General features: G+C 40.0%; 1 protein-coding gene and 2 long non-coding RNA genes across 5 annotated transcripts; 2 read left to right on the top strand and 1 right to left on the bottom strand.

Annotated features, from left to right (window-relative positions):
* The first annotated feature begins 15,839 nt into the window (after positions 1-15,839).
* Positions 15,840-17,266, top strand: LOC116443575. The gene is made up of 2 exons (XR_004239988.1): positions 15,840-15,928; positions 17,050-17,266. It is a non-coding gene; the product is annotated as an uncharacterized LOC116443575 (long non-coding RNA).
* A 22,582-nt stretch (positions 17,267-39,848) lies between these two features.
* AMIGO2 (adhesion molecule with Ig like domain 2) lies at positions 39,849-50,486 on the bottom strand. 3 transcript variants are annotated; one of them, XM_032107779.1, is made up of 4 exons: positions 50,063-50,486; positions 49,276-49,406; positions 46,846-46,964; positions 39,849-43,370 (listed from the first exon to the last, which is right to left on the bottom strand). In XM_032107779.1, the coding sequence occupies exon 4, from the start codon at positions 43,295-43,297 to the stop codon at positions 41,732-41,734; it is 1,566 nt and encodes a 521-aa protein (XP_031963670.1). In that variant the 5' UTR covers positions 43,298-43,370; positions 46,846-46,964; positions 49,276-49,406; positions 50,063-50,486; the 3' UTR covers positions 39,849-41,731. The 3 variants fall into 3 exon arrangements, with proteins under 3 accessions (XP_031963670.1, XP_031963669.1, XP_031963671.1); XM_032107778.1 differs by lacking the exon at positions 49,276-49,406; XM_032107780.1 differs by lacking the exons at positions 46,846-46,964; positions 49,276-49,406.
* A 1,113-nt stretch (positions 50,487-51,599) lies between these two features.
* Positions 51,600-58,060, top strand: LOC116443551. Its single transcript, XR_004239965.1, has 3 exons — positions 51,600-52,381; positions 56,156-56,245; positions 57,887-58,060. It is a non-coding gene; the product is annotated as an uncharacterized LOC116443551 (long non-coding RNA).
* The last annotated feature ends 14,029 nt before the right edge of the window (positions 58,061-72,089 follow it).

Here is a 72,089-nt window from a genome sequence, read left to right as displayed (position 1 = left end):
TTTGTGGAAGCAGTGCAGAATAAGGGAACAGTAAACCCAATCGCTTAATTAGACATGGAGGGAAAGAAAACAAGTATTTTCAGCGACTGAAGAAAACGTAACCACAAGGGAAACATAGCTTGTATACAGAGTTGTTAAGTGTTTGCATTGCCCCTAGCTTATTTTGGTGAAACTATTTGCATGCTGAGAACAACCACCTATTTAAGGAAGAGTGAGAAACAGATATTCCAGCAACAGAGATATCACTGTAGCAGTTGGGAAAGACAGGACAGATTCCTACTCCAGGACTGCATTAAGGAAGCTGGAAGGCCTTTGTCCCCTGTATTCCAAATTCACAATGTAAATCCAGTGTGAGCTGTGTTGTAAGTGTGCAAATAACTCCATGTTGCAAGTGATAGAGACCTGTTTCTCAAAGGATGTGACTGGGCTTCCCAATTCCTAAGTGCAGGTGTGCTTGCTGGGCTTACCTGGTAGCAGAGAGAGGGAGAATGGATGCAAGGACAAAGAATTGATGTAGATGTTCTCAGACTGGATGAGGAGAGGAGTCTGAGGCCTCCTGTGGAGCACATTGACATTCAGATTAGCTGCAGCTACTGCCTCCGTTCAGTGCAATGGACACATGAATCTGATGGCTGGGCTCTGAGGACCTGAGCTAAACAACAGCCTCTCAGCACTCTGCAGAAGGTATTTTGATGGTTTTGAGCAAGTCACTCAGTCTTTGTGCTTCAGATTCCCATCTCTTTATTTTAGAGAGATGATGTGAAGATACACACACACAGGTTCACCTTGCGCTTGTGTGAGGACCTCAGTCCCTGATGGGGTAGGGATCAAGAGTCCCTGTTAGAAGATCCCAGTGCAGCCATCTCCCCAAGAATTCCGGTCCTGATGCCAGCTCATGACACATCCTTTAGAGGAAGGAGCATGACACTCACTGGGCAATAAAGAAAAATCTTCCCATTAAGATAGATGTTCTATCCATACAAATTAGTGTTGCTTTATGTCCTAAGACATAAACCCTTCTGTTGCTTTATTAACAACTTTTCACACATATCTTCTCCACCAGAACTGTTAGCTAATCCTTTTCCCGCTACCCCACCCCAAATTTCTAAGACAACTATGGTTCTTTGACAAATTCCAGCCGAATGCTAGAATTTACAATGGACAAAGAGAAATTTGTTTATTTATTTATTTATTATTGTTTAGTGATAGAGTTCTTTTCCCAAGTCTTTATATTATGATTAAGAGCAAACAGGAAAGTTTGGTTCAATTTTTGTCTGACTCCTGCTTATTTTTAATGTTTCTGTTAAATTCTTTCTAAAGAAAGCTTTCACAGTTGCTATATATTACTCTCCTGCAGAGGTCTTTTTCATCTTTGATTCTTCTTAAATTCTTTTTCATGCTTCATGTGTAATCAGTAACTTCCTAAAGAGGTGAGGTTGACAAATGCTGGCCCAGTGTTGTAAATATGTTAGTCCAATGAACGAATAGTAGCACATAAATATATTTTAGAGTTATTTTCCATTACATTCCCTTAACATTCTTGTATTTTCATTGTGACTGGATTTTGGACTAAGGCTTACAGCAGAGCATTGCAGATGTGCTTAAGCTTGGAAACCACTAGAAAACCATGTCTGAGGAAGTTGTGTAGTGAGCTTAGCAGAATACAAATTATTTAACTTCTAGAAACAAAGGAATCTTTAGAAACACACAACCACTGACTAGTTACGCTCTTGCTGCCAAAGGCTATCACTAGATATTTTGGACAAGGATTCTTAAAGAAGAGAAAAGAAACAGAAAGTCAAAGGGAGCATTTGCATTTACTTCAATGGATTCTGAACCAGAAATTCAAATACAGACTGGATATTTAAAAAAAAATATATCAAATATCTCATAATAATTTCTCCGCCTTACTAGGTTTCCCTTGGCTTTTATTTAGCACTTGAATAGTTTTAGTTTTAAATGCCATGATCAGCTTTGAGAAGTGCAAAATAAAACTGTGGCATTTGTAGGTCTTCAATTAGAGTAATTACTGCACCATCTTTTTGTGAAACTAAGAAATTAGAGTCTTAGAAAAAATTATGTAATAATACAGAATAAGATCATAAGCAGGCGGAAGAACTTTACTTGTAGCATACTCTGGATGAAGTACTTGAAGCACTGTAACAGTTACAATACATTACCACACCTACTGAGCAGGCATTTGTGATTTAATGGGTGACTTCTAAAGAAAATGCCACAGTCAGGTCAATTAGTGCAACATTTTCTAACATCCCACTGATTCATTTCTTCACCTGTGAGCGTCAGAGAAATTGAAAATGTTGCACATTTAAATAGCTCTCTCCACTAATTTGATTCTTTTGGGCTCCTCATGGTACATTTTATTCCATTTTGGTCATTTAGAAACAATGTTCTACAAGAACATAAAGGAAAATGGATTCACAGATGAGATGTTATTTCAGTATGACAGCATGTGGGAGGAAAAGTGCATTCAGGTTGCAGACAAAATATAAGGTGCGTAAGGTTACATCTCCTGCTTTGTTCAGTTTTCCTCAGGAAAGGAGTGTGGAGAACAGCTGCCACTATTGGTGCTGAAGGCACCCGGGAAGTGCAGTCCTGAGATCTCCAGCCAGTATTTCAGGCATTTCCAGTGATCTGGCCACTACCCTTTTTTCCCCCATCATCTCTCCTTTGTGAAAGGAATCTGGGGCATTTGGAAAGTCCTTTCCTGACTGCCCGCTAGAGGTAGGCTGAGCTGGTTTAACTGTGATCTTAGGATCACAAATCCCACGAGAGATTTGGGGATTGCTCTCTGTAGCATATAATAGCATGGGCTTGTCTATATAGGAAATTATTCAGAAACAGATATTGAGGTGGTGCAAATTCGCACTCTGCATAAATCTGCTTTAACTTGCAAGTCTGCACAAGCCTTTATGCTTTATTATCTAAGTAAAGGCGATAATTGGTGTGAAATCAGCAAAGGAAAGACTCCCCAGCCAACAAGGCAAAAAGGAAACCAGGCTTTGAACAGGAGATACATTTAAAGAAACAGCTCCTTTTTCCCAGTGGGAGATCGGAGCTGCTGGTTCACACTCAAGGTGTGAGGACCAGCATGATGCCGTGCTCTGCACAGGTAACTGTTACCAGAGGCAGTACTGATGTCCTACTGCAGCACTGGCCTCCTCTTGATGACTTAGCACAATAAAACATTGTTCTCAGGCAGCTAGGCTGTGTCCAGGGATGAGGTACCTTTGCTTGACATGCTGTTGTGCTGTACATATGTACTGTCTGCTGTCACCCGCAGCTTGCTGCATCCTCTCTGCAGCACTGCCAAGTCATGAAACCAGGCTTCCATGAGAGAGGAGAGAGGGCATCAGCTTTGAATGGGGTCATGTCTACCAAATCTTGGGTCTCAAGTCTATAATGATTACTGACAGTCTGACCCTGGTCAGCTGAAGATGTTTAGTTCATAACTAACCCTCCCACTTTGCACTGACCACAGTAGGTCTTTTGGGGGGTCCTATCACACTTGCTGAAAGCGGTCCATGAACTAATCTGCAGCACAAACATGACCTTTCTTCTAGCCTATATGTGCTCTAAAATCTCTTCTGAAACTGGACAAAAATGTGGCATGAAATTTTCCTTGATTAAAAATAGACTTGCGAACATCTGCAGTAGATGTATATGAGTAAGACAGCAGCAGTAAATTGTTCTGCTGCCAATTGTGATTTTATTGTGAGTCCTCCCTAGAAGCTGCTTTTCTCTGGAGCTCTAAGGGAGAAATCTCCAACTTTACATAAAAATAGGTTTCTAGCTGGAGTCTAAAGAAAGTTTTATACATAAAATGCTATACAGGAGGTTGAAAACCAGAAATTAGACAAAAAGAAACCCATAATACCTTTACTACACTGTCAAGATTTTAATAAAAATCTTATGATTATACAGTGGAAGACATTTACCCCAAATTTCAAACATTCTCGGTTAGCAACACTGAAATTGCCTCTATGGTAACTATTTCAAGATCACTGAGTACCTTCAATTCTTCCTCCTACTGATTTAAAACAGCTTCAAGTGTTAAAAAAGATTTTAGAAATCTTTAGTCTGGCTTCCAAAACTTTTGCATGAAGAGTCAGCTGTCCAAATTTCATAGAATACAGGTTGTAAGGGGGCCTCAGGGATCATTTCATCCAACCTTTCTTGGCAAAAGCATGTTCTAGACATTCCTTAAGAGTCAAACACTGGGGAAACCAGCACATTCCTGGGGAAATTACCCCAATGACTGATTTGTCTCATTCTGAAGAATTTTTCTCTTGTGTCTAATCAAATCTTCTCAGCATGAACTTGTACCCATTATCCTTCATCTTTTCCATGTGACTCCTTGCAAAAAGGGAGTCTCCCTCTTCTTCATAGCCACTCATGTCTTGCAAAACATCACAGTACTTTTAAGAGAAAACACTCGAATGACCCCTTACTTTACTGCTGAATATGGTGTTGTGCTTCAAACGAAGCCCTTTTTGCAAAGCCTGAGACAGACTTCAGGTCATGTGACATTTGAGGGGACACAGTGCAGTCCTGCTGCAGCATCCCTCCAGGGCTTAGACAATGAAGAGTGCAGTTGCTCTGGTTGTAGAGCAGCTTTACAGCTTAATTCACATGCTGGGCCATCTTCATACCTGGCAGTAAGAGGTTCAGAGTGCACACTGACCTGTTTTCCAGGTTGCGGAATTATAGAATTAGATAGGACTAGAAAAGCTGTACTAGAAATGTATACCCTGCAAAAAGGTCACTGCACTTAGGCAGAATAAGATGAAAGCCAATTTCTTGTCCCACTCTTGTTGCACAAGCATTGAGGGGTCATAGAACTTATAGACTTGCCCTATCTGTGACAGACTGGGAGTGTTTCTCCTCTTGATGAGAGGAGTTCAGGATATCTTTTGAGACCACAATCAGCCTTTGGCTCTACAAGGTTGATGGCAAAGAGCAACACCCAGTTTAGTCCTACTTCACTGAAAAAAGTTGATGAAAAAGCAACGTAGAGACACAGCATAATGAAGAATTTTAATTCTACCTGAAGTGGTGGAGGAACTCAAATTACCGTTTGTATTTTGGTTTGAAAGTGGTAGGGCTGAGTTTTGGAAAGAGGTCATGCCTCTTCCCTAATGTCTCTCCAAAGCCACTAGAGGGCCCCAAAGTCCACCTTAACAAATTGTCTTTGGCATTTTTGAAAAGACCGCAGAGAGACGTGAACGTGTTTTCCAGAATTCTTGTGCTTTCTCATTTTGCTATTACCAGAGGAATCAATCACGAGAAAACAAGGGTTTGGGGAAGAAGATACCTTGAAGGGTAGCATCACCAGTGACTTCTATCCACTAAGGATTTGCATGGCTTTCTGGAGTTTGGTGGGAGTGGTATCTCCTCAGCAGCACCTGGATTCCACCTGTGTCTTTTCTATTTTATGAGACAGACTTATATGTAGTGGAGTCTCTGAGAGTGCACAGGGGGCTTTTGATTTTGTACCATCCCCTATGAAGATGTTTGCCATATGTTAAACCTCACCTTAAGCCTTACTTCCAAGCTTGTCTTGGTTGTGGAGGAGCGAAGCAGCTGGGTTATGCTTGCTGTTGAGTGTGAGTTATAAACAGGGTGAGTTCTTCAGCAAACAAGAAAATGCTCCTTTTGAACAATGTTTCTTTCTCCTTTTAGAGTTGAATGTGGAGGGCAGCAATGCTGTTCTGCTCTGCATTTGTGGATGTATCTGAGCAAAGAACTTCTGGGCTTTTAGTTATCCTGAGGAAGAACAATTCCCTGTGTTCTGTCTCGTTGCAGTCCAGAGTAACAACCAGATCTTTGGAGGTGTTCAGACACATGCAAAGTTTAAAAATAACTCCAGAAATTTTTCTTTTTGTTCCTTTTCCCATGTGCTTTTCCCATTCCCTTTAATTAAATTAGCCTGCCACCTCACATGCCATGGGCTTGATTTGAGACATTTAGATAAATACGGGTAAAATTACGTTAAATTTTTGGCAGCCCTCTCAGGACTGAAAGTGAAGCTGGATCATATGAGGAGACAATATGTCATTGGGACCAACCATTCACTTGCTTCTGTCCTAGGAGAGTTTGAAATGCTGGGCACTGAAATACAAAAATGTCATCATAAATTTTATGGCTTTTGCTGTAACACTTATGATTTGATTGATGATAGCTAGAGCAACTGACTCCACAATCCAGAGAGGACAAAATGGTTCCAATAACAAAATACTAGAATTGCCAGAAACCTTCCTAAAAGACTTTGCCTGTGAAATATAAGGAAGCATACTGCAATGTGGGCTGGCTCTATTGGCATTTGCTTTAAATGACATCCATCCTATCAGTGGCCCTTCCATCCCAGACTGAAGAGTAGCTGTTCAGAATTACCTCTGTTATCCAGTTAATACACTGTGCCTACACTGCCCTGTCTTTTCAAGGGCTGTCAATGGATACAATTTAGGCATAAACTATGTGTTTTCCTTTAGAGATAACTTTACCTTTCCAGAAATGAATTAGACATTTGCAGAAGAAGTAGCACTTGAGACAAATGTATGGCTGCTGGGCTAGTGAATTCCAGAAACATTTTTCACTAAATCTAAAGGTAGATGACTAAAATATATTATGCAGGTCATGTCTGAGAAGCATTCATCTATCTCCCTTAATCACAAAAGAAGTCTAGATGACTTCATGGGTTGTATATTATATATATCTACTTTTTGACAGGATGAATCCCACCTGTACTGTCAGTGTCATCATGCAAATCTTGTAATCATTTGTGCTAAATTACCAAGTGCAGTCTCTGTGCTGCATATGTGGCGCTTGGGGAGAGAAAATCATACCCTGCAGGCAGCTTTCAACACATACAGGGGCTTGAGAGACACTGCAGCTTCCAGGAATGATCAGGTAGAATTCAGTTATTCCAAACGAGGTAACTTTCCAAGCCTGGGACTCTGGAGATGCAGCTGCGGGATCTCTTTAGGCACTGTGTGAACAGGTGTAGCCAAGCTTCTGCTTGAGGAAAGTCTCACCAAAGGGCTTTGGCTCAAGGGTAACACACTTCTGTGCCCTGAGCACCTTCATGGGTTGCAGGCTGGGGCCTTTCTCAACCCCACCTGCCAGCAACCCCCTGGGAGTGAAGAGTGTGCTTTGCACAGCATCCTTGGGGCACAGCATGTGAGGAGGTGACATCCAATGGAAGGATGGAGAAAGAGGGCTCTGGTAAATCATTTAAAATATACCATCATTCTTCAGGGTGTAGATAAACCCAGTCTTTGCTTTCTTTTTTGGTCTCCTACTGCAGATGCTTCACTCGTGTTACGACCAAATGTTCTATTCTTAAAATAATAAAGCTTTCTATTAAGGAGTGGTTCGAATTATCAGTAATTAGAATTTTATTGTTTAGTTTATTTAAGAGGGAATAAATGGAATTATAAAATTCTTTATAATATTTCAATTCCTTTCATAAGCATATTCTGGGTCTTGAGGGATGTTCATAACAAACGTGTTAGTTCCAAGTACCTTTCTTCTTAAAACCCTTGTGTTTTGGGACACAGCCAGATAGGATGACAGAATATATATTATTTTTATAGCTTATATGTTGGTTTGACAGAATGAAGAATGTTTTTATCCTTGCGAGAAAATTAAACATTCCTGTCTAATTTAAAAAAGGGTTTGTCTGAAGGGCTTGCTGTAAGCCTTTATATGCTTTCAGGATCTTCTTCCTGTTCATTAGGAACTGTTCTGTATTCTTTTGCAATCAGCTCTCATCATTTATTGTGTCATTTCAATTGTAAGTGGTTTAAAAATGCCTAAAAAAGCCCTGTGGACAGATAGTGTGTTAATTAGATGGGGAAGAGGAAGGTGTTCTTGTAGTGAGGTATTATACACAGTGTAAAATATCTCTGGGCAAGATACTGCAGTTTAGTGGCTGGTTCTATGGTTCATTCAATATTGAATGAGGAGCAAGAATTCCTTTCAAGCAATGGTTGTCTGTTGAGTTGTTTTTGTTTTTAATAATGCTGCTGGGAAGTTTAGGAAAAAATAGGAAGTTAACTTAATTACAACAATAAAAAGAGAAGACTTGCATTCTCAGAAAAAAGAAATTTTTCTTAAATAGAAATTATCTCACCCTCCTTTGGGCTAATGAATAATAACATATTCTACTGACAAAAGGTGACTTTAGAAATATGAAGTCATCACAGTTAAATCTTGCTGACTGATCTCATGCAGTTAGCAGGACACTTGTGACAGCCTCATACAAATTACCCTCTCCTTGAATTTCAGATCCAATTTATGTTTCTTTTTATTATTTCTCTCATTGTCACTATCTCCACTCCAGGTGAGAAACACCTGGAGTACTGGGTCCAGTGCTGGGATCTCAAGTAAAAGAGAAACAGGGACATACAGGAACCAAGTTGAGCAAAGGAGCATGAAGGGATGGGTGCATCTGACATGGAAGTGTCCGAGACAGCTGAGATTGTTAAACCTAAAAGAAAGGTGTCTCCAGAGGGATCTCATCAATGTGTATAAATATCTGATGAACAAGAGAAAGGAAGAGGCATCCTGACTAATCTCAGAGGTTCTCAGTGAGAGGACCAGAGGCAGTGGGTACAAACTGAAATACAGGAGACTCCCTCAGAACACAGGAAAACAGCTTTCTACAGGGAGGGTGATTGAACTCTGGCACAGGTTGCCCAGAGAGGTTGGGAAGCGTTCATTCTTTATTAGCCTGGAGAAAGGAGGCTCAGGGGTGACCTTATCACTCTCTACAACTCCCTGAAATGAGGGTGTAGCCAGCTGGGTGTTGGCCTCTTCTCCCAGGTCTCCCAGATCTCAGAGGCCTCTTCCATCCTAATTGATTCCGTGATATTCCAAATCCATCTGAACATGATCCTGGACAGCCTTCTCAAGATGACCCTACCTGAGCAGGGGGGTTTCACTAGCCCATCTCAAGCCTCAGCTCTTCTGTGTTTCTGCCACAGTTTCTGCAGTTTGACAAGAGCCATGACAGGCTGTGGCTGAGCAGCCTCAGTGCTGCTTAGTTTATATGCCGGCTTGAGCTTCTGAAAAAGGCTTTATGTCAAATTACAGACTGAGAAAGAGATTTCTTCATTTCCACAGTGAAAGAAAGCCAAAGACCAGAATGGATAAAACGTACAACCAGACTGAAGACCTGTACATTAAAAGCCATAATGCCTAATCTAAATGAATTAATAGTAAAATAGGATCTTCAGAGGCTGTGCAGTCTGTCCCTTTGTCCCTAGGCGGAGTTAAATGTACCTAAATCATTACTGGCAACGTTTCCAGTCATTAGTGATCCTTACTATTAGAAAGGCCTCCTTGATATCTAAGCGAGAGTTCAGCAACTGTTGGCCCTAGTATCCCATTAATGTGTCTTTTTGCCACACTGATCATTGAGCAGAGTTTGCAAGACTGCTGCAATTCCCTCCTCAGCCTTTTCTTCTCCAGGCTGAACAAACCCTTCAATTCTGGCCACCTTTTCTCCCTAAAGACACGGGAAAAAGTCACGTGGGACTTTGAATCCAAAGAGTGGCGCATGCCTGCAGGTTATCTGCCTGGTCGAAGTGCTACCAAATGAATTACCCGGCACTCTCAGGCTGGCCCTTGAACACAGCCCTGATGTGGTGTGTGGCATGTACTGAAGAAAATGATTTTGTGAATGCACTCAGAGGCTTTTGGAACAATTTATCAAGACTAAAAGCAGTGTTTAGGTCAGTCCATATGTACCTAAATGAAACCAGTGTTCCCCACGAGCAGAGATGCACACAGGCTGTCTAATCCCTGGTGTCACTGGGCTTCCAGCCTTGTCAGGCAATGCCTGAGCTTTGGGACAGCAGGTTTACAACTGAGATTCTCTGACAACTTCCTGTGTGGAGGAGCTCATCTCCCTCCCTGGGAGCGCTGGGAGAGCTGCGTCCTGCTCCAGGCACTCAGCTGTGTTGCCAGAGCTCAGGAAAGCTCTTGTCCCTGGGGGCACCATCGGCACCTGCAGCATAGCTGAAATGCACTCACCCAGAGGATGCACTGAGGTTAACCAAGTTCACAGAGCACTGTAATGTCGCAAAGCCATGCCCTTCTCAGCCCTGATGGGAGCAGAGACTGCACTAGCAAGCACTTGAGGCATTTTCTTTGCTACCTCTGAGCACCAGGTAAACCTTTGATTCAACCACCACAATCTGCCTGAAGAAAGAAGTAAAGCAAATGGATAAATACTGGTTAAAACAGGAAAAAGAGTAGTGGAAAATTACTCCACATCATGCCCTCTCCTCCCAGCCTGGTCAGGCAGTAAAGACCTTGAAAGATGGATTTTACCCCTGTGTATGTTACAATACAAAGCTGAAGGAGTTATGGATGCACTAAATTCAACACAAGCAATTCAACTCTCCCCCAGGAACAGCACTATTTGCCCAGAGACAACTTAAAAAATAAGAAGAGATAAGCCTTATATGCTGAGTTAATGAAATCTGTATCTTCTATAAACATAATAGGGCTAGAAACAATAAACCAAGAAAACTGGTAAGAACTTGCAATCACAAAAAAAGTTGCCGCTATGGGGAATAACAAGGAACGAGAGTCTGCTCTTATAAAAGTCTCTGCAAAATGTTTTCTCACTCATTTCACTTTGAAAACACCTTGAGAAATAGTATAAGGTATATTCTGACATTAAAATTCTGTAAAATGAATAGAAATTCATAATACTTTCAGTGCCACCTAATCTGTATTTTTATTCAAGTGAACTCACAGAATAAAAACAGATAAAAGAGGAATCAGGCCCAAAGTACTGAAGTGCATAAAACAATTTAAATGCAAAGTGTAGCTATTAAAAGTAGAGTGTACATTTATATGTTCAGAAATGTACTGATGCTTTCAATCTCTCTCACATATTACTGAAGTATGAACTATATTACTCAAAATGTTGTAGTCTAATTCTTTTGTCAAACTCCATTGATTTTAATAAGATATCACTGTTGTAACAAGGTGCAGAATTAGAAATAAAAATGTTCTAATGCAAGCATTTGCTTTTACAGATCTGTTTCAGATGTCCTTGATTACGCTTTGCTGTGGTCTTTGAAATCACCTTCCAAGTCCATTCTGTGGAGACCACAGTGTTATTCCCAACCTCTTTGGGAGATGTTGTTTCTAGGAATTGACGAGGCCCCTAAGGCATTTTGCAAAGTTTGCATTTCTCATGATACCAAGCACATGGACTGCACCTGTGGCTGTTTGTGGCTATCACAACAGTACTAGCTTCTGGCAGGACTAAGTTTTAAGTAGAACTTCTTATTATCTGCTTTGACCCACTGTTATGAGCCCTGACAACAAAGGTGAAAGATCACCTATGAATGCAAAAGACAAATAGACTTGATAGCTCAAGAGAGTGAAAATTATGTGAGAAAGGTTAGGGGTTTGAGCTATTTTTAAGATGTATGGGTTTAAAGTTCTCTCTGGCAGAATGTCAATTGTAATACATTTATAACTTGAGAAAAAAAAGCATAATGTCATTTTTCAGCAGTTTGACAAATGAGACATTGGGGAAAAATGATTATCCTAGGACAGAAAAAGCCCAAGAAGCTTTTGTAACAGACCATGGACTTTTCAAACCATGATCACCTCACTTGCTGTAGCTGATTAAGCCGTATTTGGGACTATCATCAGCTTAATTTTGATTTCCTTTATCACTTTTTTACAAAGGCCAGAGCTGGGTGAAGGTTAGAAAACAGATTTAATTTTTTTTTTTTTGATAAATTTATTAAGCCCATGCTTTTTATTAGGAATCATATCCACTCTCTGTTTCCCTCAATAGCCAGAGGGTAAAAGAGATCAGCAATGAGTAGGTCTGAAAGAATACGGCTTTGTATGAACAAGAATATAGAAAAAGAATTATAGGGCATGTTTTGAGGGAAAAATGTAGAAAAATGGCTTGGGGAAAAAATGAAAGTAAAAAGATACTGAAATATTTTGTGAGCTTTTGTTATTTTGCATATTTGAAACAATAGTCAAAACCCTTTGTCACAATGGTTAATTTCAACATTTTTCAAAGTAAAATGCTTTACTTTCCAAACTGAAATTATTTGCTCTCCTTTGATTTCATAAAATCACTACTTTTTTTTTAAATGGACAGCACTGAAAGCACAGTGACTTACGATATTTCTGTAATTAAAAAAAAATCCTGCTCAGCTGCAAATAATTCTACTACTTGATTTTGCAATATTTTCAAAATGTTTCAGTTTTTAGTCTGGCCAGGAAATACTACATTTTGCAGTTGCTAGTGAGTCAAAAAAGTAAAATAGACTATTTTCTTAGTTGATCATATTAGGTGGTAACACTCCATATCATCACGAAGACCAAAAGATGCTACACTCAGACAAACAACTGAGAAGGGGAAAAGGCACAGAAAATTTAGTCACAAATTCCTGCTGGTATTCAAGTATTTGGTAGAAGGACAGTTGCACTGATTTTGAAGGTAATGTAATCAAAGATGAAGTAGTAATGATTCACTGATAGAGCTGTAGGATAAAAAGTCCTGTCTTCTTTGAGGAAAAAACAGAAGTGGTTTGCTAACTTTCCCCGATAAGATGGCTAAAAATTTTACCTTGAAGTTTTGGCTTAATTTGCTTCATTTGTTTTAGTAGTGGTAAAAAAGAAAATAAAAAAAGAAAATGCCCTGATATAAGGAAACAGCAGTGATAGAGGAAGGACAGAGTCAGCCATCTTTTCCAGCTTTTACAGGATTTGGGGTAGCACTGGGAGGGAAAACTGCACCCAAATTTTATGAACAAAATCAATTTAATGAAAAGTCTTCCTGAGAGATATGTATTTTTCCCAACACTTTTCTTCCATCTAGAGCATCATTCTGGTTTGGGGAATTAAACTTGTACCTTTTGATGCAGTGGGGGCTTGCAGGCATTCCTGCTCTTTGTTTGACTGGAGTAGAAACTCAACCAGCAGAGACCCTGCTTCAGTGGCATTGACTCTGCTCTGATGTTCTTCAAGTTGAGTCCTCAAAACAAGTGGTAGCTGCACAGCATAGTATGTAGGTTGGTCTGGGCATCTATATTACTGGAATAAATTTTAATGAAAAAGTGATGGTAAGAATGCTGTCCTTTGTGGCTTTGTGAGAAATAAGCAGTTCTTGGTAATTTTTTTTTTTACTTTTTACAATATGGATCTTGTCTATTTTTGTACACTTAATTATCTGCCTTGCATTCTCATTCCTTGTTTTATCATTAACTTTTTTGTCATTGACATATGATCATACCATTTGTCACAAATTTCTGCCATAATTTTTTTGTCATACATCCTCATCTTTTCCCACCCCTTTTCCATGGTGGACAGGGGCATGGAGCTAGAGGTGGGTTATGATGTTCACTGCCACAGCCTAAGGCTGATAGCATCCCCATGGGGGATGACACTGCGCAGATGTCAGACGGCCATGGTGCAAGGAAGATCTCTCCAAACCTCTTTCTGTTCTCATAAAAATATAAGTCAGTGAGTAATTAGGGTATTTTGATGGGACTTCCCCACCACAAAACTAGAGGGGGTGATGAAGAGGGAAATGAAGGAGCAATACACCTAGATCTTGTCATGCGCTTTTTCTTTCCTCAGTGCTGGAAGCTGGAGTTACAGGAAGAAAAGCTGCTCTAAGAGATTTTTGATCAATATCTAGAAATTTATTTGACAGATGCAATTAAAACCAAAAACGAAGGTAGTAGATTCTGAAAAGAGTAGGACTGATTTAGTTTAATGAAGATATTTGACAAAATTATATAACATGCGGTACAAAAATAGCACTTCTATTCATCTCCATAGTAGAAGAACAAGGCAACTTACTGTGAAATTGAAAAAAATCCATTTTGAAGCTGATAAAAGAAAATATGTAGTTACACAGCATGCTGTTAGCCTGGGACTCCTCACAATTTCTATCACAGGCAGCTTTTGCTTGTGGGAACGTTGAGATAGCTGATAGTAAAATGCTGAAATAAACTTGGCACTTAAATGTGCATAGGCACACGCATGAATATTAAATCATATATTCTTGTCTTTCATGACATCCTTATAACAGAGGTAAGTGGTTTTGTTCTAATTAAATATAAAATAAATCAATAAAAGATACTACTCTTCAATGGAACTAGTCTGTCTTTGTGTGAGATGCTTGCAAAAATAGTTATTTTTCCATTCTGCTCCAGTTTCAGGCCTCTTGCTTAAAATATATGTCCAAACAACATGACTCTAAAACTCGTCTTTGGTGTTTAAGATGACAATAGTTATCTCTTGCAATGACTCTACAACTCTACAATAAGATCTAACTATTATATTAAAAAACTTTTCTCTACTATTTCCTTTTCTGTGAAGGAGGCATATTATGTTATACTTTTATGTTTCTAGACATCTATATTTAATTTTTTACTTAAGTAAAAAGTATATTTTGTATGTAAAATAGACTTAAACAAAATTTTTAGAGTGGAGGAAACAGAAAGCGGTAAATCTGCAATTACCTTGACTTTCCTGTGGTTAAAGGAGTCTGTAAGAGAGTGGCGAATTCATAACATTGCTAATTTCCACCGATTTCTGTTTTACACTTGTGTCTCTCTGCCATTCCCTTTTTATCTGAAGTGTCTGAGCAAGACTCACTGGCAACCATCTGCCATGGATTTTATTTTCATTGCACTGCACTAATAGCAAAGTCGTTTATCTCTGAGTGCCTTACTCAATTAAAAAAAATTATCTAGCAGTGATTGCATATAGGGTGGCTCTCTCTGCTGCTGAGAAGAGTTCATAGAAAGAACATGGGTTTCTTTCCCTCCAGTGTAATGAAATTAAAATGCATGTCCAGCTGATTCATGTCCCATGTGTGGTAGCTGTGTGTTTGTTGGCTGAGTGTGGGCCATAAGGACAAATGACTCTTCTGTCACCAGCTGGCAGTGGGATGAAACTTAAATGAGAGCCACAGCTGAGGTCCACACCTGGTGCTCACCAACACTCCTGCACATGCTGCTGAAGATGCTGGGGCAGCAGCCTTGAGAGATTGCTGGGAGAGAAGGGCAAAAGATCACCTCCAGTTCATCTGTCTTCTGCTCAGCCTCTGGGTTTGGAGGATGCTGGAAATAATCCTCAGAGAATAAAAGAGTTTTCCTTCCAACCTCTCAAGCACCATGCTGTAGGGAATAAATCAACAGCTAATTTGAAAAATATTCTCATCGGCAAAATGCTAAATTTGTCTATTGTGCACTGTTACTTGCTGGCATTTAAACAAACTTGATACAAATGTGTTTCTCTGCCTCCTTGTTTTATTGGTGATGTTCTTTAATTATGCAGGTGGGTCTGATTTTTTGTCTATTTCTATAACTTCCTGTGATTCAGTGCGACCATTCCAGCTTATTTTATGTATACTATTATACAATATATACCTAGATAATTTATTTAATTCTGTCTACCTTAAAATGGAAATCAGTTCACAAGTATGCATAAAGAGCTTAATCTTCACAAAGGTGCACAGACAGTTAGCTCAGTAGAAAAGGGGACTGAGAGGCATTAAATAGACCAGAAGGCATCAGCAGCTTTCAAATGCATTTTGTCTTGCTAAGTATTTCCAGTAAAACAAACAAGAAAGAGTGCTCTCAGTAACAGAAGACCTTACTAGATGTTACCTTTTCCCACTCAGGACTTTTGACAGTCTCTCTCATCAGTTAAGAGCTGTGTCACTTTGTGATGCACATGCCTGACTTGCTCATTCCCACCAGCAGTGGAGTTTGCATGGGTGTTCCCTGCTCTGCTTCACTGAGCTTCAGCATTTCTAAAGGGTGCTTTGACTTGGACTGTCAGACCTCTCCTGCAGCAAAGAAACAGATTAAGATGCACTAATAAGAACCGAACTCTTTAAAAGGTAGGGAACTGAACTCTTAAAGGTATGGTATTTTCTTAACAGCAAAGTGAAATTTCCTGGAACCCACCAATTACAATACTATTTGGAGATTATTTAAAATTTATTTTGATTTTATCACTTTGTTATTTATAGCTTAATGTGCAATGCTACGGCTATTCTCCCATGTCTGAAAAAATATGATCAATGGCCGTCAATGAGTTGGGTCTCAATCCTGAAGTAGTTACATATGAGTTTATAATTTTTATTCTTAAACTCATGTTAGATTTTAAGGGGTTTAATCTGAGGCATGATTAACTGCAGAGCGTGAGGTAAAGTACAAAAAGTGTAAACACCCTATCTTTCCATATGTGTATGAGCATTTTTGTATTTCAGAGCCTTGGTGAACATAGGTAGTATACGCATTTTGAATAAAAAAATAAAAAAGGAAAAATACTTAAAACCAGAAAAGCATTAAGAAAGATAGTCTGGCTATGTCTGTAATGCACTTTTGTGGACCCAATGTGACCCAGATGTGCTCTCTGCCTCGTCTCTGCCTGTAGTGGCAGGGGACATCCCTCAGAGCACTGCCCCTAGCAGAGAGCCACTAGCAAAATGCTGACCCTTCATCCTACCCTCTCTGCACACAGGGAGGATGGGGAGAGGTTTGGCCAGACGGACTTAGTGTACATTTTCCAGAGGGAGAAGTGGTGTGGACCACCCTAAATATCATTGTTATTTGCATCTCTTGTGACCTTTCAGAGTAAGACCCACTGCACACATGGCTGACCTTTCCATGGTCCAGCTGCTGCAGAGTTTGCAAAGAACGTGTTTAACTTTGCTATTTGCAACAGGAATTGTATATTTATTGTGCGGGGTAAGGTCTTGCAGAAAGACCAGAGGACCTAATCACCCAATATCCTCTAGACCCAGGATAGTCTTAATCTGTTTTTACTACTATGTCCCTTCAAGTAATGCAATGATGATATTTTAAAAATGATTGCTTTCATGTCCAGTTTGAGCCAAGACAGGTGTAAAGTTGTCCTGGACAGAACTATGGAGGAATCAAAAATTCCTGTTAAATGTACTGTGTCCACAGGTCATCTATGTGTTTGCTTGACTTGCTGTTGATCTTCTCCCCTTAGTTGCCTGGAGTGAAGACTGGGGCTGGACTGGTTTGAGGTGCTCTTCATCCCTTTTATGTTGAAGGGTTAATACAAGATGGATCTAGCAGGGATCCTTGCTACCTGCATAGCTACAAATACTCTGTGTTCTATTCAGTGATGAAACTGGAAGCACTAGACAAGAGAAAACAAATCCTTGTAATAAAGGGACTCTGGAAATAAATATACTGTGAAAACATTTCTTACATAATTGTATTCTGAAGTCATGTGATTGGTGAGAGGAGCTGAATGAGGGAGAAGGGGAGTTTGGCTGATGGTGGTCACCTTTGGAATAATTTTTCTGAACAGGTGTTTACCCTATATTTTCACTTGGCCTTCCTGTGCAAAGTTGGTTAATGCACAATTTTGCTCTGTCTTAAAATCACATTGTTCTTTATTTCCATTGTTTCACTAAAGTGGCACAGCTCTGAAAGACCAAGTCTGATGTATGAATTAACCAAGCAACCCATGGCTTAAAATAAATAGTTTTAGAAGGAAATCAGGAAGAACTTACATTACATATGCTAATTATAATAGGTCACGGAATGTAAGACTAAAAGGCAATTTAGTACGGAATCTGTCTTGCCTAACTCTAGCTGTCAAAGCTAAATTAGGAACACACAGGGGAACTAGACTATCAAAGACAGTCATTTAGCGTCTTTCATATAAGGCGAGAGAAACAGACACCATCACAGAGCAAGCTTTTCAAAGATACTAAGATATGTATTTTAGATATATTTCACTGGTTATGGAAAATCTAGCTGATTAGCTTAGACTGCGTGATGAACATGTAAATTAGATGAGGCAAATCTTTGTCTTGGTACTGTAGCAAAGAAGATCATGAGATAAGGCAACAGCAAGTTATTAACAGCCATGGCTAACAGTAATGACATTCAAATAATTGAGATAACAATATTAAATAATGAAGAAATCACTCCTGAAGAATCACAGAAGTGTGTCATTAACTTACCTGCTTACAGTCTCCCACATTCACAAAGTCTATACTGTCCCTCTGCACAGAGATTGCCCTTCTTGTCTGGTCAATAGGATACAGGGACACTGGGTTGAGATGTGTGGAGATTAGGTTTTATAGACCTGTTTGTGGTGTCTAAATCAACAGAGTTGTAGCTGAAACACATTTAATGTGAAAGAAGCAATCAGCATCAATAAAAAGATATGAGCTTTCCTTTGGAACTGAGGAACAGTCATTTAGCGCTGACTGGAGGAAACATGAAAATGCTGTCGTAGAACCCAGGAAGTCATTCAAATATTTGCTGTTTTCCTGCTTTGTATTTCAGTTCTGAACTTAAGGTTGCTGCAAATGAGGCATGGTAGTCAAAACATATCACTGGCCATAACAGTAATTACTAGCTGCAGTGAAATTAGAAATGCTTGTTTAAAAACCTCTTCTCAACATTAACTCTAGTATTACATAGGCAAAATACTAATATTCTTGTTTCAGAATCTAATAGCTTGATTGAGTGAATATTTGTGATAGGAGTTATTTAAGAGCTACTAAAAAATGACACTTTGAAAATTCTGGTGTACCAGCAGGGTTGCCCAGCTCCTAGGAAACAACATCTCACTAGCACTAGTTCAGCAACAGGCTCTGTGCATCAAGAGGGAATGTTGCTGGTTACTTCTGCTTAGTGACTGGTCTTTCAGCTGAGAGCTGGAAAGAGAATTAATGAGCTCATGGTGTTCCTTGCTGTCTTTGTACCTGGACAAACAGGATGTGCTTAGAGTATGAGAAAGGTGGTAATTCAATTACTTTAGTTTACGGCATGGGAAGGCTGAAAATCTTTGCTTTGAGAATTGGGAGGCTATTTAAAGCTATTTAAATGCTGTGCAGCTGGAGTATTAAACAGATATTGAAGAGTATTGAGGGGAAAAGACAGAAATGGCAGGAAATTCTTGTGGTGTGATTGTAACTTGCCTGTGGGTAAGAGGTATCATTGAATTAGCTGTGAACCATATGAACTTGGCACCGCACTGTGAATTTTGGCCTCTATCAAATTGCAGTGAGCGCCTGTGCATTTGGTGGCTATATTTTCATGTTCCCTCTAATCAGTTCTTGTATGTCAGTCATTTTGTAATCCTGTTAAAGGCTAAGCTTGAAGTGCAAGCTGTATGCAAATCCTGTGACATCGCTGACTTTCTATCTGTGCTAGAAAAAAATGGCAAGTTCAACAAATGGGGTGACCCTGCCTACTGACAGCATTGCAGAGCCAGAAAACATTTCTGTAGGGACCATGAAAAGTGTGAGAAGCAGAAACAACTAGGAAAGAAAGTAACTGTATCCCCAGAATAAACACACAGTAGAAGTCAGAGTTTCCTCCAAATGTTAACCTGTGGCCATTCTAAAGTCCAGATTTGTGTCCATCCAGATGGCAACCCCAGCCACTGCTAAGAGAGTATCCTGGAGTGCATGAGAGGAACCTGCTGGGCAGCTCAGCATGCCATGGGCTGTTCTCCCACCTGCTCCTCTGCCAGTCTTTGAGGATTCTGGAGATGCACCTACTGTTCCGTCCAGAGCCATAGATGAGGAAAGAAGGGCTGACGACTTCCCTCCAACAACTAGGAGTGTTTCTCCCGAAATCAGAGGGATCTGTAGTATCTCAAAAAGGGAGGTGCACCGGCTTTCTTCAGTGGGATTTCTGGGCCTTCCATCCATTTGCTATAGTCCACTGAGAACGGTGGTCTTGAAGGTAATGTTGAACCCTGCAGCATTTCCCATATTTCTGCTGCTGAACACCCAGAAGTTGGGTTCTAGCCACTCTGTGTTTCTAAAAATGGATGCAGGCTGTCCTAGTTCCAGCCAAGGACAGGGTTAATTTTCCCAGTAGCTCTGGGAGGATAGTTTGGAGCCATGTGGGCATGGCAAATACATCCTGTCACCCCATACCATCTTACCTCATGTCTGGGGTGGGGGAAACGACTCACACTTCTGAGAGGAAGGGACACCATTTCCAGTCACTGGAAAATGTGGTGGATGTCGGGCCCTTCTACCATTGTTCATGGTCTCAGCTTGGTGAGCATTCTGCTTGTAAATTGCCCTCTCTTTGTACACTGCTGCTATTAGTATTGTTGCTGTTACTGTTCATTTTCTTATCTCATTGCTGTTTCCAGTAAATTGTTCTTAGCCCATAATCTCGGCCTTTTGTGTCTCCCACTGGAGGGGGAGGGAAGGAATCAATCGACATCTGATTTGGGAGAGTCTCCTCGTAGGGGGGCACTGAACTAGGGAGTGCTGTTCCTAAACAACAACACAGCCCAAGATCACCCCTGCAAGTGGATGGGACTTGTGACTACTCAGTGGCAGACTTCCAGTACCTGCTCACTTCATCCCTTGCCTATTCTAATTCCCTGACAAATTCAGTGCTGGTAGGGAGTGCATATATGACGAGTTACCCAAAGGCGAGCCAGAGGTATAGTACATGTCATAGTAATGTAGCCAATATCAATACTTTACAGTGCAGTGAGTCTTCTATTATTTGAAGCTAGGATAAAGAAGTCAAATTAAAATCAAGATTATTGGTCCACTAATCTGAAAATAATTTGCCTAATGTGTGAATTTCACTTAAAAACACGAAATTGTTTTCTGTTACTTTCCTTGAAAGAAAGTCATCATGAATTTTATAGTACTAGTTTAAAAGCAAGTTTCATATTACTCATGGATAAGACTTCTTGAGCCAATAACACTTTATTCCTCCTCATTTGATTCTGTTCTTCTGGAGAATTGTTTCAGATATACTTGGCTTTGAGATAACCCAAATGTGGGATTTTGTGCATCCAAGAAGTTTGTTCCCTTCTGGTCTCGCTCTTGATAGATTAATTCTTTTTCACACACACAAAATAATATAATGTTATTGTTGTAATTTAGAGAACAGTAAACCAGTTCCACGTGCATGTATTTCCCCAGACTCTCACAGCAACTGAAAGGAGGTGACATTTTTGTCAGCTGCCTGCTTTGTGCAAAAAGAACACAAAGAAAAGAAGCAGAAATGTCAAGTTTAGGTAAATGTGGAGACTTCACAGGTTATATAGTTTGGAATATTCTCTACCAAGAGAACTTTCCTTCAGTGGCTCAGAGATACCTAAGCTTTTCTGCAATTTAAAGACCTTGTATATTTTTGTAGTATGTTGTGGTTGATGAAGCCATATTTTGTGATGAACATCTGTGGTTTTTATTGTAAGCATTTCCCTCTAGCACTGTATGATTATGACTGACTGTACCCCCATAAGAGTTCACTGCGAAGTCTGATCCTGTGGAGAAGCCTCAAATCAGGGAGGAACATCTGTTGAGCAGGATTAAACCTTCTCTTCCACCTGTGAAGAGGCCACACAGCGTGCTTCAGCCACAATCGTGCACACAGAATAGAAGATGGGGCTGATGCTTCTATCACAGGTAATTTTGTGCCCCAGTGGCTTTGCACTGTCAGACAATTTTTCTGGGATAGGTTTCACAGGAGTCCATACCTGAGCTAGTCGTAGGGACGTGCTTCACAGTCAGCAGAACCACGAAGGGCATGTAACTCGTCTCGGACAAATGCTTCTGTTCACCAGCTATCACAGAAATCTAGATGACCAGTTCAGATGTAGACACCAGCTAATGACATGGGCTGGGGTTTTCTGCTGAATTTCACTGTAGGTATGCTTCTCTTCTTCTCTATTGCTCAGCTTCTGCATTTTGGAACCTGCAAGTGTCCCCATCAGGAAACAGGGCCAGCAGAGTCAATTTACATGGCCTTGTTGCTGCAAGTTGTTCCACAGAGCACAAGCATCCTATGGCCCCAAAAACATGGTGCCCTCAACTCGTGTGTTGATCTGCTCACAAATTTGTGATGCTTATCACTAATTTTCTCAAGGTACATTTAACCATGTTCTTCCCATATTTAGGGTTTCTTGTCTCAATGGTGAATAGATGTTATAATTTGTCACAGAAATTTTTGTGAAGGAGGATTTTTTTAAAGTTTATGTCCAGGCTCAGTACAGATGGAAGCGTATCTGATCTGCTTGTCTGGCTGATTTGCTGAAACATATTTCACCACTAATCTGGAAAAGGCAAGGCTTTTCTTTTGAAAAATTGGCATGCAGAGGCAAATCTGGTCCCAGCACTGCAGATGCATAAAGCACTTCAGCAGAGGGATAAATGTGGTTCTTCTGCACAGACTGTGCTGCCTCTCTCTGCAAAACACAATCGTTCTCTCAGAGGATCTCTGCAGGAAAGACAGAGTGGTGCTGATCCTGGGGGATAGTTTGCAGCTTTTCACTGTCACCTTTGCAACTGATCCAATGCATGAACTCAAAGCCTGCAAGAAGGAGAACTCTGAAACCACTTTTTGCATTTAATGAAGGGCAATTTGGAGACTTCAGAAAGAGTCATATTCTTATCAGTCAAGAGTCAGAAGAAACATCTGCTATCAGTGCCTTTCTTTTGTACAATATGGCGTTTTGAGGTTGTTTTGTGCCTCTAAAAATGTCTGTGAAATGTCTCCATTTACATGGAGAGTGGAGAGAGAAATTTTGTCTGCATGCATTAAGCTGAGATATAACCACGCAGTGGTATTTTAGATTCCCTCTAAACAAAGGGCTGAACAGTAGAGGACAAGGCCTAGGATAGGAAGAGCATTGTTTTCACATGTCCTTCTTTTAAAATTATTCAGGATAGTGGAACAAATACTTTTCTAATGCTGGGCTGGGAATAAATGACCATTATTTTGTCCTTATGCTATTATGACAGAGGCCTGATGATTCTTCAAATGAACTCTTGCAGCTGAGGATGCACTAATAAAAATGTCCTGATTATCCTGCTTTACTGGACTTTCTAGAGTAGAAAACTGGGAATAGCTTAGTTTTTTCTGTTTTCCATAAAAAAACCTGGAAATAAATTAATCTCGCTTAGAATGGGCATTGGAATCAAATCAATGAATAAAATATTGCTGTTCCCACATGGTCATGTAACTCAACATAATTGTATTTCAATAGTCAACACATAAATATAAGAGCATTGAAAGAAAATTATATGCATAAGGGAAATTGAGGGAATTCTGTTTTATGACAAGATCTGCATGAGTGAGAAGGAATATGTACAAACTATGACTGGATGTGACAGCATTGCCTATCACTTTGGTCAGAGTTTCATGAGCTGTCAGACCAGGAGAAACCATCCAGTATGAAAATCATCTCACTTAGATAGAAGTTCGATATCCCATATCAATGTGAATTGCCCAGCTCACACTTTAGAAACAGTGGAAGGAGACAGGTGTTGCTGGTAAACAATTTCTCTGCCCTGTTTTTAGGATTGAACACAGTACCCTCTGAAGGTGCTTATTTTTTTTAAGGAAAGCACCTCAGCCTGAGGTGCTGATTTGAGCTGTAAATGAATTACATTTAGATCCCTACCTCAGGGCAGTTGAATCTCATTACTAAACTAATGGGAGACTCATATGAAATTACATTTTTGAGCTAAAGCATTTTATGGAAAAAAACAACAAAACTTGTGTTTAAAATGAACAGTCATGAAGGATCTGCTGCATTTTCTAGTAAATCAATACAGCTGATATTTGTGTTTAGACTGTTTTTAAAGCCCTTTGCTTTATTTATAGCTTGAATTAGTCTATCTTCAACTTTTAGCTGATAGATCTCATTAAACCCTGGCCTGCTCCAGTAAGCTACTGCATAGCTTTGTTCCCATGCAGTGTATGTGGAGATTTATCTCTTTTTAATTCACTTGTCTCAGTATCAGGTGTCTAGTCTGAATAAATCATTTACTTTCCCCTCGTGGCCCATGGAGACAGATAATGATTTATCCAGGTTGTTTGGGACATTTGTTTTCTGCTGGAGGAAAAGCATCCTGGGGTGATGACACTTTCCTTCAGTTACACAAGAGGCCTGGAAGAGGTGACTTACACTAGGTGACACTAGATCAGCTAAGATCAGGTGGAATAAATTCTTCTCTGAGATGTGCTCATGACATTCCTAACCTTGGTTTCAACAAATTAAGCACACTAAGCTGCTGGGAACAGACTTTAAATACTTTCCTAAATGATTTTTCCCTTCCCTTCCCTCTCTTCTATAATCTGTTATTCTCAATTGAATTCTTCAGAGTTTCTCAACGCTCCTCTCAATGAGTGGACAGATGTGGATGAGTGACCAGAAAGTGGACACTCTTGGCTCAAAGGAACCTACTGTCCTGCTCCTACTTGGGTTTCCCATTTGAATTTGTAAGGATTATGACAGCACAGTGCTTTGGACAATGCCCAGTCACTCATGCCTCAGTATGATTGATTTTCTCCCATGAACCTCGAAACCTTTCTAAATAACCACATCCCAAAACATGGTTCTCCATCCTGTGCACATGGCTTACATTCTTTGAAAGGATATATGTTTTTAGGGGCTAAGATAAGCTGATTTATTTTTAAATTCCAGATCTCAAGACACATAAGGCAGACTCTAGAAGGGTTATACCTAATCTGTAAAATTTGACCTTAGCTGAAATTACAGTGATGTGGCTCAGAGGAGACAGTATTTTGTAAACCATATGTTCTCCACTCATGGAATCACAGTGTAGCCACAGAAATTAGTCATAAATTAACTGTTTGAGTACCTGACAATCTGTGATGTAGAGGAATCCTGCAGGAATTCTGCCTCATGCTCACACATCCCTCATACATGCAGTGGCAGGTCTTTGGAAGGAGACCTACATTTTCTGTGCACATAAATGTCAGTTTGGCTGGAATCTGTTCTCAGCTGAACCAGCCTGAAACTAAAGGAACATCACTGACTGTGCAGCTGTCACTCTAGGTTTACACACTTGTAACTCAGCCTGTTCTGAAATCTCAGTCAGTCTGTATCTTCATGGATTGAGTATATAACTTACTAAAAGTTTGTCTGCAAGAGAGAAAATAAGACAAAGGACACACAGAAAAATTTCTCCATTTCACAGATATCCTCAGAATCTTAGGAAAATGTGAGGTGCTTTTAAAGAAAGGATACAGAGACTAATTTGGTGTACTTTATCCCAGATTGTCATACTGAAGATGCATGGATAATATTGGGGAATGCCTATGTACAGACAGATGTAACCTTGTGGCTCTTCAACTCCAGGCCAGAAGTTACTTGCTCACTGCTGTTGCTTGTGCTCAAAACACCAGGTCTTGCTAGGTATTTTTATTTTCTGGAATGGAGTATAAAATTAGCCCATGGTGAGAGGAAAAGATTGGAATATTTTAACCCCATAAATTTTTAAGGAGGTCTCAAGTACTCCAATGTCACAGGTACAAGCATTCCCATGGAAATATATAGCCAACATCAGTCCTTAAAACTAAACTGGGTTATGCTTGAAGTATATAAATACTGTGGGCACCTGCTCCCATTTCTATTCCATACTATACAAGTGCTCCCAGAAATGTTTTCTCTTTATGTCCTGTTTTTATTTTATTTACTAAAGTCTTCTGATTATAATAAAGAAATATCTTAACATAATTCAACATGGTAATTAAAAGACTTGCTTTATACAAAATAATTGCCCTACATTTTTTCTTCTGGTTTATTTATTCACCTTCCCTCCACTTCTTCCCACACATGGGTCTTTTACTCAGCTTTTTTTCTCCCTGAGGAGTTAGAGATGAAATCATCATCATTAAACATTTAATTTTATTCCATATCCCTCACAGCTTCAGATTTACTCCTCTGAGAATGTGTTTTATTTTAGCTATAATGGTTTGATGGTGGTTACCAGAGGCTACCTTTAATAAAGGTGACTGAAGGATTTTCTAGAGAATAATTTTCTTTTGGAAATACGCCAAAGAACAGATCTTTACCAAGAATGTATCAAAAGCTGAATAAATTGCAACAGGAAAAAACTGCAACAATAAAACGGCCATGGTAGTACCAAAAATGTTTTATGCTGGCTACGCAGAAATACAGATTTTTGGTTTTATTTATTTTCATTTCAGTTTGCTGTATGCTTAAATGTAGCATGAAATACATATTTCCTTCTATGCAATGTTATATATTTTCAAATTATCACAGTAAAATGATCTTAAATCAAAATAGCTTATAACAACTGTATAAATTCTTGCACAATGCATCCAAACAACATGAGATTGGCTCCTTTTGGAGCTGGTGCAGCAAAACACCACCCAAGCTCCAGCATGCTTTCAGGCACCTCAACCAGCTTCCCTGGAGCTTCCTGTGCCATGGCGATGGCTTAGCTCACACCTGAGCAATGGCCTCTCTAATTACCTTTTTTGCTCTCATTCCTTTTCACATTTCTACCTCTTGCCCCCAGCCTTTCTCTTTCCCTTCTCCCAGCCCCTCCTCTGTGTCCACTTGATGGCTGGTGGGAGAGTGATGTGCCCCATCTCTTTCTGGGCACTCAAGAGCTGTGGGCTGCCCTGTTTCTTGCACAAGAACCCAGCATTCACATCCTTCCAGCTCACAGCAAAAGCTCTGACAGCCACTGAACAGAGCAGAGCATTGGGACTGCCTCTGAAATACATTTATTATTATATAAGGATTTGGGCTTGAGGAAATATAATGATAGCAGGTGGCTTTAATGAAAATTGTTTTGGCATGATATGGCTCAAAAGCCCTAGCTCTAGCCACCCTTTGCCCCTTAATATGCTAGTACACACACCAGGAAGATTAGAGTCAGTTAGCAAGGCTCAGACACAACTGACTTGGGGAGGAACAGCCAATCCACTTGAGACTCTTCAGACATGTAACTAATAACAAGTTGTCAGCTTACATTAATTTTTACACATCTTGGCTACATCAGAGATATACAGGCAAAATCTAGTGCTCAGAGGAATGACACGGAGTTGAGGACTCCACAGGGAACTTAATCAGTGCACACATATTGATCACAAGTAGTTTTTTCATTGTGATGAGATTTCTTTCCTTGTGTAACTCTTTCAGAATAATGTGTAGGAGAAAAGATAATCGAATGGAAATTGCATCTGGAAAATATGAGAGGCAGTTGGAATATTTTGTGAAATGCTGCTCAGTGAAGCAAAACATCTCTCACAGTACGAGTTCTCTGTCTGAAAGATGCATCCAATATGCATAAATGTAGGTGACTTTCAGCCTCAGGAACATGGGCTGTCATATAATCATAAAATCATTGAATGGCCTGAGTTAGAAGGGACCTTAAAGATCATCTAGTTCCAACCTCCCTACCACGGGCAGTAACACCTTTTACAAGACCAGGTAGTGCAGAGGCCCACCCAGCCTGGCCTTGAACACTTCCAGGGAGGGGGCATCCACAGCTTCTCTGGGCAACTTGTTCCAGTGTCTAGCTGCCCTCACAGTGAAGAATTTCTCCCTAATATCTAATCCAAATCTACTCTGAGTTTGAAGCCACTCCCCCTTGTCCTGTCACTCCATGCTCTTGGGAAAGGTCTCTCTCCATCCTTCTCACAGGCTCCCTCTGGGTACTGGAAGGTCACAATTAGGATTCCTTATGAAGGGCTGAGTCTGATCTCAGTTAAACCTGCTTGACCTGAAATGAATTGATTTGACTTTACTGATGCAAATGGGATCCACGACTGGCATCATGTTTAACCTGAGCAAACTGTTGCCCTTTTCTGCAATAGCATCATATTCTCAAAAGAAACTGCTGAACCTGATTATTAAAAAAAAAATTCTTTACAAAATGTACAGAAAATTGAAAGTTTATCTAGAGCCGAACCTCCCAGACATCCACCTGACACCAGGAAGCAGCTATTCCAGATCTCTGTTTCTACACCTGGGGTAAGAAGATATGCAGCAAGGGCCACACACAGAAAACACTGAGGCAGAGTCCCATTTTATCTGTGGAACATCAAGACATAGGTGAACTCAGTAACTTTGCTTGAAGACACACAGATAATCTCAAGATATAGGATACTCTCAGTATAAAGGCTCATTCCTTGCTTAAAATACAGTTAGTTCCAGTGTGAGTCAAAAGAGAAGCCTAGACCAAAGTACTGTCCACTTAGCTGGCACTATTTTGTGCTCTCCAGAGCTGACTTTATCATCTACAGTTCTCCCACACAGCTCCCTGCAAAGGTATCTGAGAGTCTCACAAGTGCCAAGTGTCCATAACCTAAAGGATGGGAAACATCCTGTTACATAAAAAGAAATTGTTCAGCTAAACACTGTTAAGACTTATCTATCTATTTTTATTCCATCAAGTACATGAAATAAATTATTTAGGAGCCCAGTCTCATGCTTCTGATGGCTGAATGTGTCCAGAATACTGAAGTTTAATAGGAAAAAAATAATGTGGGAAATCCAAAATTTCTCAGTCAGGTTTCATACTTGGGCTAAAAATTAAGGATATTACTAGTTGTGCAAAGTTCCATCTTGTTGTTGCTTTGCTGTTGGGATCTCAAGAGGTTACTGACTATATTAAAGGCCCTAGTTCTGCTCTCAATTTAGTTTATTAAAATTTTATTAATAGTTTATTCTGATGCTCTGATGCAACCATCTGAAAGAGCACAATCAAGCCTAAATCTGTGTGAGGCTAACATATACCTTGTATTAAGAGCTCCCACTTTAAAAAGAAATTTGCCAATTAGTTTTTAGTAAAATCTCATTTTTTTTAATAAAACAACAGTTTTTAAAGATGTGTTTAGTATCACAAGCTTGTTCAGACTCTAATTCTGGTTTTATTAATATATGATCAGCAAAATATACTTTCACTGGGTCTGAACACTTATATATTCCACTTATTAATGATATTTTAGTATCTTCCCTTTTTTCCTAAAGAAGCTGTATCATAAAAAAACCAGGCAGAAAATGTAGTAAGGAGATGCTGTAGTGGAGTGACTCTACCTTGCTCACTCAGTAGACTAATGTTTCCTTTTAGAGGATGTGCTACTGGAAATGCATGAGGATTGCCTACCATTTGGGGATGAAGTATTTTACTACCTGAAATATTGCATACCTGTAACACCATTAAATAATAAGACAGTCAAATGAGATGTGTAAGACACAGTGAAAGACGACATTGTCTTTCAAAACTTGTTACACTCTCACAAATTCAGGGGAGTGAGGAGGAGTAATTTAGTTCCATTTTGGGGCACTCTGCAGTGACAGGCCCACATTTGAAGAGGGGAAACAGACCTCTCTCATTTTCAGAAGTCCAACCCAGATTGTACAGTTTCCTCCTGCTGAGTCATAGTAAATCCTGGCAGCAATCCCACTGACCACATCTCTCTTTCATGCTGGACTGTTTACTGCAAAGCAAACTTTAGCCTACAAGCTCCCAGGAATGTATCTCTGTACTCCAAGGCCAAGTTAAACCTGCCTGCACTGGTAGAAACCGTGAAACAGAAAGACTCATCTTGAATGATCAGCATTTACAGCTAAGGCAATATTGTGGTTCAGTGACCTGGAAATATTTGAAAAGTGAGTCCAAATGACACTCTGGAGCTGCTTCAAAAGCAATAGCATGGCCCAGGATTTTCCCAACATGCTCATGCTTAGTGCGAGGCAATTTCAGGAAAAAATTACATTCAGTTCTGCAATGGAGTGACCACAGTTTGTCCCCCAACAAATTAATCAGTCATCCTGTTTATGACATTTATTTCAGAGGCACTATTGAGAAAGAGCAGATTTCAGAATACTATTTGTATAAACTTAAGGAGCAAAGTCAAGACAAACCTCTGGGGAAAATGAGTGCTTGTTTTCTGCTAAAGTTTCCCAAGGAAAATGAAGCACGCATGAACAATTTCAATTTCAGATCACTTTGGATGAAAGAGTTTGTATGTAATCCCAGAGAATCTTCAGTAACCTGCATTCAGAGCAGAAAACACATCATGCAAGTCATGGGGCAAAGGGGACCTAAACAAACACTGGTGATGTAACACTACAGGCCTGGAAAGGATCTTGCAGCTCTCCTAGTGCAATACCCTACACTGAAGACAGATCAAAGATGCCTATAACCTTCACAGAAGTTGTGTGCCTAACTTGTTTTTGAAAGTCCTCTAGCATAAGAAGGAAAGAAAAAGCTGCAATAGTGTTAGTCAATAGTCTCCCGAATTGTTTCACTGTCCTTGTGGCCAAAAGGCTGTCCTTATTATTCAGCCAAGGCCAGTTAACTTGTCAGCAGTGAACAGGGTCAATATGATTCGTTCTTGTCAAATCTGTCAGCTGTTTTTACCATTTTAATATGCTCCAGGCACTTATGAATTGATTACCTAACCACCTCTTCCAAAATAATTCCAGGAACTGCTGTTGCACTGCATAATCTATAATTCTCTGTTTGCAGTTGGTTTGGTTCTTTTTTAAACGTAGGTACTGAATTTGGTTGTCTTGCATGGGATCTGCCCATCTTTTGCGAGTTTTCAAAGATAACAGCACATTTCAGAGATTTTTTCGTATTTCTTTAAAGAAGTGAAGTTGAATGTCATCAGGACCTGATGGCTTCAATTACACTTAACTTATCCATACATTTTTTAACTTAATTTATCACTATTCTGGTCATGCTCCTATTTTCACATTTAATTTAATGTAGTTAAGTATCTGATCGGAAATTAATCTTTTTATGTGAAGACAGTGAACACTTCAGTACTCTGTGAATTGCCTGTTAGGTTATGAACCTTTACTTTGCCCTTCTTTTGCTTCTCTTACTTTACCTTGCATAATTTTGCTACCTTTATGTTCCAAAATAATGTTAACATCTTGCCCTCTGAACTTTCTCCATTCCTATTAAATGCGTATCTAATTATGTTCCTTATTTCTACTTTTTGTATGACTCCCTTTGATTTTAGGTTCTTAGGAAGGTCTTGATGCAATTGCAATGCACTTTCCTCCTAATATTTTAAGTTATCTCCTGTAAGTTTGTCACTGTACATTTGACGTAGCTCCTTCCACAATTCCTGATGTGCTTTATTTCGTAGATTAAGTATTTCAGAAACTCAAGTCACACTTCTTTTTACTGATCACTAGGCTTCTCTCATTGTGCTTTCTTCTAAAATTTAGCTCACTTCTAGCTTTAACAACCTCACTGAAGTGGTGATTGCTGGTTTGTGGGTGACTAAATTAGAGGGTTTTGTTACTGAGATTCTTAAATTGGAAACAATGATAGAACACTGAAGTGCCTTTATGCTTCAGCTGCAAAACTTAAAATTGCTCACAGACACAGTATATTTATATATATTGTTCATGTAAAAATTACTGACAGTCTCAGAGGATTTTTGAAACATTCAAGAAACCCTGCTTTGAATATCAAAAGTCAGTTTTAAATTCTGTCATAAATTGACGTGTCTTACGTTGTCATATCATACCTGGATATTATTCACCTTTGCAGGGACTCCTCAGGGGCAAAAGGCCTCCTTAGACCTCTTGACATGTGCACATCACAGCCTCATTGTGGTTATGAGTAATGCCCACGAGGCAGAGAGAGAAGGAAATAAAGGAAAAAGAGGTTGCATAGGGACAGTGTAGTTAAGTCTGGCTTAAACTCATGAATTTGTGTAGAAACTAAATAAAATCAAAATGTAAAGAAACCTCCAGAAAAACTTCCAGATGCTGCTATTATTCAAATAAGGGAGTACAGTTGACAGAAAGCAAAGCCTACACTCTAGTTGTGTCAGTGGATTAACGTCAGGAATATGCCAGTGCTACTCCATGGAGCAGTCAGTGATGACAACTTTTCTCAGCAATAAGAGGCTTCAACTCCATACAGCCAAAATCAGCATTTCTCTGGCAGCTGGAAAGGTCAGCTGGCATCCAATCTTCACTGATCAGTAAAGCTCCTTTCTGGCTACTACAGCACACAGCTCAACTTCAAGGACTGGCTTCGTATGTCAGTTTTTGGAGAGTCATTCAGTGTGAATATCACAGAAAAAGCACTTGTCACAACTAAGAGCATGGCCTTTTGAAACAATTCAGAGAGCTAGACCTAAATGGTCCATTATGGCAACATTCCTGCATGCTAATGTATACTCAAGGATATTAGTCTTCCATTTTCCTGTGTGGTCAGTGCAGAGAGAAAGGCTTTCTGAAGCTCTAAGCCTCCTTTTCTGGAGGAAAAGATCTCTCTTCAACCTAAGTAGATGGCAGCAGGCTACAGTATGGGAGTTCTTGTGTTAAAATGCAATAGTCATAGCAAGAATGTAATGATCTCCTTGAAAACACAGACACTGTACATTAATAAATACCCACCTGTGAACGTATTTGCTCCCTGAAGTGCAATGTATGCTTACTGCCCTTCACAGAAACATTCAAAAAGCATCCAAGGCATGGAAAGACCCCAACATACTATACTGTAAGGCTACTGTAATGCTTCCTGTCCCCAGAAATCAAAATGTTTTGCAGCTACTAATGAACTAAGCTCCACAAGATGCTCAGAGTCCGATTTTAAAGCAGATATTACCAAAAGACCATTAACACAGTATTCCACAGTGGTTATCAGTAATCATGAACAGTACCTTACAGCTTCCTAGACATACTTTAAGCTCCTTTTTTAAGGCCTATAAGCCTGGTCAAACTCCTCTCATATGCTCTGGGAAAGAGAAGCACTCCTTATCAGAAAGATAAGGCTAATCCTACTTTGCTCTATATGAGTGTATTGGAATACCTGAAATGTGGCATCTGTACATTCTGTTGACAGCATGCAGTTGGTCTAAAAGAGCTGTGTTTCTTCTGCCCTCCATGACAACACAGTTTCCCATACTGGCTGTTTAGGAAACCATATAGAGCAACTGTCATCTTTTATATTTAGTCTCCAGAGATACACATGCATTTTCCCCTCTTATTGTGTCAGTTCTTCTCCTCCCACTACAAGGGTGAAATATTAATTGGCAAAGCTGACAGCAGTACACATACCCTATTGCAAATACATCTCTAAAGAAGAAAATGTTACATTCTGTCTTTAGGGCACAATTAAGTTAGTTACTTCATTTTCTGCAGAGGAAAAATAAAAATCCTAAATGCTCCTACTTCAGTGACAACATTTCAGCATCTTACAAGTGATGGCTTGGAGACAGTAAGAGAATCTATTCAAAACCACAAAAATTTATAGAAATTTCCAGGTCACTAGTCCTCTGCCACTCTTAGAAATCAGTCCAGTTATCCACTGCCTCTTAGGGAAACCATGGATAAATATTAACATGGTCTAGCTACTGTGAGCAATGTGGCTTGAACTCATGATGTGGTGACAATTAAAGATAACCAGAAAGTACTTTTCTGTCCACGTGTAAGGTCTTATTTGTGGGATGAATGATCTGCACCTGCCTTATTAAGACAACAGTTCTCTATGCAGGAGAAAATTACTAAGACAGTATAAAATTTTAATATATTTTCAAAAGCCTGAGCCCCTAGAGAGGTTCAGGTACTGCTTTTGTTTTTCACTTTTGACTTCTGAACATTATTTTACCACCTTTAATTCAAAGGGTAGTATTCTTCTTCTGGCAAAATTTTCCCACTGCAATGTTTCTATCTTTAAAAAATTGCAGCCTGCGCTCTCCACAAAAGAAGCTCATTGCTTCTGGGCAATAAGAAAACAGCACTCCTCTGAGGCCTAGTCTTCACTCTGCTTTTGAACAGTTTTGATAAGAAAGAGGGGCCCTCTCACACACGTCATCACTGTGAGATGCACCCTGCATAATACAGCAGGTGACATAGCCACACAGATAATGAAAGCTAGTGTAGTCCTCAATTCCTTGTAGTAGATGAGCATAAATTTTACAAGTTATGCCTTACTGAGCAGAATCTGTAGCAGAGCTTCAGGAAATGTCTCCGTAACTCTTGACTTATTACCAGTGCCCATGGTATCTTGTATAGGCCTAACTGGATACTGTTGTATATACTGGATAGTGAGAGGTTTACTGATATTTTTGAAGAATATGAAAATGACATAATAATGACAGAACAGCTTTATAACATTTTTATGCATCATAATGATGAGAATTTTAAAACTTCCTTCTATCACTTTATTATGAAGCAATTATAAATCACCATGAATGTGCCAAGTACACAGCACACTGATTCTTCTGGCATGCTTTCCAACAATTCTCCCTGCTGAATATAAAAGGAACAGGGTCTGGCCGTGCTGGAGAGCTGGCCATGTGCATTCTTATCACTCCCAGGCACTTAGACGAGGTGACAGGCACATGACTGAGTTGGGAATTCATCACAACCAGTCCAGCAAACAGCAGTTTGGAACAGCAATTTTCCACACGGAGCACTAATGAGAATTAGTTTTCTTTAATATGAAATTTTAATGCCAAGAGTCACACTGCCAACCCTATAATAAAATTCTTAGTGAATAACTGATGAGAACGTATCTTCCACACTCTTAGAAGTGTTTTCCTTGCTACGTGAAGGGAAGAAGTGTGTTTCCACAACTGATATGAAGCAGGTGCTATTGAAAGCCCTCTGACTCCGCATTAGGTGTGAATTACTAGGCAGGACTGCTAAAAGACAAAACATTACAGCGTTAAAGGACAAAAATGACTGTTTTTAGTAAATGCAGTGTTTTCTGACATCCTACTGCATTTTTTTTAATCTGTAATGGGAAGGAAATTTTAGAAAAATTACATGCCACAAATGTAGTAACAATAATAACAGCATGTCTAAATATATTTTTAAAATGTGAAATGATATATAGGACAGCATACTCAACAAATTGGCTCATCTCTACAGAAAATATGGATCACAGAGACCATTCACCGCAACATGATCATTTTGTTATATGGGCTGATTATCCATGCTTGAAAATAAAAAGGGGAGGGGATACACATGCATTGAAAAAGAGTTGCATTATCATTTTATGGACAAAAAGGGAAGGAGAAGAGAGAAAACAAAATTCTTTCATCCCCAAATTACAAATCAGCTGATACAGTTGCAACAACAAATGTCATTCACTTGCATTCATGAACGCAGTTTAAAAAATCAGATTTGAAATTATTTCAGGCAATAGCTCAAATATATTAACTTTTGCTTAGCAGAACAAGGTCAGAGAAGCAAGTATACCCTCTGCTCTTTTGCAAAATACCTCCTTCAGCAGGATCCAGCCTTGACTTACATATCTGAGTGGTGAAAAGCTTTGTTTCCCTTCCACCAGTGTTTTTACAGGCAGTGGTGGACTGCCTGGAAAAAGGCTCAAGATTTTGTTTGTTCTAAATACTTGCGTAAAATAAATACATATAACAAATCTAGTGGCTCTCTGATTCTGGTGTCAGGTAAAAAGAGCAAAGAGGACAAAAGTCAGATGTTGCCTGGTCTGAGGCTCTATCTAGCGCTATAAACCCCTGCTCCAAAGGCAAAAGGCTAATTGAGCTGCTCCAGGCAACAGCAGTGCTTATCAGAGCTAATTTATTTTGTGGTCTATTATTGCCAACATCACCTCAGCTACCAGGGAAAGTGCTAGAAATCCTTTTGTTTCTGTGAAAGGACATCTTTCTTATGCAAAGGCAGCACTTGCTGAGGCTCTCACATATCAGAGCCTCCTGCCCCTCTCTAGAGGGTGTCTAAAATTTGTTTGGATTTGATGAGTATTTTGATTTTAGGACCATTAACTCTTGAGGAGAGAAATTGGCAGCGTAGCACATTATGCAGCTCTCAAACAAACATGTTCACTCCCCCTCAACTGCTCTTTCCCTCTCCTGATGTCCCTATCAGGAATATATGCTGCAGCAGCCTATTATGTTCCATGCATAGTTCAAAAGTGCAAATAAAAGCACTGAATTCAAAATGGGATCTGTGGTAAAGTCTAAATAGTGATTGCAACTGAGTTTGTTAAGCTAATCTCATTGAAGAAAACATCTTCCTGATTCTCTAGGAAAGGTCTGTATAATGAAGTTTGGCTCGAGCTTGCCTAGGAAATGCAGCTGACCCCTGGCTGCCATGAGAAATACTCATATAGACTGGACAGCCTCTCTATACACCAGAGTTACTTTACGCTAACGGAGTTGTTTCACATCACTGATGGTTTCTATATCAATTTAGTTAAGTTGATGCAAGATGTTGCAGGAATAGTCTTTCTCCTTTAAAAAAAACCTAAAATATGCCATTTTGAATTAATTCAAATGAGACAGAAAATATCAGTTAAATTAAAACAACCCATAGGTTTATGCCTGAATAATCTGTTTGATCAAAGAATACTTAAATCCACAACTAACTTTTCCTGACATCTCAGTGATGTTGAGCTGATTATATCATTCTTGACCCTCCCTGCCTTCCCTACTAAATGTAGACTTCATTAGGAGAACTAAATGAGAAAATATTATTCCAGTTAATTACGTTGTTCTGCAAAGGAAAGGAAAATAGATTCATACAAGGCAAAGAATCCACCTAATAAAATCAGAACCTAAACCAGTAATTCACAAGAAAAATACTTTCTCCATTGCATCTGTTCAGTTCTTTAATGTTAATATTAGAAATTTCTTTTAAGTAAGGAAGAGATGTATGGTCCTTTTTTCTATGATATGACCACTTCAGCAAATTTGGGATGCCCCTTGTTCAGAAACAACTATTAATAATACGCTTTGATTTCTGTATGGATCATTTTCATAGCTTTATTACTGTCAGAACTCTGTTAACATACAGAACCTACAAAATACCCATTAAATTTGTATTAGGTAATAAGTGCTTGGTGGGTTTTTTTTTATTTTTAACATGTACCCACTGAAGACAAGAGCTAAGATATTAGCCCTTTAAAATATCAAGTGAACTTTGGATCAAATTACTTCTTTCCTTATCCCCCTCAACCTCAAATTTCTCCTTTTATTCAAACCTGAGCCCCACTGGACAAATGGAAAAAGAGTATCAGAGGAAAAAAAGTCCTTAAATATGCATTCTCTTTCTCTATATGTTTAATGATTCAAGTACTATCTACCAGAAAGAGCAAAAACAAAGTAAAATCTAAATTGCTAAATCTGTAAATTGAATGTATATCCTGAGCTCCTACTTACCAATGTCAGCTCTCACTATTTAGAAGCCACTTGGAAGTAGTTAATTTATCAATTCAAGTAATCCCTTACAGCAGCTTTGCAGTACACCCAGAAATCGTCTTCAGGAAGCCAGTCCTTACACTGAAAACTACGAAGGAAGAAGCTGGAAAAGGTCCCTGCACCTGCCACGGCCAAATGGCAACGACTCAGCCTTGAAGATGAGAACAGAAGTGTGTGCTGGGTGGGATGGCCAGTGGCTGCAGTCCACGGGGAGTGTCATTGCTGCATTACTTTAGAGATGACCACAATATATGATGTGGCCCATAAAGGCTGGTTTATTTTCACCCAGTTCAGAGACACGAGGGGTGTGTAGGAATAAGCTTTAGACAACGTATAAAAGCACTCTGAACAGGGTGGATTTACTCTAGAGGGAAGAAATCATCTTGTGCAATCCGGAATTAAAGTTTTTGGTTTAATCACAATTTTTCCCTAGGGTTTTGGCTGTTCAGAAGAATGAGCTATATAATCTGTTAGTTCTTTGACACTGTCAAGAACTAGCAGTCATTAGAAATCTCATTTTTTCGAAGCAGTGATGCTAAGGAGATAGACACATTATTAACCTGGAGCACCACTTGCCTGGCAAGCAGAAGGTATACTACTGGGCTAAAAGCACATAGTATTGGCTGACAAAACCAACTGCAGGGTAAAGGCTGGTGTCAGGAAAGCACTTTGGTTCACCCTCAGCTTCCAGCATGGATGGCAGCTGCTCAGTGTGTTTGAGGGGTAGTCAGATACTGTACGTGTTCATTGTTAGTGAGGTGGTCTGAGTCAGACACTGAATCTTATCAAGGTCAGAAGAGATGACCAGCAAGCAGCTTTACCTGTCTCCTGCCACTACAGGTAGAGAACACAGGGACGATGTGGTTGTGCAGCTGCTGTTGTTGCACTCCGGACTGACCTGAGAGGTTTCATGCTGGCTTTACATGACTTGTTTCCAACACACTCCACAGAAGCTGATGTCTGCAGGCATGTGTGGTACTGGAACCAGACAAAGGCAAGGACACAATTTCCCAGAGCTGCCTGCAGATGCTACCCTTATTTTTGATCCATGAGACAGCTGGAACTAATGCAATAGGCCATTGAGTAGGAGAAAAGCTGCTTATCACCATTAAAGTGGTGGAGGATGTATATTCCAAGGAGCCCCCAAAAAAGACACAGTGGTAAACTAAACCTTAGAGCTCTGCCTATGACCTTGTGTGGCATGGTCTCAGGCACTGGAAAGAAGACAAGGGAGAGCAAAAGCACCTGGAGTTATCAGAGCATTGTGGGGAATATCTTACTCCAGGCATCTTGCAGAGGCAGTGAGTGACCCCACGCCCAGCCATAGACTTCCTGCCAGTAGCTTGGTACCTCTGCCTTACTGCAAACCCATTTTAAGATGTGTCTGGATTGGTGCCAGAGCATTCAGTGCCTCACAGAACTGTGCTCTCTCTGCATTAAAAATATCATTCACCTTTTTTGTAGTTGCTGGAAACATCACAGGGAGATCCAGGACACAGGCTAATGGGAAAGACATGGCTGTAGGACAGGCCTGTCAACAAAGCTTCTCTAGGAGAGTAGAGCACAGCGGAGCTGCAGGTGTGGCATCTGGGCAGCCCCTCCTGCCCATGTGACAACCAGCATGCTGCAAGGCCATGGAGCTGGAGGGCAGCACTGGCTCCCTGCTCACAGCCCTGGCAGGGCTCACATTGCAGTGGAAAGAAAGGAACTGATGAGCTGCATTGGCTTTCCACAGCCTTCCAAGATGAGAGAGGACTGGGGCTATGGATTATGGTGTTGGTGCTATATGATAAATATTCATTAATGATTAAAAATCTTCATTAAACTTGCACCTACTGAACTCATGAGGCTATGGTAACGTAAAGAAGCAGCAAAAAAGCCATCTCTTTTCAAAAGCTTTTTTCTTTTTTTTTACCACTTTGTTCATACTTGTGGTGTCAACTGTGAGCACTTTGAAGGAGTCAGTAAAATACACAGTTAATAGTCACAGTGAATATCTGCTGTTTAGATCAATGCTCAGCTTCTCTAGTCATCTGTCAGGATTACTCTGATCCCACAAATCCCCATGCTTTTGCTGCAGGGCAGCAGCCCTGTGGAGGAAAGGCTGAAGGATCTCTACCTTTTTTTTGTTTAGGACTACCATACAGATTTAACATGCTCAGTGAATTCGATACGTGATACTCCCACTGCCCTGTGCTGGAAACAGCAGTGGAGTGCACCTGCTCAGCTGTAGCTGCTAAGGAGAAGAGTGTCTGCCTCCCAGACATACTGACAACTGCCTGTTTTCTTTTTCTGTCCAATTTGGAACTGACCATCAGCGCTCTTGTGTAAACACTGAAATCTGGGTCAATCAAGCTCATGTACGACAACAGAGCATAACATCTGCCCAGAGCTGTAAGTGATCTGTACAACTGTCTGCGGAGTACTTGTCTCTCTGCTTCCCCCTCTGCCTCACCACCATTTCAGCCTTTTGGCCCTGGGTCACTGATCATCTCCTTGCACAACACAGAGGACATCTACCCACTCACCAACCATACATGTAAAATACTAGGAAATCAGGCAGCTTAGTTAAATCTTAAAAAAAAAAAAAATCCTTGAGAAGGAGACAATGTCAAACCTTTGCCACACTGACAGATGACCAGCCTGATTTTGGCAAAGACAATCACTGTTTCTCCATCATACTTTGTACATAAAAATATAGATTTTGGGTTATTGCATGCACGCAGATGAAAGAGGGAAAAGCTTTATGAAAGGAACCTAACCTGCTTGACAGCAGAAACTATTTTTAAATTTACACAGATAAATGTACAAATAAAAGACACAAACTTCCGGTCATCTTCCTCTCCTCAATATTTATTATCCTCTACCTAGAAAAATAATTTCCATTTTCTATTTCCCTGAATATATTAGTTAAAATCTCCAGCATTTTTATAATTCCACATACTTTGTGCACAATACAGAGACACTGTTTCCTGAGCTAATCTATTTGTCACATAGCTTGTCTTCAAACAATTAGCTACATCAGGATTTCTCTGTAGCAAATCAATTGCTGGTAGCTTTGGCTCAGCCAGATATAAGCTTTTGCATGTTGACATGCCTCTCAAAATAAATCACAAAAAATGGCAAGTGGCTGTTACAGTAAGCTTCTCGAAAATAAATTACAGTTGCCATACCATGTAGCCCTTTGAGTCTGATTTAGTTTATCCTTTACCCTTTCAGTATATTCCCCCAAAATAGAATGAGACAGACATGCTCCATTAACTTGTCTTTGGTAAGTTGTAATTACTTGGAAAATTCCTTTAAAGTTGCTGCTTGTTAATGTGAGGAAGATTGGAAAAGTCCAGCCCAGCCCAAAGGTAAGCAAGCCAAAAAAAAAAAAAAAAAAAAAGCAACTAAAACGCAGATATAACAGAAAAAGAAAAGGCTAATAGACCAGAAAAAGAAAAAGCTAATAGGCCAGTATGCTCATTACAATAACATGCTTCCTGCAACTTACATTGCATGACCAGTCCAGGGCAGTTTTACCAGACTCATAAACTTTGACTGTGACACATGCAAGAAAGAAAGCAGTACATACAAGACAAGGGCCAGGTCTAGGTAAAATCAGTGTTTTCTGAATTTACAGTGTATAAAGTCTTTTATATTTTCATGAGTTTGTCCAAATACTGCATTTCCCCTTTTAAGCAAAAACTTCAGGAAGCAAATTTAATAAGGCTGCAGAAACCATGTGCCACTGAAGTAATGAATTAAAATATTTCCCTGACTTCACAATCATCTTTGAAGAGAAGCCACTCACCCCTAAGATGAAGCAGGAGCCCTGGTGACGGTGGCAGATTTTTTTGCCACATGTGATGCCAAGCATACAGTGAGCAGTGGAGGTTAAGACAGCTGGTTATAATCAATCGGGTTATCACAGCTTAATTAGTGACTGCTAATTGTGTAAGTCCTCATGCCTGACAACTACCATTTCTTGACTAAGGCAACTGCAAAGGTAGCATGTTTACTTTTACCTGTTTTCATCACATGAAATATTTATAAACAAATACAAGCATGTTTTGCAAGTAATCTCATTACTAAGTTTTGAGTAAAATGATTACAAGGCCCTTCATTTAATATTTTCAAGAAATTATTTGCAAATATATTATTGGCTGAAGGCCACAAACGTTTACCCAGTGCTACTAGGGTAAATTTGGTGGCAAATTTAATCCTTTTGTGCCAGGCGTTCCAAGAAAAATCATGACTTTTTTCCCCTAGTGATTATATGTAAAGATTTTATGAGCCTGTGAAAGGAATTGCAGAAAGTCTGGACATTTTTCTCCTTAGCCATGAGAGTTTGCTTCTGCGCACACTTCAGAAGAGCTGAGTTATCAGCATGACTTGGTGTTGCATAGGGGTCAGCCTCTGCCTCTGCAGTCAGCTATATGCACTGAAAGTGTCTCTAAACATGCATGAGAAATTGCTGTGTATGGACCAGAGAGTAAAACTAAGGCTAAGCTTGCATTAAAAACATTCAAAATAATGACAAGCTCTTTGCTTTTCCCAAATGAGATATCACTGTTGCAAGGCCTGCACAGAGAGAAGACGCAGTTCAAGGACTGACAAAACATACCTTTTTTAAAACATTTTATCTCTTTTTATTTGTTTGTCCTGATGGTTGCTACAGGCAAAGGAGGTATTCAGAAATGGAACTGCACGATACAAACACAGGCAGCAAACTACGCTGGCGGCATGAAAGGTGTATCTGAGAACACAGAGTTGACAGAGTCAGAGTCGGATTTTGTTCGAGTAGTTTTTAAGATACTCTCTGTAATGACACTGTCATTAGGAAACAGTTTTACTTTCCCATTCTGACTCTGTTTTGGTTCGTGCACGGGTTCCAGGAAAACCACCCGTTTACCAGTGCTAGCCTTCTTCTCGTCGGCTGGCAGCTCTTGCGGCAGTGCAGAATTCAGTATGGATGAGTGGGCACTGCTTTGGTTCAGCTTCCTCTTCTTCTTTTTCGCCTTACATTGACATGGACAGGGGGTCAGATAGAGATACAGCAGTACTAAAATAATACTGGCCACACAGGCAGCAAGGGTGGTAAAAGCTGTATTAAATGCTTCATGAGCGTGGGACCTGTTCACTGTGAAATTGCTGACATTTATTCTGACTTCTATGGTTTCATTTAATAGTCTTTTCTTATTTATCGCAATGCAGGAATACAGGCCTGAGTTCTCTAGCTGGGCTTCTGTTATCTCCAGGCTGCCATTAGGAAACACTTTGAAGTTATCCGTCTCCCTGTCTGGCTCCAGCAATGTATTGTCTGGACTAACCCACACAAACTGTGTGCCCGTATCACTGATTCTGCTGTCACAGTGTACAATCAGCCTGTCTCCAACCTGGGCATCATGAATAAACCCAAAGGCTTGGAAAGAGCTGTTGACAGTACTTTCAGAGCAATTCATAACATTGTCGTGCAGTAAAGGCAGTTTATTTTGACCTCTTGGGTCTGACTGCAACAAGCAGCTGTACTCATTTTTGAAGTCCACCACAGAGCTGAAGTGCCTTTGATACCAGAAGATTAGCATGGAGTACAGGACACAGTCACAATAGAATGGGTTGCCATGAAGATAAATTCCACTAAGTTGTTTGGCTGGCACTGAACTCAGGCGCTGAATAGGCATCGTCTGGATGTGATTAAAGGAAATGTCCAGCAGCACAAGGTCTGTCAGTTTATGTTTTCCAACGTATAAGTCCAGTGGGAAATGCGAGACCAAGTTGTAGCTTAGGTACAGTTTCTGTAATTTGTACAATCCTCCAAAGGCTAAAGACTCAATCTGTGTTATTTGATTGTTGTACAGCAGGAGAACCTCCAGCGCCTTTAGCTCCTGAAACACAGGGCTGCCCAGTGTTTTCAGGCTGTTGGATGACAAGTCTAGATACTTCAGATTCGGAGTTGTGGAAAAGCTTCCAGTGCTAATGCTGCTAATGCTATTATGATTGACTATTAAAGTGTTCAGTTTCTCAGACAGCACTGGGACCCATTCAGGCTCCAAAATCCCAATTCTGTTATAACTCAGATCCAGCCTTTTCATACATTTATAAAGATTTCCTGGCACTCGAGTGAGGTTCTTATTTGTGCAGCTTACGATATCACTGGCACAGATGCAGGCTGCTGGACACATCCCCGGGGCACTGCCACAAACACTCACGGTGAAGACCAAGAGGCATGCGAGTCCTTTGCAGTTCACTTTAAAAACTCCGAGTCGAGTAGGAAGTGTCCGCCAGTTTAAAGACATTGTCACTGCCCTTTAGCTGTCTCCCAGTGCTCCTTGCCACAGATTACATGTGCAGTTAGCTTTGCACTGGTTGCTGTCAAAAGAGGGATACAGAGGTACAGCACGTTAACATTTACCATTCATACTCTGCCTGATTTCTTGTGCCTTTTGAAAAATACACAGAATGAATCCTTTGGGTTTCATACAGTTAACGGTACAACCTAGTTCTAAGGTGATGTAAGCTTAACACTGGTTTTATGTAAACATGAAATTCTGCACTCATGTGTAAATATATATATATATAGATATATACACTGGAGATACAGTATTTTTTGTCTTCAAAAAGAATGCAACTATTCTTCAGTCTTGGACCAAGTAATGCAATTTCTGACAGTTCATGAAAAAAAAATTGGAAAGGTTCCTCTGTGGGCCATGACTTGGCAATGGCACCCGCTACCTGTTTCCAAACCAACACCGACAGAATTCCAGTAGAGGAAAGAAAAAGCCTCAATCTAAAATGTTTCTTTTCTTGTCTAGTGGGAAGCAGCTACAACATGCTTTTCTTTACTATCAGAAAATGTCACACGTTTTCAAGCAAAGAATTTTCTCAGACTTTCTAGCCTTAAATGTCATATGAATTTCTTTCTTTTTCTCTATTTTTTTTATTCAGTAACTTATGGTTCAGGTAGCAACAGCCTATTTTGAAAGTTATTAAAGTTGTTCAATAAAAATATTTTGTATTCTACTTCTACCTTTGCCAATATAAGTAATGAGGAAGAAATCTATGCTTAGTGCCTACCTCAGGCACAAGTTTTGGGAACATTCAGTAAGGATGAGTCAGCTGTTTCTCAAAACTTAGTAAAAAAAAAAAAAATTTGCTCATATGTAGATAGAAAAACCCCAACCATACTCTTTTCCGAGAATATTTTAGAGTCAGTATTTGAAGCAGGGATGTAAGATTTGACACAGTAGTGATTCTGTGCTAAGGGGTATGCTTTTTGCCATCTTCTGAGAAAATGTACACATACATAGCAGAGGAATGAACATTTCTGTTTATTCTTTTCTCCCTGGTACCTGTTTAGAGCTCATCAGTAAATTCACAGGAGAGTTCATGTACATTGATTATTGTCACCCCTTCAGAGCTCATATGTGGTATTCAGCTCCCACATTATTATCCTCAAACGCATTTCTCCAATCTCACCCACCTGTTGGAGCAGTTCTGAGCAGGACAAACCCTGCAATGTCTGCTCTGTGCTGCTGATAGTGGCTATGGCCAGGAGCCTGTGGACAGTGGGATGAGAAGGAAGAAGCAGCCTCAGATAGAAAGAAGCAGAATAAAAGAAGAAATTGTATTCTCCAGTGATGCAAGATGGATGAAGAAAAGATGAGCCTTGAGGAAAAAAACCATTAAGATCAAGACCTAAATGGTGGAGGGTAGCAGGGCAGAGGGACAGTGAAAGAAGGGGAGACAGAGAAGAGAAGGGTAAGAGATACACAGGGAAGGAAGTGCAAAATCAGGGGAGGTAGATGCTAATGGAGCATCATTGCTGTTACTGAAGAAACTGAGGAGGAGGTAGTCTGAGGATGCAGAAGTCAGTTAAGGCATATGAGACTGGAAAAGCAGAAGAGGAGGGTGTAAAGCAAATGAAAAGGACTAAGCAGAAGACAAACGAGTTTCAGGAGGTAAACCTTAGAGCACACCTCTCCAGAGAATTTACATTTGCTATTTAAGAACCTAAGATTACCGATCCAATTAATTAACATATGCAAAACGCAAAAATTTTCACTCCTCCTCAGTTCTTTATTTCCCTCTTCTGTAACCCTCTGCCAATCTGGCAAGCTGCTGTCTTCTGCTGACAAATCTACTCTTAAGTCAAGTGGTAGAAGATGTGCTATGAAACTAAAGAGCTGAACCTTCTAATGACCCACTAAATTAAGAAATATGAAGGCAGCATGGGAGAATGGGACATTTCACCTTTCACAAGAACTTATATATACATTGTCTTTAGATGTTTGCATAAAAAAAAAACCAAACCATTAAGAGTCTTAATGATCTTGGCAAGACTGCCAAGTCAAATGCTCAAAAATATAGTGTCAGAATTACATTTTTCTTGCCATTTCAGATTTTATACACAGTCCTTGGTTACATGATTGCTAAATTTTCCCCCCAAAAACTTTCCTGACATTGTGCATAGGTTCTGAGGAAGAACAGGGAAAAGAAAGGGTGACTACATCAAGAGCTTAGTAAATCCTGAGAACTGCAGCTGTCCTAGCCTTGGCCACAAAATTCCTGTGAGATCAGGCAAACTATGTAAATTGGTGACTATTACAAAACAATGAACATATTACAGCCACCAGCTTGGCACTTAGGAAATAAAGAACCTCTGCATGTTAAATTTGGGAAGGATTGATCTGAGGAAGTGGTGAGATGAGAGCCAAAATGCTGTGACTCTATCTGGCACTTCTGCACAGAGTCTGACCCTATCTGCACAGACTGCACAGGCTTCTCCTGCTTCCCTGTTTACACAAAGGATATAGTAACATGATCTTAGCTATAGAAATATTGTAAAAATAAATTGATTGGTTTGAGTTAAAGTTAAATATCAAGATTCATGAATTCTTCTAGGCTTTTAAAGTCTCCTGAAGCCACTAACTGCATGGGGTTTTCAATGGAAAGTTAGAAATCCAGAGGAATATTTTTTTAACCAGTCCTAAGCTCCTTACTTAATTGCTTTTGTTAGGTAGTCTACAGCAACAATTAATAGATACAAGTTCTTCTAGAGGGTGAGACCTATGAAACTGCCACCAGAAAATAATTGTATACCACAGTGTGAATTTGTATGGCATACAGACATAAGGCACAAGGAAAACACACTGACAGATGAAAAAGGTATTTAGTAATTGTCTTTTAGTTAGTCTTCTGTATGAAGCAAGGCATCTGAAAACTACATACCATAAAACCACATGCTTGAAGACTGGACTATAAAACATCCACAAAATAGATGAACTGTTGCTGCAAAGGTTGCCTTTCCCACTAACACCTGAATGCCTGATTCTGCAAGCTGTGAAGCCTAATTTTTAATGTAACTGAACTTGCAACAAGGTGAATGGCAATTAAAAAAATCAGCTCCCATGTTGAATATAACTGTGATCCTGGAGATACTCCAAATGGGACATACTACACCAATGCTCTGGTTTGTAAGGGTTACTAAGTTTAATACACTGGATAACCTTGCATGTTTGTTTCTGTCCATGACTACAATTATCTCATCAGAAACTCCAAGCTAATCTGCAACCAAATCCCATGGGGAAATGCACATCAGCGGCTGGTGTATATCAGCATAATACCTTAGAATTCTAAGGAGCAAAACCAGTTTGCTAGGGCTGAAAACTTGATTGTCCATTTTCAAAGCTCACTGGAGCTGTAAAATGAAAATTGTTTCAGATAACTTGCCTTGTCTGGCAGGGCAAATCCAAATTATAGACATCCTAAACATACCACAGGACACACAAGAGTATTTAGAGAGTACTCTGATGAGCAGAAGCCTTCCTTTGCATGCCCAACTCACAGTGCAGTGCCAACATTCCCAACAGGTTCTTTGCTCTTTTGGAGAGTAGGACTGTTGAGCTGCAACTTGCTCTTCAACCTGTGTTCCCCATATCTTCTGCACAGATTACCCAGGATGGTCTGCAAAGCCAAGCATGTTCAACATAAATATTTATAGTGTTTGTGATCATTTGAACTTACTCAAAATGACTGCATAAACATTTCTGGGTAGTAATGTGTTAAGTGGCAAGAAGAACAAAGCCTACAATTAGCCCTATATTAAAGAACCATTTTGTTTCATCCCAGTAACACTACTTCATGTCTTAGAGAAGTCTTATTTTACAAATTTCAATATTGCATTTTTCTCAAGAGAGATATTGCTATTGAATACTATCAGCTAACATGTGCCAACAGACTTTGGCCAAGTACTTCACCATTATTTCTGAATGAGCTGGGTAAATACCTTTTCTGATTTATAGTAAAGTGAAGGGCATGGTTGGGAGTTTTGTTCTTGAATTCCGTTCAAAGAAATAATTTCTTTGTGATGTTAAAGGGCAATATTTTAAGTTCAGTGCCAAAAACACATTACTCCCTGAGATGAATCATCTGAATAGTAATGGTGCACATGCTTAACTATTTGAGAGGAAAGGCAGGACATATCCTGCTATCATAGCAAAAATCCTCTGTGGTCAGAGCAAAATTGACTACAACCAATCAAACTTCCAGAGAAGCTAAGGATTTGGTTCTTGGTTTTGAACTTTTTAATGTGTATGTTTGTTGTCGTTCTTTGTTTATTTCTGGGGGAGATGTTTGTTTGTTGTTTTGTTTTTAAAGTAACGAGCACCTAGACCTGCTTATGGAAAAGGGGAATGCCAGGCAACATACAATCTCACTATCAGTTATCACCTGAAGATCAACTAATGTTCTGAACACTCCTTTCTCTGGGCTCTCTCTCCCACTAAGACATTAATAATCTCTACACCAGTTTTCTCACCCTCTGTAAGTACCTTCGAGCTTACTGCTGTTTCTCCCACAGAACCTGTACACCAAACTATCACTCCCAGTTCACTTGAGACTTTGCTGAAAAATCCTTACGTGGCACATCTCTTACTTTAAGCAGTGAATTGGACTGGAGATCACAATTCACCTGAATGATTTTGCAAACACTACTATTAGTCTTTTCACTGTTAAAAAAATTGGACTGGTAAATATTATTCCTACTGTAAAGCATTTTCCTGTACATTGGTGATGTAAATAGTCCCACATCTGGTTGGTACCTTCTGCACAGTGAAAATGCAAATATTTGCACACAACCCTGCTGCCTGCTGTACTACTGCAGGAATAGTGTCGAACCTCTAGAGAGATCAAAATATCAAAGATCTCAGTTCATCCTCCGGAAGGTTCACATCATTTCTACATCCCCTACCTCCTTCCCTTGTGCTACATCCCCTGTGACAGTCTTCTCTTGAGTCTTGCCCCAGTCTCACCAGCCCACAAGAAATTTTATACATCCCTGCACCTTGCACTGACTTCCAACATCCACACAGGTGCTCTTCCCCTATACCAGTCTACATATCAGATGAATTAGGGCTGAACTAGTCAAACATAACTATATATTAAATAAAAAAATGGTGGCTCAGGTGTTAATGTTTTCTCACTGCCCAATTTTTTTTCTGGCATGACATTTGACAGAGGTTCCTTATGAACTCAGAAGCAAAAGTGATTTTTAGAATGAGGTTTTATTAATTTATAACAACAATATCATATAAGTAATATCATGCTTTTAATCCCAACTTTATGAATCCTGCTTAAGTACATGACACAGCCATTAATTACATACAGACTAGTGGCATCCTACACAATTAGTCTTTTAAAAAATTACATTTATAAAGAAGGTCTGCACAAACTTGCATTCCTTGTGTGTGTGTGATACTGTCAGAGGAAATATTCATACAGCAGCCACCTCACCTCAGTCTCCAGGCTCTACTCTGCCTTTATCACTCTTGAGTTGAAAAGGCTCTCTCTGCATCAAATCTTCCTGACAGCTGTACTCAGCATCTCTGACTGAACAGAGATAGATTACCCCAACATTGTAATCCATGAGATTTAGTGACATGATGGATTGAACAGCAAAGACTGTTGGTGAGCTACATCTGGGAGACATCTTGATACACTGGACTAAATCCCTGAACTGGGCTAAACTATGCTTGGTGCAGGACCTAACAGTGATGAAAAAATGGCTTTACATCATATTTGCAGCAAGCTGATCCTGAGATCAGCATGGTAAATGGAGTGTTCTCTATGCCCAGCATCTGGCCAGACCTCAATCATGCTGAATGAGAGATTAATTCGTCCTAGTAACCTTAGCCAGATAAAACTATCATCTCCCACTAATCCTTCAGTAAAGATTGAATTTCCTTGAAGACGGACTTTTTTCAAAAACATAACTCACTTGTTTTAAAGAAAACAGAGACACAGAAGAGCAACTGGGTAACGTACAACAGAGCCTCAGTTGGACTAATCAACAGCCTTTTACAGCCGTACCAGCTATGTGAAGTCAACATCTCTGCAGCTCTTATCCCTCTGAGAGAGTACAAGGGAAATATGCATCAGTGAAACAATTCCATCCTTTTTTACCATGTTACTTTGTCAAATCAAGCTGCAACCAAGCTTAAACCTTGCAAATTACTTCAGTTGCTAAGGAGATCAGCAAATAATTAAGAAAAAATGCAACGATAAGTGGCAGTACCTATTACAGTATCAGTAACCAGTCTCCAAGCAATGTCAAATCTTACGAAAGTTTTGTTGCCCAGCGAAGGATCCTCACCGCCTCCAAAATTTTATCTGAGGGCTAAACTTCACAGAAACCCCCTTGCCTACGATTTGGGGGGCTCCTGCCAGTCTCACGGCGGGGATTGTCCGCTGTAGCCCCAGGTTCCTACCGGGAGTCGGCGGAGGGCAAAGTTTCGGCGAGCCCAGCGACCGAGCTAAACCGGCATCGGACCGGGGGCACCCACAGGCACTCCGAGGGGTCTCTGACCGACTTCCCCGGGCAGGCTCGGCCACTGCCGCCGTTCAGCGGCGGAGGCAGGGACTGGGTCTCCCCCGCCCGCTGCCGGGCTGCTCTCGGCTCCGGCGGCCTCTCTGAGCCCCGACTCCTGCCCCTCCGGCCCCTGCCCCCCGTCATACCCCGGCTACCGGAGGGATGCCTGCTCCGCCACCCCACCGGGCAGCGTTACCTGGAGCTTCCGATGGCCGCCTCATGTCCGGGGAGCGCGATGCCGGCCCCGCCGCCGCCTGCAGCCCCTGCCCCGCATGCTGCGCTCCGCTCGGCTCCGGGGGAAGTTGCGGGACGCCGGGAGCGCGGCAGCGGCTCCGCTGCGCTCCCCCGCGGACACAGGCAGTGCCGGCCCGCTGCCCCCGGGAAGGGAGCTGAGGCCCGGAGCTCGGTACCGGCGGAGGGTGAGCAGGGAAGGCAGGAGACTCCCAGTCAGAGTGGCGACCGGGTTTTTATCCCCTCCTGCCTCCGCCCTCCCGGTCTCCGCCGCCGCGCAGCACCCGACCCGACCCTACGCCGCTTCCCCCGACGCCCTCTCGGCGGCTTCCGCGGCAGCGGGACCGAGTCGTCGGTGCCCCGGGGGAGGAGCGCACCGGCTGCCCCCGCTCCGCCCCTCGCCTCCCGGGGGCTGCGGCGGGTGAGGAGCGGGGCCGGAGCGGGGCGGAGCGGCGGCAGCCCCCGGGAAGGCTCCGCCGCCCGAGTGGGCTCTGCCCCTGCGCTGCACAGCAGCCCCCAGCCCGGCCTGCAGCTCCTCGACGCCGGGCGGGGGGCAGAGAGCCCGGCTCTGCAGCCGCCACCAGGGACACCCCTTTTTCGGGAGGGCGCAGCCGAAGACACGGTCCTCGTTAAAAATGCATCAAAACTCCCCGTGAGCGGAGATGGAACCGCGGGGTGTTTGTTCGTAAGGGGCGGATAAATGTAAAAGGCATGGTGTTAGCTCTAGAAAACCGTCCTCCTGTTAATTGAATAGTCAAAACCCACGGAAGCCCCATAGCAAACTAGGCTTTGATCGGAGCAGAGGAGTATAACAAATGATATAAGGGGTTATCTAAAATTAATTGCCACGTACAGAGATTCTCTTGACCATGGGATCTGTGGGAGAACTGCTGCAAATCAAATGGGGGAAGTGTGACCAGATCAGGAAGGGACAAAGCTGCAACTGAAAGCCAAAGAACACATTTCCTTCTGTTTCACGTTGGTTTTAACCTCCCCCGACCAAATTTCTCACGACTTTTCCATCATAATTTAGAGTACCCTACATTTAGAGACTGAAACTGAACATGGGCTACTTTGGCAAATAACAGAGATCGGGGATTTATTGTCATCCAGACAGACAGTTTATAGAACAGTTCTCAGCAAATGGGCTTGCATATTAAAGCTGCTGCAAACCACACTTTTATTTTAAGGGCACAAAGAAAAGTAATTTTTAATACGAGGGTTCCTGACTACATATAAAGCTAAAGGGTTCCTCGTCCTAGAATTCACCCTACAGGAAAACTAAAATTCTTTAGTACAATACAAGGTATATCTTAAACATCTGCTTCAATATAGATTGAAGCCTGGTGAGACATAGGTGATATTGCTATTCATTTAAAAAAGTTTTTGTACACAACCTTAAAATAAGAATTCAGCTTTTTATTCATCATTCTTATTTTGTGCTGAATTTCTGTATTTCTATGCAGTTAGGCTATACAGCACTGAAGTAATTTTAATCTTGATGTTATCAATTCAACACTGATTTGTTTCAGACTCTCCACTGGAATATTCATTTGTTTAAAGGAGCTTATTGTCTTCATTTAGGCTAAACCATTAAACTTTCCTGGTGACCTTGATATGACAAAATACTGGGTGAAATTTAAGTCGATCACATTACCAATACAGACTGAGGAAGAGGCTAATCACTTTTGTAGTCTTCCTTCCTCTGCTTTCAAAACTGAAAATGTTGAGCCTGAATTCTTCTTAAAGACCTACTTATGGAATGAAAATTCCTTCTGTGGTAGCATATGGAGTAGCTGTCCATTTGTGAGTTTTGTGCACACTTTGATTGAAGGAAACTGGTTTTAAAATCCTAAGAATTTTAGTTGCAGCTTGTTCAGACCTCAGTAAGTGTGGAGGACTGGTAGATACAAAGTGACAGTATTGCTTGTAGCTAAGTTATTTAAATTCCAGCCATGAGATCTGGACAGAGTAATAATTGCTCTGGGAAAGGCAGGATCGAAATCAAAGTGAAGTCCAATACTTAAGGCAATAAGAATTTTGATTTTCAATTTTGTTTTTCTCGTTAATGCTGACTGTGATTTGCTTTTTATATTGGAGATCTCAGGGCCCAGATGCTCAGAAAATTGATGGGAGTTGTGATCATCCTTTCATGATGATCATGATGATCATGATGATCAGCTTACAGAAAGAGGCCATCTGCCCATAAGCAGACTTAGCAGAGAAATCATAATGAAGGGATGCATCGAACTGTCTGAAAGGAGTTCAGAACCACAGGATTCTTGTAAGTATGGAAACAGCTGGTTGTAAGCCCAGCAATTCTTCGTTCCCACTGAATGCTGACAAATTTGAACATGGCATGATGCAATCTAATTCTTTGTGCTGTTTCACAACATAAAGGTGCTTTTGTCACTTGTTACATACTAAATTACAAGGAAGATTGCTTTTAAAAATCTAATTTGGATGAGAACAATTGGTATTTAGCTTTCCTCTACCAAATAGCACTGATGTGAAAACAGTACCTATCCAAAATCTTTGTTGATCATACATGGGCACAAGCTGTGTGATGCTGACAGTACATTAATTAGGATGTGAAACCTCTCTTTTGATAATCTCTATGAATGTAAGGTTTCTGGCATCACCAATAGTGATTCTTATTGCAGAGAATTGCTGATAGCTGCCTGCTCCTTCCAAAACCATCAGGATCCTGCCTATGTTTCCCTGCCCCTGCACCAAACTATCCATTAGAGTGAAAGCTTTTCAGTGCTTGTTTTCACATCCTGTGCAGTGCCAGACAGACTGAAGGGACTTGATAAGGTCTTTTAATAACAATATTTACCATGTGATCTTGAAAGCCCCCACAAATACAGAAATGCCTCTAGTATCTTCAATATCAAGTTTCTTTATTAAATGCAAACTTTTTATGTTTATTTCATTATTATATAATGAAATTGATCATTAAATACTTTTTCAAAAGCCTTTTGGCTACAGGGAGTTTACAACACCTTCTTGAACAAGCAGTGTAACTACTGGGCTAGAGATTAGCTGGGAGGCGGGTACTGAAAGAAAGGAATATCCTCCACCTCTCACACTCTGCTTCTGTCAAGGGCATGATTTTTCTCCCATAGTGCTCATGCAGGAAGAAGGATTTCCAGCCTCCAGTTTAAGACCTGGTTACATGAATTATAGCCATTAGATATCACACTGTAAAAATGGTCAGAAAGTCACATTCCTTTTTTGTGATTCCCCCTTTCCATCCTGAATTAATTCTGTTCCAGTGTAACTCCAGTCTGGGGGTTAGGGTACTTCAGTGAGCTGGAAGAGGTGGCCTGCAGTCCCTCTGCACAAACTCTGAGCCCCCAGAAGAAGACAGGGATGCAAGTTGCACAAGGACTTAGCCATAGATTTGTGACTACCTGAGGGGAATCCTCTTCCCCCAGCTGGCACAATATTTTTAGTAAAGTCTACACCAAACAGTTTGACAGCATCTAGTGGGCCAAGCCCCTTAGCGGCAAACACGTGGGCCATGGATCCTGTCTGGACTTCACTGTGAGACACAAGCACAAATGCTTGGTCCTGTCAATGCTCTAACACTTTTGGCATGCCCTGAAGCAGAACATGTCCTCTGCCCTGTCTGAGTGATTCTGGGAATCCTGCAGTGCCTCAGGGGATGGAGAGAACAAAAAACATGTCTGGCAGGGATGGCTGTGGCAGACAAGTGTTTTAAGACTTTTATCAGATGATAAGCAAAACTGTCACTTGAAAGTTTCAATTGCTCTTAGGATAATTTATTGGGTCTGGCTGAGATGGAGTTCATTTTCCCCATAGCAGCTCTCACTGTGCTGGTCTTTGCTTTGGTAGCTAGAAAGGTGTTGATAACACACTGGTGCTTTGGCTACATCTCAGCAGTGCTGGCACAGCATCAGTCCCGTCTCTCAGCATTCCCCCACCCCATCAGTAGGCTGTGGGTGGGCAAGATCCTGGGAGGGGACACAACTAGGCCAGCTGACTCAAATTAACTGAAGGGATATTCCACACCATATGGCATCAGCTCAGATATAAAAGCTAATAAAGGGAGGAGGAAGGGGGGGACTTTTGTTATCTACAATGTTTGCCTTCCTGAGCAACTGCTACATGTGCTGCAGCCCTGCTTCCTGGGCAGGGGCCTGACATCGCTTGCTGGTGGGAAGTAGAGAAAAAAATTATTGGTTTTTTTCTCTTTGCTTATGTGCATAGTCATTTTCCATCTTATTTTCTCTCCCTGTTCGGTTGGGAAGGGGGAGTGATAGAGTGGTGTGGTGGGTACTTGGCATCCAACTAAGGTGAAGCCACCAAAAATAATGATGATAAGGTTGAGTTCCTATGGGTGGGGATCAGGGGGAAGGCTAACAAGGCAGACATCCTGGTGGGAGTCTGTTATAGACCATGCAACCAGGATGAAGAGGTGAATGAACTGTTCTGTAAGCAGCTGGCTGACATTTCACGATTGTTGGTCCTTACTCTTCTGGGAGACTTTAACCTGCCAGATGTCTGCTGGAAAGTCACCACAGTAGAGAGGAGGCAGTCTAGGAAATTCATGGAGTGTTTGGAAGAAAACTTCCTGACTTGGGTCACAACAACCCCCTGCAGTGCTACAAGCTGGGGCAGAGTGACTGGAAATTGGCCCAGTGGAAAAGGACGTGGGGGTGCTGGTTGACAGTGGCTGAACATGAGCCAGCTGTGCCCAGGTGGCCTGTCACAGTGGGGATACTGCAACACGTGTATCAGACAACGAGGCCTGTGGAAAAGAAATAGATATGGACAGACCCTTGATGGGTGTTTCAGAAAGATGTTTATTTCTCCAGCCACATGGCCGGAGCTCTGCCAAGGAACCCTCACAGTCTGGGCTGAGGGTCCTTGCCCGCGCAGGGGAACACAAACCAACCAATGGGGAACGAGGCTGAGCAGGGGCAGGGAAACTCTGTGCGTCCCCCCCAGGGCCCCTCTCCCAGGGCTACATGGCGGGGGGGGGAGACCCCAACAGTGGCCAAGAAGGCCAATGGCATCCTGGCTTGTAGAAATAGTGTGGCCAACAGGACCAGGGCAGTCACTGCTCTTCTAAACTTGGCATTGGCTGAAATCCTGCGTCCAGTTTTGAGCCCCTCCTTTCAAGAAAGACATTGAGGTACTGGAGTCAGTCCAGAGAAGGGCAGTGAGGCTGGTGAAGGGTCTAGAGTGTAAATTGTATGAGGCACAGCTGAGGGAACTGGGGTTGTTTAGCCTGGAAAGAAGGAGGCTCAGGGGGCACCTTATTCTCTACAGCTGCCTGAAAGGAGGGTGTAGTGAGGTGTGGGCCCATCTCTTCTCACAGGCAACTAGTGACAGGATGAGAGGACATGGCCTACAGCTGCACCAGGGGAGGTTCAGTTTGGACATCAGGAATAATTTCTTCCCTGAAACAGTGGTTGAGCATTACCCAGGAAGGTGGTCAAGTCACCAGCCTTGGAAGTGTTCAAGAAACTACTGGAGATGGCACTCAGTGCTATGGTTTAGTTTTCATGGTGGTGTTGGGTCAAAGCCATTGGACTCAATGGTTTTTGAGGTCTTTTCCAGCCTTAATGATTCTATGATTCCTTTTGGCTCTGCTTTCCAACTAGTCTGAAGCTGTGCCCTGAGAACAACTATTTTGTTCCACCAGGGCGCTACTCACTAGGCTGCTCAGTCACCAAGGAACCACTCTTTTCTTCTTTTTTTCTTTTTTTTTCCTTTTTATCTTTTGATCTTTTTTTCTTTTTTTTTTTCTTTTTTCTTTTTTTCTTTTTTTGTTTTTCTTTTTTTTCTTTTTTTTTTTTCCCTGCTGAAAAGCTCCTTTTTTACTTCCACATTGAATGAAGGCTATTTATTAGACTAAGGACAAAGGAAATGAGTGAGTCTTTAGACCAGCGTGGGGTTGTGAGAAGATTATACTCACTCTGTACCTGGACAAATGGTTCCTCGCTCTCCATACTTATGCATTCAGAACTGACTTTTCTTCCTGTCACTCAAACATATTTATTACTCTGTGTTTTCACTTTCATAGCTCTGCAGGTCTAGGGGGGGATGTTTGAAGACATCACCTGTCCACCAGTGCCATCTTTTCCCATTCTATCCTCAGAATTGCCATCAACTGGTAAGTACTGTTGAAAAGGGAGTAAGAATGGTTAACGTAAAGTTGAGCTTCTCATTAGGATTATGTATATTTCAGAATAAAAGCTTTATACTACTTTTATTTGTTGCTATAGTCCTGACTTCTGGCCCTTTCTACCTTCAAATGCTTCTTTAGTACCAAAAATACCGGTTCCTCAGTTTGGCACAACTGCTGTTACTTGCAGTCCTCTCAGATGTCTTTGTTTTTCAAGGATTTCGTAAGACCAAAGATGGGAAAAAGATCATCAGATACATCTTAAATGTCTCTGTTTATCAAATTGCTTTAATTTACTTGCTGTGTGCTGGCACCATCAAGTTTGTGTACAACTTCCTGAACATGCAGTTTATGTCCTGGATAATTTCTGAAACAGTGAAAGAGCTTAAACCATGATATTCTCCATCCAAAGGTGAGTTTCATACATTGAATGAAAAACAAATGAACATTCTGAGATGAGTTCTTTTTGAGAACTTATTTTGAGATAGATTTGATTTTGAAATCTAAAAATTTGGAAAAACAGAGGTGTCAGTGGCTTTGTATGCCTTGTGCATTTTTAGGGTCCTTAAGTCTTTGAATTTGCAAATCTCAAAAACACCCAAAGACCTTGTTAAGCAGTATTCAAGTCTTCGGGGCATATTTATGCAAAGAAAGCATTGTTAAGCACTGGAGGATAATTTATTTTCATTTTCTATTCTGTAGGCAGAAGTTGTGAAAATGTTACAAGTTAACAGTAAGTTATTGGTTCACTGAATTGAGCCTTTAAAGGGAAGGACATTTGGGAAATTAATTTGTCATGGCTTTGAGCAGTCTATTTTAAAGCAGTATGGTAGCTTTTCTACAATAACAGGTAACTTAACCTTTAAAATGCAGTTCTTCACGCAAATAAACCTGGGTAATGGACTTTAAAAGGTGATTTTGCATGCCCTCAGGCATTACTTATTTCTTGGAACACCATGTCTCTCTCATATATCCAAAATAAATCAGGAAATCTTTTTAGAACACCAGATTCATTTTGCATTATAATGGAATGTAGTGAGTTCCTACAGCAAATGTAAAATATTGCCTAAAGAGAGAACATGCCAGGGTATTCTCTAATGAAACATGGATACTACCCCACAGCAATATATAAAGTATTTGTGAATACTCTATATTTGCAATATCAGTCATGAGGTAAAGGAAGATGGACAATCTCACTCTTGGCTTTAATTGTTCATAGATACAGTGCTATTAAGTACAGGCTGTACTTATCAGGAGTTATAGTTCAAACCAATTTTGTGGATATGCAGCACTGGTAGGAGATTGAGGAGGTTCTTGATGTGTTTCATATTGAGTGTGTGACTCATTTAATTGGCTCCTACGTCCTGCTCCCCCTCATACTTTTCATGGTGCTTCTGCACATTTTCTGTCTCATTCCAAGACCCCCACATGCAGAATATGACAGATCATGAATGGTCAGTCTTAAACATGGTCTGTCAGGTGAGTGTGCCTGGGCTTACAGAGTGGGAGAGAGCATTGAGGTGGTGCGTTGCATAGGAAAGAAAAAAAAAAAGAAAAAAATTGAAAGTAATTAAAAAGCCCATCTAGAAGATCAGTACAGCCTTCCTCTGCATTTCCTTCTTCCCATAGGACTCAAGGTGTGAGCTGTGAGCCTCCATTCTGTGACCAATGTGTGGAACCCTGGATCATAGTGCCACAGGATTCCCCAGACTGGCACAAAGACACCAGATCTAGTACAGCAGTGCTGTGAGTTTGCTCAGGGGGTGTGTGGGGGTGTAGTTACATATCTGAAAAGGACAGACAAGTTTCTGCATACAAATTCCTTCAAAAGGGAGTTAAAGATCTGTAACTCCTCCTGACAATGAGTTATGGCTGCAAGTCAACAGAAATACTTTCTAGGAGATGTAGAACCAATGTTTTATTTTTATATTTTGTAAAAGAAGAAACCAAATCTCCTCACAATTATTATGATGCCTTTCACTCAGCCTGTGTCCTTTTTAAATCAGATATTTTACCACTAGCTTTTAGCAAGTAGCTGACAAATAACATAGGGAAACTAAGTAGAAAAGAAATAAAATTGTATGTTACTTTGGTGAACAATGCTTAGTTTGCAAAGGCTTTTATGATCCATAGAAGTCCAAACTAAAACTGCTCTGACTTTGCTTCAACTAATAACAGTGATGAGCACAACCATCCATTAATATTAGTTACTTTTGGAAAAAAAAGGATATGAGGCAAAATGTATTCAGAACTGGCATTATGATCCTGGACATGAAGACAGCTTCTGTGCTTATTTCTGTAGGCAATATATCATCTGGAAATAAAAGGACACATTGCCCATTATTCATGACCATGCATCTTGAAAGCAGCAAGGGTGACTGTAAGGATAGAATTTTGTTTATATGCAGACTCATGTTCATTATGCAGCTTATTCTGTTTGTTACAACCATAAACCAACACAGTCCACTGCAGCAATTCCATCATATATCTCCATATGTGTCTCCATAATGACCGTGTACTGCCTTCTTTGCAGTGCCTTTGGGAATGCTGGAGTGGCCCCATCACGTGGAACATGCTTTTGACTCACTTCAGATTTTGCAGAGAACCTTTGTCTTCTTTCAGTTTCAGGACTGAAATGATTGCAATGTTGTTCAATGCGGTTTGCTCTGAAGTAAACTTGTGTTTGCAGAAATTGGAATTCCCTGTCCCGCTCTCTCAGTCATGTTTGTGTCTTGTGTAGAGGTAGAAGTCAGTATCAGCATCTGTTTTAGGCTAAGTTCATAGTAAAGGGGTGCTTGAGAGTCCCCTTTAAACTCTGATATTTGTAAGAAGGGAAATACTAATTTAAAAAAACAATGGGGCTTTTTTTATTTGACTATGTTTTGAAGCCTATGATCCGACAAAAGTTATGAGACCTAATTATGGCTTTGATCATATCAAAATAGCAGTTAATGCCTGTATATAAATAAATACATTTTTATTAAGAGTAATTTCAAGAACATATTATGTGTTCTTATCAGTGTACTCAGTTGTGTTTGTGGTCTTTTCTAATAGGGCTTCATTTCCAATACACCTGGATGGCTGATAGCATCTGAGTGCTTGGGTTTTGAAAGATGAAGAACTGAGAAGAAGTAATATATTCAGAATAATCAGAAAATATTAAAAACAAAGCCTACACTTTGAACTTCAAATGTATTTGAAAATGAATTGACAGGTCTAAAATTTGAGACTGATTTTAAAGTGGAGGAAAAGAATATTTTGAAAAATGACTACCCAGCAAATGAAGGAGAGAAGCGTCTTTTTATTTGTGGGAAAAAACCCATTATGCTGCAACAAAAAGCTTCCACAATCCATTGCTTTAGTCACCACCTCCAGTGGTAAAAGCAGAGTAAAGCAGAAATGTCTGGGAGCACGGGAGAGCATATGGTAGAGACTTACCCTCTCTGTCTCCCTGTTTATTTCTATTCTCATTTCAGTGTTCTGTAAAAGCAGTTCTTTATTTCAAATCCTGAAACAAGAAAACTTTTTTTTGTCTTTGAATTTGCACTTGATTACAAACTCCGATTGAAGATTTTCATATGAATAGAGCATCTGCTGGGTATCCTGTCCAGATGGAATCTCCAGTAAAGCTAAAAAGCTCACGTTCACTTGCTTGGTTCTTCTTCCCACAGTCAGAGCATTTGCTTGTTACTTCTTCTTTACCCAATGATTATTTTTATGAAGCTTTTACGTCTAACATTATGTCTGAGACTTCCGTTCAGTAAGTTTGGCTGAAACTTGAAGTCCCTGGGGAGACAGACAGCTACAGCGACAGACAGTCTGTCTGCATAAGCTTCATTTCCTTGACACACCATGCTAGAAAGAAAACAGCTGAGATGAGATTACAGCACCCAGTCCCTGAAAAAGGAAAAGTGGGAGATACTCCACATTGGCTGTGCCATTAGTGCCTTTAAGAGTGGGGGACTGCAGTCAGCTTTGTTAATGGTTATGTACATATGGCAGAATTGATTTCAGCAGGTACTTTCACTTAATAGCCACTATAGCCTCATTTATGGCTGACTTAATTGATAAGAGACTGAACAGAGTCATGTTGGTAGGTATTGCTGAAGTCAAAATTGGGTAATTCTGGTAAACGACACTGTAGAGTCTTCTGACCTGCTCAATTCAAAAAGCTTTAAATATGCAGGAGAGAATGGACATCCCTCCATCTATTATTTATTCAGGTAAACTCATCCCATCATCAGTTCCCTGAACTGATCTTACTTTTTCCTCTCTTGGGCTATATTTTCTGTTAATAAGACTTTTCAGATCTACCAGAAGTTTAAAATACAAAATCTGAGGCTGCCTAAGATCATCATTGTATCCAAATGACTTTTTTTTTCTGCCCAGGACATACTTGTCTCTATCATTCTTGTCAGTAAGGAAAAGATTTATAAAGCAGATTTCAGAATGTCAGATCTGCCTTCAGCTGATTTTCTGTAAGTTTATTATTGTATGAACTACTGCGTTCAAGGAAATAGAAAAAAGCCCAAAGTTTTATATGCATTAGTAAATAAAACATTTTAAATGGGAAGCCTACACTCCAAGCAGTGGAAAAAGAATGCCATTCTAACCTTTGGAAGGAATTTTGGTCTTCTGCCACAAGAACCAATCAGTTTTTATCAGACAAAGCCTTTATTATTTGATAGCTCCCTGTGCTTGTGCTTGTTTTCCATCAGCCATCTGACTGCTAGAAGCTTGAAAAACAACACATGGTGAGGTAAAATAACTGCCATGCTTTAACCAACCAAGTCTGCTTTTCTCTTTGGGTAAGTTCCTAGGGTTTTTTGGGCTACAGAGAACATCTGCTTTTAATGAACACAAGTCAATAAAATTCATATGTATGTTATTATGAGGTTTTCTTCCCTTTCCATGTAAATACAATTAGCATTTTGAGCTCCAGATACCTTCCTTGGAGTTTAAATATAACTCCCTGGTTTTCTGGCATCACTACAATAATGATGATCATACACACTGGAAGAAGCTGCAAGGAGATAACAATTTGTGCACCTTCTGTGGTTATTCTTGGCCTCACATAAATCAATTAATACATTTCTCTCTGGATTTCCTAGAACTGATTTTTGTATTCGTGGTTGTGTCCAGTAGGATCTTACAGAGGTCAGTGTGAGTGAAGACAATGGTAAGGCTAAGATCCAAGTAATAATCTGAGAATCTGAGTCTATTTTAAGTACTAGTTCCCTTTTTTTTTTTTTGTTTGACAATTGAAGTGCAAAGGTTAAATTTCTTAACTTGTAGAACTAAGTTTTGAGAGTCAGGTTTTTTTAATATTAGAATAACTTTGGTTTTTTCATCTTTGGCCATTGCTACCTATTTCATCTTGAGCAGTCTGTACTGCCACAGTTTCTTTTATCCTTTGTTGTTTATGGGTTTTGTGAGGTGACCTGTGGCTTGCACCCAGCCAAACATCAAAGCCTGTTCCCAGACAGTATGCATAAATAGTTTTACTGTGGTATCAGGTCATCTGTGCTCTTTATTCCTTTGTTTAATTAGTGCCATCAGTAGCTACAGAATTATTTAATCTTTGTATTACTACAGATCGTTTGGCTGGGCAACTGGAAAGATGTCGTCAGTACTCATCCTATTTTCAAACCTTGCCTATTCACCTCTGGTGGTGAGATCCAGCAGTCATCTGCTTCTCTCATATTTTTCTGAATTCTGCCATAACTGTGGAGAAATATTTCAGTTGTTTTTGAAGGAAATGGAATTTCATATGTTAGACCAAAAAAAAGTTTGGTGTATTGGCAAAACTCATGTAACAGCTAACATCACTTGAGCCAAGCCACTGCTTTTCAGACATGCCATTTCCATTCAGGACTTTAATGTAGATGAAGACATAACAAAAATTTATTTTAGTCAGACTTGATTTTAGGTTTAATTTGGACTGACAGTACATGGCTGATAGATCCTTGAAGTTAGAGAGCAGGTATGTTCTCATGTAAGCTTATGCTTCAGTTTATTAGTTTGCCATATCAATTTTTAAGAAATGACCAAGGGATTAATTCTGGAAGGGCTGGTAACTCCTTATTTTGTCGAGATAACTGAGTAATTCCCATTGTAAGTCTCAGGTTTTGGTTGCTTATAGCTTTGTAAGTATTTCATAGTTGGAGCAAAAATATCCCACACTAGCTATTTGCCTCAATTGGTGCTTGATTAGGAAGTGTCAGACATTTCTAAAATGTCCTGAAATATGTCTATGGAAAAATGAACAACCAGTATTGCCTGTGTTAACATTTATGATGAATTTTCCCTCAGAAATGTGACACATCATTTTGCAGGAATTAGTGAGGAAGTAGTCAATTTGTAAATCTTTGAATAAATATGTTTTGCACATTAATACACCATATACCTTAAAGATTCTGCCTGGCACTGGAAATGCTCTAGTCTAGGATGGAGCAAAGGGAAAAACAGTTCTTTGGTCTTGAACCTGACATCTGAACTGGGAGTCCATCTCTTTCTTTTTTTTTTTTTTTTTTTTTTTTCTTCTAAGGATCACTCCTGGGGACAGAACAGCTGGGAGAAGGGAGATCCTTCTGTGACAGTAGGGAAGAGAAGTGCTTAGAGCTGGGTATGAGAGCAAAATGGTAATGGAAAAAATAGTAGGCAATAAGTTAACTGCACAGAGAAAAGTTTTGAACTAAGGTAAACACAAGCAAGCTTATTTCTGGTAGACATTGTGTGATCAACTAGTGGCAATCAGAAACTCTACTAAAACCCAAGATTTATCAAAAAATCAGGTAATTATGGAGGAGTTTTAGATGGGAAGGAACTGTTGGAAATCATCTGGTTCAACCTCCCTGCTAAAAGCAGATCCAGCTGTGAAGTCAGATCAGGTTTCTCAGGGTCTTACCTAGTTCCAGCCTCTCTGAGCAACCCTTTCCCATGTGCCACTTCACCTTGTCCAAGCTGAGAAAACTATGAGCCTCTTTCTTAGGCAGATATAATTGACAAGCTGTCCCCTGAGTGGAAAACCTCTGAATCACTCAATGCTGCCTAGTAACATTGGGTAAATTGTTGATTTCAGTGTAAATATTGGCGGTGGTTGGCAGCTTTTTGTGAGCTTTCTGACAGTGGTTTTCTATGAGACTTGTATAAAATGAGGTGTACAAGTACCCTGCAGCATCTTTCTGGAGTTACAGAGATGTCTGCTGTATTCCCCTCATTTTTGCTGCATCCAGAAATGTACTTTTTCCTCTGTCTTCTGTACTTTTCCCCAGTTTACCTGTTTCTAATCTAATGGGAAGGAGATATTACTGGAAACTAAGCTTTCATTCAGATAAGCCTGTCTCTGCATGAGCCACTACCTGCTCCTAATGGACACCCTACTCAGCCTGAAGATTTAAGTTGGCAGAACTCAAGGTTCTCAGGGAAATAAACTTTACAATTTATCCTGACATGCCCCCAGGCACATCATATAGTACAGCAACTTAGGTAAGATTTTTTAAGAGCATTGCAAAAAAGAAAAAAAAAGAAAAGGAGAAAAAGCAAGTTTTGTCCCTCTCCCTGTTATACAAATCAATTAAGAATGTTTGAAAATCTAGAACAATATTTTGATTAACAGTAACGGCTTGTTTCAAGCTTGTATGTCTAAGCCTTCTAGATTAAAAAAAAAGTGCATATGTCTTCCATCCAAAAATAATTTCAATTTACAAGTATGGACAATATTTATGTCAGCACCAGATTTGGTCATGGCAGTATAGCATCTGGCATGTGGGATTGGCAGCACAGTCAGCTGTTTTATGAAATAGCAGCCTTGGTTTTTATTTGTGATTTTTGCCTGTTTTTCATTCCTCTACAAATGGACCAAAACAAGTCAGGAAAAGCCCCTGCTGCTAAGCTTCTCTTTGAAAGTGTAAGGTAGTGAATACGTAGCTCCTTTATGTGGGTTTCATTAACACAGAATCTTTCTGCAGGTTTTCCAAGGCAATAAAGGCTATTCAATCATTCTGCCTGTGTATCTGTGAATCTCTATTCCATGAGAACAAAGTTCTACTCTACTGTTCAATGTTAATAACGTTTTTTCAGATGAACAGACCTAGGTTACTTAAATATAGCTCCTATTGCAGCTGAGTAAGGAAAACCTTCCCTGGGAGAAAAACTGCAAATTGCCTGCTCTGTTTGGCCTGCTGCTGGCCAGTCACCCGGTGAATGCTGCTCAGCAACTCAGCTCAGCACAGTTGGGAACCAGCCCCAGCGCTGGGCTTGGAGGGTGTGGGTAATGAGGGGTTGTGGAGAGAGATGTGTGACACTGTGACAGGCAAAATAGGTTCATCACAGGAAAAGAAGCTGGAGCTGCTACGATGAGGGGAAATACAGCATTGCAAGATCCGTAAGATTAAAAGCCTCAGGAATTCCTTTGTTGAAAGAACTTTATACTTTTTAACTTAAAAGTGATATATCAAATTTAAGCCATGGCAATACTTTATAGTAAGCTATCCATTATGGTTAAATACAGGCTCATGTTCTTCTGAACTCTGATTTGAAGCTTTGCTGGACTTCTGTGGACACACAGTTATGCTTTTAGGGAGTTTGTGTTTGACCTGGGATCAGCACACTCATTCCAAACTGATTAGTATGCTGTGTCCTCTAATTGTTTCTCTAATACACCTAATTCACAATGATATTTATATACTGCATCAGCACCTAAAACTAGAAAACTCTTTCTGCCAATAGTAGAAAACCATGTATGACTGAATGACTGATAGATAATTTCTGGTGGTGACATAATTGTAGCATTACATTGTCTGGTTTCATTTTTGAAGTAATTTTTTTATAGATTTGATTGTTCTCCAGCCAACCTACAGAAGACTTAGGCGAAGCCAGGAGAGTCCCTTTGGAGTCCAGCAAGGTTCAAGTCAGGCAGAAGAATCTACCCTCCCCCCAGGCAACAGGTCATTTTTCAGGTAAAGACACTGTCAGGGACAACTACTGCTGTGGAAGGGACAGAGCATGCCAAAAGATGAAGTGGAAAAACTTGAACGCCCTTGACTGGAGAAATGGCCTCAACTCTTCACTCCAGCCATAAAGAAAGTACTGCAAAGAATTGTCTCTGTGACAAACTTGCTCATGGGCACTCAGAGGAAAAAGTGCTTTGTATGGTGATTTGTGCCAGACATCTTGGGACCATTCAGTGTAGTTTTGGGTCTATTCCAGTATTTTGAGATGAAATGATGAGAAAAGAATTGATCTTTCAATTTTTCTTAAATATGGTTGGATTTGCATTGCTTGGCATTTGTTCCTTTCAAGTGTTAGTTGAAGAGCAGTATCACAGTGATGTTGCTCAGCTCATTTATCAATGTTTGTGAATGGATTTGCAAAATATTTGTGAAGGTGAGTCCTATGACTATTTTAATTTCACAGATTAAATGTTTGAGGAACAGAGATGGATAACAACAGACATTCTAAATAATATCAGGTAAATGGAAAAACTGGAAGTATACATGTTTATTGCCTTTTCCCGTGCCATTTTCCACAGAGATTTGTCTAACAGTTGCTTCTACTTTGATGTGGGAGACACAGCTTCTAAAGGGGTTTTAGAACCATGAACATATGGTTTCTTCATGGAAAGACATGCCAGCTCTTTCCTTGAAGGTTAATAAAGTGATCTAATTAATTTTACATCTATTAAGAGGTGAAGACTTTAGAAAATGAAGCCTAATTATGGAAAAAACCCTAATACCATCTCCTTCCTGAGTAGGTTTTGCTGTGGTGTCTCTGTTCTGGAGTGAAATGAGTATTTAACTAAATTAAATGTGCTTTGCACAGAAATGAAAACAACAGGCCTCCTTTTTAATTCAAGGTAAACACTATTTCTGAAAGACTTGATTTCCTTTTAAATATCTACTAACCAAATGTTAATTTCCCAAATTTAATATTTGCTAACAGCAAAATGATCATCAATCAGTACTAAATTTCCAAGAACACAGACAGGCACATAATGCCTGATGAAATATGGTGACGTAAATGAAAATCATTTGACTTAAGAGGGGCAGAACCAGTAGCAAGATCATTTCTGTGACTCTCAATTATTAACTTTTTCTTTCCTCCATCCACTTCAAGGAAAGAAGAGGCTGCAATGCCTTTTTCTGTTGTCTATGCAAGCAGGCAAAGAGATCCACGTGTACTCTGCCAGTTACAATTATTTTTAATGTGTGTTCTCCAGCACTGCATTCAGCCACAATTTACCAATGGCAAAAAAATGGGGTGTCCACCATTTTCCATGACAGTTTGTTTCAGTATTTACTCATCCTACCTATAGCAAGCACTGCTTTTTTTCACCTAGATTTGGTATGGTTTCTTTGTGAGTCTTTGGCTTCAGTTATGTCTTTGACATATGCATTTTACAGATAGGCATGGTACATGAAGACCTGCCAGGGTGCTAAGAATTTAGCATGACCTTGACAAAAATCCTTGTCAAAGTCCATTGTTAAGCTTTTCTGCTGCATCATGCCAACACATCATTCAGTAAGCCATCTCTGCTTAGGAAATTTAGCTTTAAGACTGAGTATGTTTGAGTAGGAACAAAAAGTCCTTGTGCATGTAATAAACAAAAAAGTTATTTCTGTTTTATGATTAATTCAAAATTGATCTAGCTTTGCTTAAGAGTAATAAACATTACTGAGATAGAGTCTGAAAAAGAGCAGAACATGCAATTGCAAGAAATTCTTTTGATTGTGAAATTGTGTGTTTATCCTGGATATGTCTAACATGCATATAATTTGATTCAAGCTTAGCACAAGCCAGAATTAGAACAGCAAATTGCTTACTTTTAGGAAGAAGTGTAATCCAGGGCTTTACTGCTTACATTATTTGTGTAATTAGAAAAAGGCTATGGTTCAAGTCACTAGTTTAATCTCCAACAAACTGTAGCTTTTGGTAACCTACTGACATTGAAATCACAAAGATTGTAGGGCACATTTTAACTATCCATAACTAAAAGAATACTGAATTTGCCTTTTTATAGTGTTATCATAACACTGCAACTGGAAATGAAACTCCAGTTTCTTAACTGTTTTACATGTTTGAAAAGTTGATTTTATTATTCAAAGATAATATGTAGATCACATCTAATATTTACACAACAGCAGTTCAATATTTTGATTCTCAGAGAAGAGTCTGCTTGTTTCATTTTCAGATCTGGTCTAGTCATAAATTCTCAGTTATCACAACACACACTTCAGCCTTTGTCTGCCCTCTGCCTGTTAATAAAATTTAATCTAAGTGATATAATTCACTGATCATAAATCGTGATTTAAATTAGTCATCAAAAAATCTTGTGTATTTTTTAAACCTTTTTTGCATATTTACAGTTCAATTAAGTTCTGTATAATGTCATTCCCAATATAACTCATTTGAATTGTGACTTTCAAGTAAATTTACACTTGAAGATTCATCTTGACTTACAAAAGATAAAATCTCTTTTAGTTGAGCAACTTCTACAGTGTTACAATTATTTGTAGTTGTTTATTAACGGTTTTCAATATGGAAAAATGTAAACAATATATTTATTCATTATTTAGTAATTAATTTCTATATTGGAAGTTGTGGCAAACTGCATTTGACTGAAAATTAGGACCCACTTAGACAAAAACCAGATTCCTTTCTATTGAATTAGAAACCCTGCTTCACTTTAATAAAAGCAATAAAAATATCAGGTGCTTATGTTACTCTATTGCATGGAAGAAATTCTGACAGTACTTAACAGTTGAAGTGAATCAGGAGAAGACCAAGACTTTCAAAGATTTAGAATTAATAGATCCTCTCCATCTCGTTTTTATTTCTGAGCTGAAAGAAGAAGACAAGATTTATTGCTTTCTTGACTTTTCATTTGTCAACTTAATAATCTGATTCATGGGCAGAAAGACAATATCCTGAAAAAAAAAGTTTCAAATATTAATCACTTTCTGTTCTAGACAATTAGCCAAAATATTCCATCTTTCTTAAAATTCCTACTAACATACTACTTCAATGGCTATCATTTGTTATGGTTTGTAGGACTGATGGGTGGTAGTTAGGGGCATAGCACTGTTTTCATCTTCTGTTTTTAGGCATTTAATTGAGTATTTTGTATCTGGAATAATGGCATGCACTTTCTTGACCTAGCTCTTTGAAAACTGCTATAAAATTTCAAAATTTGGCAGTTCCTTCTGTGTAGAGTTTTTTTTTTTTTTTGAGGTTTTTCCACATCTCAGCAGTGTTCTCAGCAGGCTGAATTCATCTACCACCTGAAATTTGACTGTAAATAATATATAGGAAAACATTGATAGAGGACTTCTTGCAAGTACCTTCCAAGTAACAATTAATAATCGTTCCAATGTACTTATTATTAACCCAGGGATTTGTGACTATTATTAAATTTCAATTAGTGCTATATTTTATGGTAAGAACTGAGAGGAAAGCCATGAATGTGCTTCAGAAAAGAATGAACAGATGATTCAATTAATTCACCTATGCCGACACTGTTTCCTCATCATTGCTTTCAAAAGCATATTATTATTAAGCAATTTTTGTTGTCTGTTGAGGATCAGTTGTGTCTTAAGTATGCACAAAATAATGTATTAAAGGCAGATAGCATGGTGAGCCATCTCTTCTGAAGAAAACCCAAACTCCAACACAAACAAAAAAACCCCGCCCAAAACAAAAACCCAGACAAAAAACCCCACCCAGAAGAAAACCCCAAAACTTTGTTTCTGTGTTGGTTTTATATTAAGCTAAAATATTTTGGGGAAGGAGGCTTTATTATAGCTTCTCTCTTCTTTCCAAAAGAGGTGAAAATTGCAAGAGGAGAATGAGAAACACCTTAAGCTAAAGAATCTATCACCAACTTCCCTGTTAGCTGCTTTTACAGAGGTGGTCATGTCCCGCCTTCTTCACCTATCCTGCTGTACATCTCTGATGCTTCCCCACAACTGGATCTAGTGCTTGTCCTTTGAAAGCTGGCTTAGCTACCCAAACCACCAGCAGACTAACCCAGGTGAATAAAAGTCTGCCGCTTCCAAAGGCCACTGTGCGTGTGAGCTAAACTGAATTACTGGGGAGTTAGACAAGCACCAGAGTTCCAGAAAAATAAGATATAGAGGTACAGAGTAAAATATTGGCTTGAATTTCAGAAAAATTCATTCTCTGAGCCTTGAAGTGGAACCTGAAGCAAGGGACACATACTCTAGAATGTGGACCTGTGCCTCATCAGAACCTGCTGATGGAGAAAGAAGTTAGCGGGAAACTTGTCCTTGTGTGATGGAGAAAATTTGTTAGTTGTTCTCAGTCCTATCCCTTCTAGCTTATGCAGCCAAGCTCAGCCCAGAAGTAAAGATAAAACATGCTAGGAGACAGGAACCAGTCTGCAGGGTGTTGCAGCAATGTCTCTTTGGACATGTGAGTATTTGATAAAGTGAATTCAGACCAAAAGATCTACAGCTCTAAAACCCAGAGACAGACAGGTCAAGTTGTTGGCTGAATCAGGAGACACACATCATGAAAGACTTCTTTTTGACTGAGTACATGTTTGACTATATGTAAAAAACACAAGGCAAGAATATAATTGTCAGGACTCCTGAAAGTAGAATTGAGCGAAGGAATACTTCAAAGGCAGTGCAAGAAAATCCAACTGCATATGTACACAGCTTGACTTTTTGCCACCACAGCATCTGCAGCATCTCTGTAAATAATTTTGTGAGTAGAGATCTTGGCATTCTTTTGTGTTATTTATTATTCAATATACAGTTCACGAACCACTGGGGAGAATGAATTTGTTGCTGCATCAGAGGTGCTTGACTGAACATAAAGAAGTAAGAGTCTATGGCTCAACACGTTTGTCATTGATAATTATCAGTGCTACATTCACAATTCCACTGAATTTGTGATAGAAGTGCTATTTGCAACTGGGCAGTAATAGATTACCTACCAGAGAAATTAGCAGCTGGTTGTTGCCTGAAGCTGTATGCTGATTGCAGCATGAATTGTGGTAGCTCTATACAAAGAGAATGAAAGTATTAAAAAGTTTTCATTAACTCTTTCTGAAAGAATGTTTATGTTTGTTTCCTTCCAGAGAAGGAAGCTTCTGCAAAGCAATCTGCAGGGGTTCTTTTAACCATATGTTGGAAATTCTCTATTATACGGTGAATATGGCGGGATTTCTTCTGCCCTGGTCTCGCTGCCCTTTGCACACACTGTAGGGAGGATCCTGCACCTCAGCTGGGGAAATCCCAAAAGAGGCTGTGAGGAGAATGGATTGAAGGCAACCCTGGGGAGAAGGACTTGTGAGTGTCTGTGGACAAGAAGCTCAATGTGACCCAATAATGTGCCCAGAAAGCCAAATCCTGGGCTGCATCAAGAGAAGCATAACCAGCAGATCCACTCTGGCCTGGAGTGAAACAGTTTGGGCTGGAGTCAGAGCCATGAGCCTGGGAATGAAGAATGAGCATGGGAATGGAAAAGAAGTGAAGACATGGGAAGTCAGATGCAATATGAAAAACCTGGAAACTGGGGTTGTAAAGCCAGTTTTGAGGGAAAATATAGAGATGAGCAGAAAATGAAAGTTATTCCAGTCGGGCCCCCTAGGAAAAAGTAGAGCTAAAAACAAAGCTTTTTCCCATCTACAAGCTGAAGTACCCGTCTTTCCAATACTAAACTGGGGTGGGAAAATCAGCTAAATTTCTTGTCAGCAAAATATTTTAATATAATATTTATCACAGGTAAAACAATTCTTTTGTTGAAAGTGTCTTTGTATCAGCAGAAGCAATTTGTTCCTTTTTAGAGGAAAAGAAATACAATGGGTCTCTTAAAAGATTTCAGTGCCCCAGGCTTTAGGACGATGGGAGGAGAAAAATGACAGAATTCTATCACATTTGCAACAGAAAATGTTACAATGGGTAAAAAACCACACAAGTTAAAAGATTTGGAAAAGTTATTCAGTTTGAATGAGATATTTAGCTGGAATATTGTCTCCCACAAGAAAAACAGCTTTCCCAGTTTTATGATTTTTCTGAGGAAAATTTAGTCAAGGCTTATCACCTGATACCTTTAGGTTTTTGGGGTTTTTTTGTTACTTACCAGAACCATGGTTAGGAGCAGAAATGGTGAAGTTTAATCTTTAGAACTGAAATCTTGCCTTAATTGCACAGTAATGTAGCATCCGCATTGATGTAGACTCTGAAAACATACTAGTGTAGACTAACTTGTTTAGAATTTGGACAGTTGTTAGGCAATGTCTGTCGTGTTACAAAAATTGCTATGTATGTAATGAATATTTAGGCTTCCTTGTCTAGTGTCTTCCTTCTGTGATAGTGTAAGAGCAATAAAATAGATCTTTTTCTCAATTCTATTAACAGCAATGGAAGACTTCAATGAGCTGAAAGTAAAAATAGCATACATTTCAACACTTCTCATCTTGCAATGCTTTAGACTACCTGCATTGCATGCATACTGTCTCAGCTTCTAATAAGGATGCTGTAATCATTGGTTTTGATCAAGAAGACATTATTTTTCCTTGAAATTTACTGCAGTTTATCATATTATGCCTTGCAGGTCTCTAAAACACATTTCTATTTGTTCAGGAAAATGCCAGGAGGAATGAATCAGGTGGAAAAATAGATTATAATTTCATCTCACAGATGATTTTCCAGAAACATTTATACATTAGAAAGCTTTAAAATTGTCAAAGAGGCAGACCTCTGTTAACAGGACATCAGTAGGCATCAAATTCTGTATGGTTATAGGATCTTTTACCTTCTTGTCGTCCAGCATTGTGACACAGCACAGTCATGGGGGTTTACAG

The sequence above is a fragment of the Corvus moneduloides genome, chromosome 4 (genome assembly GCF_009650955.1).
Source record: "Corvus moneduloides isolate bCorMon1 chromosome 4, bCorMon1.pri, whole genome shotgun sequence".
Lineage (NCBI taxonomy): Eukaryota > Metazoa > Chordata > Aves > Passeriformes > Corvidae > Corvus > Corvus moneduloides.
This window is presented reverse-complemented; position numbering and strand designations above follow the sequence as displayed.

Coding starts and splice junctions, on each gene's coding strand:
- AMIGO2 (XM_032107779.1), bottom strand. CDS start 43,297: ATGTCTTTAAACTGGCGGACACTTCCTACTCGACTCGGAGTTTTTAAA.